Genomic DNA, 72,089 nt, shown 5'->3' with positions numbered 1-72,089 from the left:
TGCTTATTGTAATTCCTAACACTTTAGGTGTTTCACGAGGGCAACTAAGAGTAGGTTTCTACTCAAAAACATGCCCAAATGCTGAGTCTATCATCCACAAAGTTGTTCAGAAAGCGGTGTCTAACAATCCTAGGAATGCTGCAATACTGCTAAGGCTTCACTTTCATGACTGCTTTGTTGAAGTCTCTAATTTTCCCTTCTCTCTCTGTTCCTCTTCCTGAAACCACTCAAATCAAACAATCTTAATGATTTTTTTTTGTTTGATATACCATTTAATTTCAGGGTTGTGATGGGTCAATACTGATAAGAAATGATGTGGATGGTGAATTGAAAGCAAAAGGAAACTTGGGAGTTCTTGGTTTTAACATCATTGAGAGTGCCAAAGCACAGTTGGAAAATATTTGCCCTGGAATTGTTTCTTGCGCTGACATAGTGGCTTTAGCTGCACGAGATGCTGTATCCTTGGTACATTCATTTGGAAATTTTTATGTTCTTTTGCCTTCTGCAAAGCAAAATAAAGGTAGTTTTTTTTTCTTGGTTTGTGCAGGTTAAGGGGCCATTTTATGATATTCCAACTGGCCGCAAAGATGGACGGCTCTCAAAGATGTCTCTGGCTGGCCGCTTGCCAGATGTTGACGATTCAATCAGTGTTCTCAAATCCAAGTTTAGGGAAAAGGGTCTTTCTGATAAGGACCTTGTTCTTCTTAGTGGTGGTATGTCCCTAATGGCCTGATCCATAAATTCAAAACTATTATTCTTTCGATTTCAATGTTTTTTGAGGACCTGAAATTCATATATACTTAGAGATAAGTTGTATTTCAGGTGCACATACAATTGGAGTGACAGCCTGTTTTTTCATGAGAAACAGACTCTACAACTTCACCACAGGGGGAGGCTCTGATCCAGCAATCAACCGTCGCATCCTACCACGACTCAAAGCTAAGTGCCCCATAAATGGAGATGTCAATGTCCGAATCCCTCTTGATTGGTCGACTCAGAATGTATTTGATGTTCAAATCTTGCGTAACATTAGAGATGGAAACGCGGTGATAGCATCCGACGCTAGGCTCTACGATGACAAAAACACCAAGCAAATACTTGACTCTTATATCAGCTCTGATGGTTCTGGAACAAGACCATCTTTTAATGCTGATTTCGCTAAAGCAATGGTGAACATGGGAAACATTGGGGTGAAAACAGGTTCAAAAGGAGAGATTCGGCGAGTTTGCAATGCAGTTAATTGATCAGTTTCACTGGAAATTATGAAGCTTAGCAGTATAAATGCTACTAGGTAATAGGTATGTATGTCATTTTCAGATAAACAAATTAAGGCAGATTCCAGATTGTGTACTTTGTATGTGGAGAGGCCTGGTTCAAGGAATTTATACATGAGGGGCCTGATAAAGTATAGCAACAAGGGGAAGTTAATTACTTAGAAACGAACTTCAATGTTTGATATTGGTGGAAGTTTCTTGAGTGATCATGAAGAATTCAAAAGAGCAATTTCATTTCTTAATTCATATGTGTTAATATCAGCAAAAACAGTTGAGTTGTTCCTGTTTAAATCAATAATTTTGTACACCTAATACAAGCATAACTAGAAACTAGACTTGACAATTCCTATATCTTAGTAACGTTTATTTCCTGTCAAACATATACAAATTAATGTAAAAATTATAATGTCATAATTCATGTTAATACGCTAAACACAAAACACATTTTTTTATCAAACGTATATATAATTTTTGTTAAAATTTTAAAATACTTTAGTATTTTTTTTATATCATTTTATTATGTTATATTAAAATTATCAGATCTACTAGAAACGGTGATATAATTACAGGGGAAATAACCATATGAAAAGAGAGCTTTTTGTGTCTGTAATTAACAAAGTTAATTACTTGGAAACGAACTTCAATGCTTGATATTGGTGGAAGTTTCTTGAGTGATCATGAAGAATTCAAAAGAGCAATTTCATTTCTTAATTCATATGTGTTAATATCAGCAAAAACAGTTGAGTTGTTCCTGTTTAAATCAATAATTTTGTACACCTAATACAAGTATAACTAAAAACTAAACTTGACAATTTGTATATCTTAATTGTGTTAATTTCCTATCAAACATATATAAATTAACGCAAAATTTGCTATGTCACAATTTATTTTAATATGTTAAACACAAAACATGTTTTTTTATCGAACCTATTTATAATTTTTGTTAAAAATTAAAAATGCTTTGATGTTTTTTTTAATCAATTTCTATCATACTATCATGTTATATTAAAATTGTCAGATTTACTAGAAATTGTGATATAATTGCAGGGGAAATAACCATATGAAAAGAGAGCTTTATGTGTCGTAATTAACAAAGTTATCAAGCTTATTTATGAAATAATTCACAGTTTATCATTGAATTTATGTCAACCAAAAAATTATAAAAAGAAAAAGGAAAGAAAGTAGTTATAGAACAAAACCATTGGAAGCCACATTAAGTTCTGTAACATTTAATTAAATCATTGAATCAACTTCCGGCAAATTGAAGTTTTCAGACTATTAAGTTCAATACAGCAGAGAAATTTGCTTTCTGACTTATCAGATCAATTAAAATGGTCTTTGCATCTCGATGCTGTCCTTGCTACTATTATTATTTCTTTTTTTGTGGTGAAGTCCATTGAAGTATTAAAGATTTGTCCAACTTGTATGAGCTTACTAGCTGGCCAACGACGAAAACGAGGGAAATGGAGGAATCAGCTAGTGAAAGTTGTGTTCTCAATTTCTAAAATTGGAGGTTCTAGCCAAGTTGCAAGGTAGTAAGTTGTAAGCTTTAACGTTTATAAATTAGATAACTTTGATTCTTTCTTTCTATAATTAATTGTCTTGTAAGCTTGGGTTTGTTTGGGGTTGTTTTTGTTTTATGATTTATGATTTATGTTTTTGTTTTCATTTTTGTCTAAAAATTAGAGTAAAATATTTTTTTATTAGAGTGCTTTTATTTCCAAAAAAAAAAATTGAAAATAAAAGAAAAAAAAAACCTACTTTTCCAAAATTTTGGAAAGTTTTCAACATTGTTACCAACTGGTACTGTTCGTCCGCTCTGCCACAGTGCCAATTTTATTAAATGAAAATCAAAGATTCATCAAAACTTGATTGGGAAAGGATTCAAACCCCTGCAATTTTTAAAATTTAAAGCTTTAACCATCCTTGAAAATCTCCGTTGAAAATTTTTTGCAATAAATATTTTACTTAAATATATTTTCAAATTCAATAAATTAAAAAATAAAATAAAATAAAAAATTTCAAAACACAAATTTGACAACAATGTCAAACAATCCCATAAAGTTTATAGACAACTTAAGATTGCTCTTTCAATTTTCTAATTCCTTGTGAAAAGAATTGTAAAATATGTTTTATTTTTCCTACCCGAGAATTTTAAATTACATAATCTCTTTCATTTCATAAATTTCGTCCTCAACAATTCTATCAAGCTTATAGTAGAAGTTTAATCTAAGATGTAGTAGGGGTCTCTGGGGAACATAGATAACATAGGCTATTCCAATTTTAAGTATATATGATTGCACATTGGCTTGTAGCTATGGACCAAATAAATGGACCATTAGCAAAGGTAATCAAGGTCGTTTGCCAAGAGAATGTTGTTTCAGAAACAGGCTGAGAAGGAGAGTTTCACATGAATTGTTTGTGGATAAGGAAGGGCAGGGCACTTTCTGAGCATAATATGAAAGCCAAGCTACAGCCCTTTTTCATACATGTGTGAGAGGCTCGGCAAGTACAACATTTAATGAGTTTAAATGTGAAATGTATAAATCTTTTCACAAGTTATTTAGGACATGAAGTCATGAATTTAGCTCCTTGTCGATGCTGAGCATATGAAGAATGCAGCAGCATAATATAGATAGCATTGTGACGAGCATAATTGATAATTGAAAAATGCATGTCACCCATGAATTCAGTCACATATGGACTCGTATTTCATACCCCTATCACGTATTTTAGCTATCGCTTCCAAGGAATTAATACAGCAATTAAAACCTTTAAATTCACAACTCTTCAAGTATTAAATAATGATGGAATCACAAGCCATTGATATATTGATGTTGTTCTAATTCCTTCCCTAACATTGGATTTTCATGCTTTGGTTCTCTAATGAGAACCTTAAACTCCTATCATAGAACAAAGACAATATGGCACCATGGGACGCCATGCACCAACACCCATCCGATAAGCGCCCTGTTCCTCATTGTTGCCACCCTTTTCATCACCAGGCTCTTCGACCATCTTCCATCGGCACTACACAACAGTAGTCAGTGCTCAATATTCAATCAGGACCTCTCATCACGAAAGCTGATCATCTCGCGGTTCAATGCTGGGTACATTTCGTGGCCAGAGAGAGGATTTGGGTCTCACCTCTCTCTGAAGATTTACGTTTATGATGAGAATGAGATTGAAGGATTGAAGCCATTGATGTATGGGAAAGAAGGTAATATTGACGTTGATATTTGCTATCAAGGCCAATGGGGCACTCAGGTAATAAGGCACCCAAAGTTACATGCCAATTGCTAACTGCTAAAAGTAAGATCTTAATCAGTAGTGATAAAGTAGATAGCTTAAATAATTTGTAGGTTAAAATACACAGATTGCTGTTGAGCTCAAGATTTCGGGCGAGAAAGAAAGAGGAAGCAGATTTCTTCTTTGTGCCAGCATATGTTAAATGTGTTCATATGCTGGAAGGACTTACAGAAGAAGAGATAAACCAAACCTACGTTGAGGTATGATCAATCATTTCAAGGCTAAAACTTTTTATTAATGTTTGTTTTCAGAATTATTGTTAAGCATGTAGAAGAGGTCCAATTTAAATATAAAATTACAAAAATTTAATATTTAACAAATGTAAAATATTACCATTTTAATAGACTCCATTACATGTAAACGAGATAAAAGCTTATCATGAGACAAAAAATTGAAAAGGGTAATAGACAGAATTAATAAGTAAAAACAATAAAATGGAACTTACGCTCTATATCATATCAAGTATTTAATCTAAAATCAAGTAAAAATAAGTGGAAAGGCATGGCCAAAATCCTTATTTTAGAATGACTATTATCAAATGATGTTTTTCAGGTCTTGAGTCAAATGCCATATTTCAGGCGATCTGGGGGTCGTGACCACATATTTGTCTTCCCAAGGTATGCATATGATTCTTTGGTTCTTAGTCGAACACATTCTTGTTTTCGTACGAAAGTCGTATGAAATGTCAAATTGATATTTTCATCTTAATCTATATTGTGGCCTTTTTACTTGATACAGTGGAAATGGAGCTCACTTTTTCACATCTTGGAAAACATTCTTAAACCGTTCCATATTTCTTACTCCCGAGGTACAATGCTTGCTTGGTTCGGCGTATATATGCATTTATGATTACTGATTGAAGTTCCTAAATTCTGACTAAATAGTATTAGAACTCACAAAAATTGCTGCCAAATTGGTAAAAATTTTATAGTGAATGTGCATTTTGTTTGACTGATTTTAAGAATGTTGAGTATATGTAGGGGGATCGAACTGATAATAAAAACTCAAGTTCCTTCAATACATGGAAAGATATCATCATTCCCGGTAATGTTGATGATGAGATCACTAAAAATGGGGCTGTCCTGGTTGAGCCGTTACCTTTATCAAACCGAAAATACTTGGCAAATTATTTAGGTCGTGCACAAGGATTGAAGGGTCGTCTTCAATTAATAGAGCTAGCAAAACAATATCCAGATAAGGTATTGTCTTCTGTGACTCTTTTATATATATATATAAAATACAATTCATAACAATAATGGTTTGCCAAACAGTTGGAGGCTCCAGATTTGAAGCATGATCCTCCTGACAAATTGTTCAAGATGGAGTATTTTGAACACCTACGAAACGCCAAGTTCTGCCTAATTCCCCGTGGATTATCATCATGGACGCTACGCTTCTATGAGTCTTTCTTTGTGGTCTCTCCCCATCTCTATCTGTTTTTCTGCAATTTTAAACATGTTACTGTCCCAACTGAGATACATTCTTCTGGTGATTTTTCGTTGCACAGGAATGTGTTCCAGTTATCATATCAGATCAAATAGAATTACCTTTTCAGAATGTAATTGACTACACTCGGATAACAATAAAATGGCCAGCTACTCGGATAGGTCCCCAACTTCTGGAGTACCTTGAATCTATACCAGGTTGGTTGGAATCACCATTTTGCATGTTTGCCTGATATCTACAATTCAACGTTTCATTTTTTTTTTCTTTCTGTTTCCTTTCAGATGAAGTTATAGAGGTTATGATTGCCCGTGGTAGACAAGTGAAGTGCTTATGGACTTATGCTCCAGAATCAGAACCATGTTCAGCAATGCATGGAATCCTATGGGAACTCCAGAGAAAAGTCAGGCTGTTCCACCAATCGGCTGAGACATTCTGGCTTCATAATGGGACTATTGTGAATAGAAATTTAGTGGAATTTCATAATTGGAAACCACCCATGCCTTTGCCTTGATAAATATGTATCTTTCTTGTGCAAATTGCTCTAGGGTCAAGAACCTTTACTGTACTAGTAAATAGTAGTCATATCTGTGTTGCCACTGAATTTCTGATTTGCTCTTTTATTTTAAGTGAAAAATTGTTGGAGAATTATCTGCAATTCTCTGTCATCCATGCTAGTGCTTTTCTCTTGGAAGAGGAACATCTTTGATTGGATTGTCTGAAAGAATATATGAAACATATATAGATCTATTATTAATTTTGAAAAAGAAAAGAAAATGAGTATTGCTATAGTAAATGCAAATGGAAATTGAGAGCAACGTATTTTGAAGCAAAGAAAACTTCATTTTCTTAACATCAGAAACATTACAATTTAAAGCTTAATTACTAACAACTCACTAAAATCATGGTTCTAAGATTACGCCATGACCACAAACATGAATAACAAAAAATAACTAACACCAAAAAATAGAAACAATTTGAAACATTCAACTAAACAATGTTTATGAATCCACATCAACAGTCTTAAACATGTCTTCTAACACTCCTCCTTGCTTTAGGAGCTGCAAACACCAAATTTTGTCTTCAAAAATTCAAACTTGCTAACAGGCAGTGGCTTGGTGAAAACATCTGCAACCTGATCTTCTATTTTGCAATAGACAAGAACAACAACTCCATCTTTCTGTACTTCCTTTAAGAAGAATAACTTAATATTAAAATGCTTAGTTTTCCCGTAAAATACAAGATTTTGAGAGATAGCAATAGCAGCTTGGCTATCAACAAGAATTTTTATGCTTTCCTTCTGCTCCAAGTTAAGATCGATTAAAATCTTCCTTAGCCACAAAAGCTTGATTAACAGTAGTTGTTGTAGCAAGAAACTCTGCTTCAATTGTGGATTGAGCTACAGTTTCTTATTTTTTTGAGCTCCATGAGAAGACACTAGAACCAAGTGTGAAACAGTAGCCTGAAGTGCTCTTCATATCATCAATTGAACATCCCCAATCACTACCTGACAAACCAATCGACTTGAATTCTTTGTTCCTTGTGTATTTAATGCCAAAATCACATGTACTTTTCACATATCTAAGCACCCTCTTTGCAGCCTTATGATGCCATTTGCTTGTATAGTGCATAAACTGAGATAAAATGCTTACAACATTCAAAATGTCAAGGTGAGTTGTTGTGAGATACATCAAGCAACCAATCAGGCTTCTGAAATATACCTGATCAATCTTCTCTATTCCATATTCTTTTCAGAGCTTTTCCTTTAAGTTCATCGATGTGCTCATTTCTTTACATTCTTCAAGTTTAAACTTTTTCAGAATCTTCTTGACATATTTCTTCTAACAGATGAAGACTTCATGTTCATTCTATTTGATTTCCATTCCAAGAAAGAAAGTCATCAATTCAAGATTTGTCATCCAAAAAAACTCCATCATCTTTTGCTTAAACTTCTTCATAATACTTGTGTTGTTTTCTATCACAAGGAGGTCATCCACATATAGTGAGATGATAAGCATGTTAGCTCTATTATGCTTAACATATAATGTTGATTCAGATAAGCTTTTAGCAAATCCCAAGTTTTATAAATGTTCATCAATCCTGTTGTACCAAGCTCTTAGAGCTTGCTTCAATCTGTAAAGTGCCTTTTTAAAAAGATAGACCATGTCTTTTTCTCTTTCCTTTACATAGCCTTTCGATTGCTTTACATAAATCTCCTACTGTAGAAAACCATTCAAGAATGCTGACTTGACATCTAACTGGTACACCTTCCAATTTTTTTATGCTGTAACGATAAGTAAGAGCCTGATAGTATTGAGTCTAGCGACTGGTGTAAAGGTATTTGAATAGTCCACATTAAGTATTTAAGCATATCCTTTGACCACGAGTCTAGCTTTATACTTGTTGATTGAGCCATCAACATTAAGCTTGGTTCTGCACACCCACTTGACTTCAATTACCTTTCTGTTTTGGGGTCAATCAATCAACTCTCATGTTTTATTCCTTTTAATCATGAATAGCTCCTCTTTCATTGTAGAAATCCAATTTTGATCTGTCTTGGCTTTTTCATAATCTGTAGGTTCACACACAGTAATATTGCATCTTTGATAAACATCATAAAATAGTCTTGTGCCTCTAATAGGACTATCATCCACCATTTCATTTTTTTCAGTCTCAATGCTTTGTTCTGTTATGTCCAAAATAAGAAACTTGAGCTTGGGCTCTTTTGAGGTTGGATCCATCTTCTTTACATCATCCCAGTTCCACTCTTTCTTTTCCATAAAGTGCACATCCCTGCTTATCATAATTTTTCTAATTTGTGGCTGGAAAACTTTATAAGCTTTTACAACTGAGCTATAGCCAATAAAGATGCTTGCAAGTGCTCTTTTATCTAATTTATCTCTCTTGATCTGTGGAACATGAGTGAAGTACAAACATCCAAATATTTTAAGAAAATTCAAAGATGGTTTATAACCATATCATGCCTCAAAGGGTGTTTATTGTGGGAAGTCTATTTTACAAAAAAAAATAACAGTGTTTGCTATTTCAACCTAGAATTGCTTTAGCAAGTTCTTTTTATGTAGCATACATCGTGTCATCTCCAATATGAATTTATTCTGTCTCTTACTTACTTTATTTTGTTGTGGAGTGTATGGAACAGTTAATTGATGTTGGATGCATATCTCCTCACAAAAATGATTGAATGTTTCAGCGATGTACTCCTTACTATTGTCTAATCTGAGAGTTTGAATTTTATAGCCACTTTCATTCTCAACCTGGCTTTAAAATTCCAGAAGACTTGAGCCACCTCTACTTGTGCTTCAAAAAGAAAATCTAACACATATGGGTGAAATCATCAATGAAAGCAACATAATAAAGACTATTTTTCAGAGAATGCGTTCTTTATAGGCCTGCATTGTCAGTATGAATTAATTGTAGCTTTTTTGATGATCTCTATGTTACCTTGGAAAATAGTTTCCTACTTTGCATTCCAAACTGACATGCTTTACAGTTTGAAATATGATTATCAAGTTTTGAAAGATCATTTACCATTTTTTTGAATTTCATCTATAGTAGCCCCTGATGATGATAGTGCCTAAGCCTCTTGTACCATACTTCAGTGATATTTTCTTTGATTAGAAAAGTAGTTTGCTCATCCTTTTATGGATTCAGAGCAAAGTATTTTCCTTTTCATTTTTACTTTGAAAATATCTTGGCCAACTGCATCTTTAATCAAGTAACTTTTGTTTTCGAACACAACTTTATAACCTTTTTTAATTAGTTGTCCAACACTTAATAAGTTTTGATCAATTTTAAAAACATACAACACATCAAAAATGAATTTTGTATCTAAACAGGTTGAAATTGCAACTGTTTTTTTTCCTTTCATAGTTATGTACTTGCCATTACCAACTCGAACCTTTGATAAGTTTGCATTGCTTAGTTCCCTGAATAAATCCTTGTCATGTGTTATGTGGTTAGTACAACCACTGTTTATAAGCCAACTTTCACTTGATTTGATGCCAAAGAAACATGTAGCGACGAATAGGTGATCCTCCTTCTCTTGATCAGTAATCTTTGTCTTTTCACCATGTTGTTGATTTTTATTTTTGCAAATAATAGCTTCATGCCCTATCTGATTGCATTTAGTACACTTAGCATCAGGTTTTCTCTAGCTCTAAATGGAGGATGACTTTTCTTTTCGCAATGTTGGCAAGGTGGATAAGATTTCTTCTGATTTTCATTCTTTTCTTTTGCATTGCTTGATGCTGTACTTACCGTATTTCATTCAAAATTCTTTTTTTCTTTTTATTTTTGGCACGTTTCGATGCTTGGCTACTAAAGCTCATTTGGTTGTTGTATCCTCCCTCATCAGTCTTTTTTGTTCTTATGCTTGCAATACATTAAGCAATTTTACTAAGGAAATTTTTGATAGATCATTGGTATTCTTTAAGGTAGTGATGGTTGCATCATATCTTTTAGGTACTGAAACAAGAATTTTTTCTACAATTCTTAAGTTAGTAAATTTAGATCCAAAAGCCTCACTTTGTTTATGATACTAAAAAGCCTGTCGGAGTAATCTTTAATTGTCTAAGATTCTTTCATTCTTTGAAGTTTAAATTTCTTGATCAAGTTCAGGACTTGCATTCTTTTAATTCTTTCATCTCTTTCATACTCGTTCTTGAGATAATCCCATATCTCTTTTGCTGACTTCAGAGACATGATACGAGTAAAGATGGTGGATGAGACTATGACAAACAAACAGGCCTTTACCTTTGATTTTTTTTATCTTCTTTTTTTTTACGCTTTCATCTGTGCCATGGTGGGATTGTTCAGAAGTGCAAAAATTTGATAGTCTTCTTCCATTGTTTCCCAAAGATCTAAAGCTTTCAAGTATGTCTCTATACTTACTGCTTAAATCTGGTAGTTGTCTCCATCGAACACCGTCAGAGCAATTACGAAAAAACTGGCTTCGGCTTTCATGACCCATCAAATTCACACACAAATTCCTTAAGAAGAAAGCTTTGATACCAATGTTATTAATTTTGAATAAGAAAAGAAAAACAGAGTATTGCTATAGTAAAGGCAAATGGAAATTGAGAGCAACATATTTTGGAACAAAAAAAACTTCAATTTCTTAACATCAGAAACATTACAATTTAAAGCTTAATTAATAATGACCCACTAAAATCATGGTCCTAAGTTTACGCCATGACCATAAACATGAATAACAAAAAATAACCAACACAAAAAAATAGGAACAATTTGAAACATTCAACTAAGCAACGTTTATGAATCCACATCAGCAGTCCTAAATACATCTTTTAACAAGATTTCACAGCAATTTGTATAAAATACTTTTTCTTTTGCAATCTACTAGATGTTCCAATATTATACTTTTTTTCTTAACATTTTTGATTGAATACTTGGATCTTTCCTTGTTTTCTGTTAACTATAATTTACTATTACTGTTAACTTTTGATTCTTATGAGTGCCCTTTAGCAGAAAAAATGCTGCTGTCAAATATTTTTGTAGCTTCAGACAAATGGGAAAATGTTGAAAAAATGAAGATGGCGATGATGAATAATGGGTTTCAAAAGACTCAAAGCCTTAGTTCAATTATAAACTCTGTCATATAGAGCCGTAAAGTAGTTCACCTAACTTTGATCTAATAAGCCACCATCGCTCTTGAACAATGCCAATTTCAAAGTGGTAAAAGGCAGTAGAGTTGGTTTAGTCAGTTAGTTCATTCACCTCAATAGAAAAAAAGGTATTGGTATTGAGTATAGGTTACTTGCCTTTGCCATTATCCAAAATGTATGTTTTGAAAGGTGAATGGAAAAACTACACATCTACATCTTAACTTGAGTAGCAAGTAGAGTCACTTATCTTCTCTAACATGAAATCATTTCTTACTTCATATACTGTAAATATATATATATATATTTGTTTCTACTCAAAACATCTGTTAATGGTTTTTTGGTAATTTCTAAATGTTGACATGTAAAGATTGTTCAGTTGGAAAATAGGACCTATCAAAGAATAAAAGATAATCAAAGGGTGATTTTGACGCTTGATTTTGAAAGGACAAACTAATATTATATTATATTATATTTTTAATAAATTTTACTATATTATTCATATACGCACATAGATGGTATACTAATGATAAAAAATAATAAGCTTATAAAATCATAAAATAAAATTATTATTATGATAACATTAAATTTTTAAAAGAGTATTATTACTTTCAAATTAATGATAAAATTACTAATTATATAATCTTTATAAGAAATTTTTATTTTTTAATAATTTAAAATTAAAAATATAAACAAATCAATAGTTAAATAATATATTTTTATTGAAACAAAAAAATTAGGTTGAAAATTTAAGATTCAAAGTTATGATCAAATCTTTTATAAAATTATTTTAAATTTTTTTAAAAAAATTATAAGACAACATGAGATAAAGATTTTATGTGTCATTTGCTTAGAGAGAATTAAGAGAATCCACAAATTTTCTCCCGGATGATAAATATTTGATTCCTACGTTTGGCTTAGGATAATTTGATTACCAGGGAAAGTGATAGTTTTTCAGTACCCAAAATTTCAGAATAAGAAACCTACATCTCTTTATGTTATTCTAAGATTTTAGGGAAAAAGTTGTTTTATTTTCAAATTTGACCTAAATAAAAAATTATAAAATAATCGTTACCTTTTTTAAAAGCATGTCTGGAAGTGATTGAAACTCAATTGTAGATTTTTGTATAAAATTTTTTTTTATATTGCAATTATGGCGTTTGACATGAAGAAATGCCTTGAAAAATCTTTTTCTGTATTTGTAAATAGATTATTTAAGGTATTTTTATATAAAAAATGTCTTAAATAATCTTTTTATTTTAGAGTTTATGGTGAATATTTTTATAAAAGGGTTATTTAAGACGTTTTTGTATAGAAAACGCCTTAAATAATCCTTTTATATTTTTATAAATAGATTATTTAAGGTGTTTCTATACAAAAAAAACACCTTAAATAATTGTTTTATATTTTTATAAATAGATTATTTAAGGTGCTTTTGTATAGAAAATGTCTTAAATAATCCTTTTATATTTTAACGTTTAGGGTTTAATGTTTAGGATTAATATTTTTATAAAGGCATTTTTGTATAAAAAATGCCTTAAATAATCCTTTTATATTTTTACATAGATTATTTAAAGCATTTTTATATAAAAAAATACCTTAAATAATTCTTTTATATTTTTATAAATAGATTATTTAAGGCATTTCTATACAGAAAATGCCTTAAATAATCTTTTTATATTTTAAGATTTAGAATTTAAGGTTTAAGGTTAATATTTTTATAAAAGGCATTTTCTTTTTATATTTTTGCAAATAGAATAGTTAAAGCATTTCTGTAAAAAAAAACGCATTAAATAATCCCTTTCATTTTTTAAAAAACAAAATTATTTAAGACATTTTTATCCAAAAACGCCTTAAATAATACCCTTTTAACAAATATATCAATATTATTTAAGGTATTTTTGGACAAAAAATACTTTATATAATACCACAAAATTTTTTAAAAAGCATTATTTAAAAAATACCTTAAATAATCCTCTTATTTTTTTAAAGGAGACTATTTAAGATGTTTTCTAGATAAAAAATGCCTTAAAAAATTTCATTCAATTTTTTAAAGGGCATTATTTAAGACACTTCTTATCCAAAAATACCTTAAATAATGCCTTTTAAAAAATATGAGAACATTGTTTAAGGCATTTTTGAACTAAAAATGCTTTAAATAATACCACAATTTTTTTAAAAGGCATTATTTAAGATATTTTTATCTGAAAATACCTTAAATAATGCCATTTAAAATAAATAAAGAAACTATTTAAGGTATTTTTAGATAAAAAATGTCTTAAATAATCTCTTTTATTTTTTGAAAAGGCATTACTAATGTGATTTTTGGTCTAGAGTTGCTTGAAATAATGCCCTTTAAGAAATAAAAAGGATTATTTAAGGTATTTTTGGTTAAAAAATACCTTTAATAATTTCTTTCATTTTTTAAAAAATATTGGAGATTATTTAAAGTATTTTTGGTTAAAAATACCTTAAATAATTCTCTTTAAAATAATAAAAGGGATTATTTAAAGTATTTCATAACCAGAAATATCTTAAATAATTCTCAATATTTTTTTATTCATGATATTTTATAAATAAAAATAGCAATCATAAAAATATTTATTTTCTTTTATTGCTAAAAGCATTATTTGTAGTTTGAGTATTTATTATTAATAAAAACTAATAAAAAGTTGTCATTATATATGTTAAGGAAATTATCGTCATTATTCAAGAATTAATATATATGGATTTCCCTCAATCAAACGAGTGACGGGATATCCTAAAAATGAAAAAAAATATTGGGTTTCACACTTTTTCGAAAATCATACTTTCCTTCGGAATCTATGATTCCACAAATTTATAATTCTACGAACTAAACTTAATTGCATTTATACTTGATTGAAAATTTGAAATTTTACTTGAATTGAAAATTAAAAGTAAAATATTATATGAAAAGGATGAATTGTAGGAAGTTACAAAGAAAAGGAAAAAAATTGCATTTATACTTGATTGAAAATTTGAAGTATTGTTAAGAAAGCTAAAAAATTAATTGTACTTTTTATTAAGTTCACATTATTGTGATTTTAAAGATTTGTTACAATTTTTTTATTTTAAAGATTTGTTACAAATTTTTTGATTTTAAAGATTTATAAATAGTGATTGGTGGGTATAATAAATATAAAAATAGCAATATAATTTTCATCTTTCTTAAATTATAATACATAAAGTTAAATTATAAAATAAAAAAATTAATAATTTTAATTTAGAAAGGGTCAATTTAAATATACACTAGTTTTCAAGCCGGTGTTTTGCCGCGAGAGTAAACTAAAGTTATATATTTGTAATTTAGTTGTAAAAGTAAAATAAAATTATGTATTAATAATTTAAAACTTGAACAATGTATAAGAGAAAAAGAGTTGTGTAGTCAAATTTTTTTGTGATTACCTGGCTATTTATTGTAGTATAAGTTTTCTCCTCAAATCAAATAGCAATTTTTCTAATTTCATTTAATCCTTCTTCCCCATGACATGGAATGTGCCACTTCAATGTATCCATTATACAATATGCAAAGGAATTGCATTAGTAAACTTTAGTGAACATGTTAAAATCTTGACAACAAAAGTAATAAAAGTAGACTTTATAGCTTAATTTCACAATGGATGAATTAGCCATAAAAATAGCCTTTGCCACTAGTTTATCATTTGCCTTCTCAACTTTTGCAAGTAGTAATTTCTCTTATGTTCATTCTTCCAAAGTTAAGCTGGGCGCCTTACGATCCTTGGCCACTTTTTCATTTATTACTTGTGGAATTATAGGTGGCTTTTCATCAGAACAAAGTACACGGCCATCTTATGTCTTTAGTCTCTTTAGTATGCTCCTAATATTTCATGTCATATATTATTTACGGAATCCATTGTTGTTGTTCCATAAGTCCATCAGTTTTTCCACCTAAATCATTAACTGTTTATATAAAATATTATACAAAATTTTAATATGGAAGAAATAAAATGAATACATGGGCTCACCTGGGTAACACAGAAATTTTAGAATGCCTTTTTGTCCCTTTCAAGGCGAAATCATTTGTTGTCTTTGCATCATCCCTATATCGCCAAAAATATTTGTTTTGCAAAGTTCCAGCAAGAGTAGCATCAGCATCTTTTTATGAATAATTTTACTTTAATTGTGAAAAAAAAAAAAAAGCTTGTTAGTTCCATCGGGAATGCTTTCTAAAATCACCAGATATAGTAGGAAAAAAATGAAAAATAGCATTAAAGTAATCTTAGCATACAAAATACAATTAAAAAGAAGAAACACTAATAATGCATGATGCAATAAAATAAGTCTAAAATAACTTCCACATCTCATTACATTAACAATGTGCTTCTACTATTTGAATAAATTTCAATACACAAGTGCAAGATTAATCAATTTATTCATATAAATGACACAATAGATCTTGTCAACTAGCAGAATTTCATAATAAATTGTATACTTGCAACATCTATAATAAATTTTTCTAAAATTTGATATTCTTTATGCCTAGTCATATGTTCACATTACATTACCCTAGACTTATAAAGTCAATGCATGATTCAAAAATGATAAGTTTTGTTAGGGGAGGACTTTTCTGAAGGATTGAAGAGCTCCCTAGTAAGAGGCGACAAACTTGTGGAAAAAAACTCAAAACTACAAAGACATATACTGGCCAAAACTACAAGTTATAAACACCATAATTATAGTATTAACAAAACCATATGACTACACTGCATTGCATGATACAACAAAAGATAATTGCTTTTCCCATACCTTTGATGTTGTCAATTGAACATTAAGATAATCTTTCCTAACTTTACTTCTCACTAAGCCTTATGGTCTTTTTGCAAATAACATAATAGAGCATTAATTTAAAAACAAAAATGGTTGATAACAAACAAAGTAAAATATTTTTACAAAAATGAGAGACATCACTTCAGTTTGGGTTCCTATGATAGAGACCTAGACTGAATTAGAAAAAAATTAGAGAGGCATTTTATTACTTTTAGAACTGTTTAAAGTTTTGAAAATTGGATCCAAGTATTTTGCCAAAACCTTATCAACAACACAACATTACCAACAACTATCTAGATTGTTGCCTGAATTTCATAATCAATCTCTACTTTTAAGGAGGTGGACTTGAGTGGCTCAGAAAACTGCTTATCTCCACTTTTAAGGAAAATGTCTAAATTCTTGTTATATTTATTACCTCTTGTGTAGGTTGCTTGGTCCCCATAAAATGTCACTACCTTATCATCAAGTTTTTTTCATTATCTAACCAGTAGCCATTTTTTTGCACATCTTGTATTGCCAAATCATCATATTCTTCATTTGACTTTGTTGAGCCTTCATCAACAGAGTCTACTTGTAAAATAAAAAAGAAAAATTAGATTAAAATTCACATAGAATCCAAAAACAGAAAATAAGACCTTTTTTAATCTAAAATTCTAAGATGAATGAATAAGCCTATGTCAAAAAAAAATAAAATGAATGAATGACAACCATACGAATTAGAAAGTAAAACCTAATGCCATTTCAATCATCCAACATCCATAAAAGGTATCACTGACTCAAGATTAAAATATGGATAAATGAATAAGCCCATATCATTAAGATCATCCGTATAACAAAGATAATGAAGATCCAATGCAAACTCCTTTTGCAAATTAATCTTTAAAGTCACTTATAATCAATTTTACTTTTAGGTAATATGTTTCAGAGGCTTTTTTTAGTTTGAAATTAGAATTAAGAATCTTTTAAACCTAGCAGTAAATAAGGAAAAACAAAAGTAATTTTTCACCTTGCATGGAGCCTTCAAGGCATTGTTTTCCTCCTTCCATTGTTTTATTGTCTCTACAAACACTTTCTGCTTTAAGTTACCTCGTTTACTATTAAGAACATAACAAAGGTGATAAGAGAATTACTTGCAAATATTTTTAATTTGTTTACCCTTACAAATATTGGTTAACATGCAAATATAAATGTATTTTTTATGAAATTTTGATTTAATGCAGGAATTCGTTGGGTAAGACATGCAAGTAAATAAAAAAAAAATTTCTTTAAGCATATAATCGAGCATCTTCCTTACTATGCATATTTACCTTTGTATAAAAGTTAAACTTGAAGTAAAATTTCATTTTCAAAACAAAAAAAATCATTAATTTTTCTATATAAATACTTTTAATATATATATATATTTATCTAAATAAGATAATTACATCTACAAATTAATATGAAAATTTTACCTATAAATAATAACAAAAAAAAAAAAAAAAACTTACTTGGGCTGGGTTTTTGTGCTGGTTTATTTGTCACCTCTATGGTATTATTTATTTAGTTTTCATTATCCATTAAACGCACTGTTTAGACTTGACCGAACTCCTCAAAAGCACACGATAAAAATCAATCTCTTTGTTTCGATAGCTTTCCTTTTACCTTTACTATTTAAACTTATCTTTTTGAATTCCTCCTTTAATAGCTATGAAGATCGAAGATATGTGCTTTGCTGTTTCTCTATTTCCTTGTGGAATAGATCCTATGTCTTGCTCTTTTCACTTTGTTTGCATGTCTTATCTTAGTGCTTAATTTAATTCATGTCATATGTTAAACATTTAACTTAAAACTAATTGACAACAAGTGAAAGGTCACATTCTGAATATAAGACTACAAGATATCAAAATTTTATTAGATGTGAAATAATTCACTTTAACAGGCCCCTATCACGTATAGGTGAAGATTAAATAAGCTTTTCACGTTATAAATTAAGAAAGGATAACGAAAAAAAATCATGATTTTGATACTATGTTAAGCATTTAACTTAAAATCAATTGATAATAAGTAAATGAACTTAACTTGAATATAAGATTACAAAAAATATTAAAAATTTATTAAATATGAGATAAACTATTTAACATCTTACATGATAAATGCCTTAACAAAATCACAGTCGTACCTATTTCCTACCATCAAGATGCAAACTTGAAATAGAAATTTCAAATAAATGGCCAATAAAATAAATACCCAATTCATATAATCTGATAATAATTATTAATCCATGACAATACAGTTAAATTTTAAACTTTGAATAAAATGAAATAACTAAATGAAAACAAAAAAAAAATTAAAACCTTGGTTCTAAGCTCAAAGTCAAAGTCATATTTTTCAAGAGCAGTTTGAAAATCCTCAAGAGTAAATAAAATGCCTTCCATGGAAGCAGTATCATAGTCTTCATAAGCTTCTTCGAACATTTCTTAAGTTCAAGCCTGTCCTTAGTTTATGCATTTGAGATAGCAACAACTGAAACTATCGGAGAAGCAAAAGCACCCACTTTTCTAGGTTTGCTTTGGTTTCACTTTTCTTCTTCCCATTCTATCTCTCTTTCTTCTTCTTCCCATTCTGTCACTTTTCTTCTCTTTCAATAGTCTAGAGCCTTCTCGAAGTTTCATCAATTTTTTAATTTCAAAATTACCCCTAAAATTAACTTTTTAAAAATAAATATGAGCTGGCTCTTCATTAAGAGAAAGGGACAGCTTTTATATAATGTATAGATATTTAAAGGGTGGTTAAACCCCCCGTTCATGCATAAGGGATGGTCTACCCCTTGCAAAGGGCAATGAACTTCGAGTAATGTTTAAAAAAGTAATAATTTATAAAAAAAAAAATTTAAGTTAAGAGAGAGATATTCAATATCTGAATATTTAATTTAAGATTTTGTATTTTTGTTTCATATCTTTTATATCTTGTATCATTTAATGACGATGTAAATGTTACTATTAGATTTCACGACTCATGAATTTTGTCTTATTCTAAGCCTCACTCAAGCCTTTGACTAATAGAATAATAATTGTGAGTTTTAAGCCTTGATTATTATGCGGCCTTTGTGGAAAAAAGCGCAGTTTTTGTTCCTCCTCCTTTTATTTTCTTGGGCTAGTCTTGATTCTTGAATCTTGGTCAGACCCAAATACTTAGGTCCAAAATTTCATTTGGGCCAGTTTTAGCAGTCCATTACTCTCATTTTTTTTATTTTATTAAAATTAATTTCTTTTTCCAAAATGAAAGTCGAATTTTTTTTAATAATTTTAACGAGGCATGAGAGAAACGCCGTCGTTTAACCTATCATCGTCCACTCCTGAAGCTTTAGCTCAGCAACGCTGAGTCTGGTGTTCGTACTTCATAGTTTCTGAAAACAGGAAAAAATAAAAATCCAGAGTAGATTGCCAGAAGCAAAGGAATGAGCAACAAGCCTCGGATTTTCTCAACGCATCCCCAAAATACTGCCTGCCCTCGCACTTACCAGATTGGTGCCCTCATCCTCATAACCGCCTCCTTTCTTTTTTCACTCGATTTTTCAACCAATCCTTTCCTCCGTCTTCCTGCAACCTCAACCATGACCTTTCATCGCAAAATGTCAACATCCACGTCACCCAAACCAACGGCGGAGGACAGCTATTGTGGCCCAAGCCACGCCACGGGTCCCACCTCTCTCTCCAGATCTGCGTCTACGACGAGAACGAAATAGACGGCTTAATTTGTACGAAAGAGACAGCACCGTTTCCACCAATGCTCGTCTCAAAGGCCGGTTCTCAGGTAATTTTTTATTTTAAATTTAATTTAATGATCTTTTATTTTTTTGGGAATAATTTCGTTAAAATTAAAAGTTAACTGTTATTAAAAAAAATTGTAGGTTAAAATCCACGGGTTGTGGTTGAAATCTCGATATCGGACAAGAAAAAAGGAGGAGGTTGATTTATTCTTTGTTCCAGCTTTTGTTAAATGTGTTTGGATGTTGGATGGTCTTAATGACAAAGAAATTAATCAGACTTATGTCAAGGTAAAAACTTCCTTTTAATTGTTGAAAAAAAAAATATATATATATATATATATATAAATTTTATTTGTTTTTAGTTTATCACTACTAAAAAATTGTTGCTTGGTTTTAGGTTTTGACCCAAATGCCGTATTTTAGGATGTCCAGGGGTCGTGACCACATATTTGTTTTCAAGGTATAACTGTTAGCCTATTAGGAAAGAAAAAAAAGTTTGCTTTGCTTTCTAAAGTTTCCATTGATTAACTTTGATGTAAGGGTTGTTTGCTTTTGCTGGAACTCACATGTTTAGATCTTGGCCGACCTATATAAATCGTTCTATAATTCTTTCTCCTGAGTTACTGGTCTTTACAATCAATTCAATCTTATGATCTTTGTTTAGTTTATACACTTAATTTTGCTGCGGAGTGATGGGTATATATTGGGTAATGGTTCACTTCGGCTCCTATTAATATGCCTCCAATTGCTTTTAATTCCCCTTGCGGCTGAGTTCCTTAATATTGGTTGAGTCTATGGCCATCTTACATTCATAGGCGTACAGTGTAATGTTCATTAGAATCGTTCCAATTAAAGAAGCTGAGCAAATGCAAAGAATATGACTGATTCTAGTTTTGGATAACCAGCACACCAAAAACTATCGAAATTTGTTTCCATTGTGTTTGAGTTCCCTTGATGGATTAACCTAGTAGATTTTTTTCTAAAGCAACTATTAATTGTCTGCTTCTATCTCTAGGTTTTATACACCTCACACTTCAGGTAATATAAAGGTATAGTGCACCTTGTAACTTTGACTTTATTGAATCTAACCATGGTTAACCGGCTATATGATTATCATTTGAGCTCTTTACCAGAAGGGGAAGGCAGAGAGAGACTAAATTCCTGTATTCTTTGAGTTACTATCAGTGGAAAATCATAAATTCTAGAACTCAAAACTCTTTTCTTTTTTTTTTTTTTTTTTTTTTTGAAAATTGCTATTAAATTACATGCTTGGGAGAAAACATTCACTTTTCTTGGGGACTAGAATTCTTTTTTGTCCAGTCTTAACTGCCTATATCCATCATGTTTATGTCTAAATTGCCACTGGAGTTCAACACGGTGACCAGAAAATTGCAAAGATTACTTCTTACTATTTGATCTAAGTGGAGAAAGAAAGAACTACTACTAGTTTAATCGTTTCTAAATGTTGTAGGAAATGTGGAATTGATAAGTGTTGTAGAGCAATTACTTAGGTATGCTTTATAAGAGAGAAAGGTGGAAAGATGGAAAGCAGTTGTCGGAAAGGCAAAAGAAAATAATATTTACTCATTTTAGGCCAAAAAAAAAAATGAGAGGAAAGATTATGGTAGACATGGATATATTTCTTTAGGCCCACAGATGTCAATCTTTTTCTTTTTTTTCAAAGTTGGAATGACTAGAGAAGGTATAAGAAAAGAAAACATTGTAAATCTTACAAATTGCCTGTAAAATTTCCTTTACTATAATGTTAAAGTCACTTTTTCTCCATTTTAAATTCTTCCTAAATTTCATTCTTTCACATTTCAATTTTTCTTTCCAAGCAAAGCTTTGGAAATTGAAGTTCTTGTATGTATGTTGGCTTTCTTAACAAACAAACATTGATTTGTGTATTCTACAGGGAGACCGTACTGGTAAGAAAGACAGAAGTGCCTTTAATGCATGGAAAGTTATCATTATTCCTGGAATGTTGACGATGGGATGACGAAAACTGGGGCCACTATTTTCAGGCCTTCGCCCCTATCAAAGAGAAATTATTGGGCTAACTATTTAGACCGGGTGCAAAAAAAGGTTGGTCGTCTAAAGTTGATTGAGCTTGCAAGGCAATATGGGGATAAGGTTTGTTTTCATTCTATGACATTTTAAATTTTATCATCCTTTGAGCTATCTATTGATGATTTACTTTTGCTTTCATGTAGAACCTCAAAATAAAATGTGGAACCATGGCATTGCTTTTTAGTCCTAAGTATTCTCACTTTTTAATAGATTGACCAATTCTTTTTCCAAATTTCAACCTTAGCCCGATTAGTCAAGATTTATTTGTGTCAATGCAACTAGAGGATGCAATCTTTAACTACTATCATTCTTGATATTATGTAACTAGTAGCTATGTTTGTTAGTTGGTTACATTTTACTCTTCAGATGGATTAGTCTGGATACTTCATAATAATGCTATTAGGTCTCATGTACTTTACCAATCTAAGAAGCATCCTTTTGAATCAAGAGATTGTAAGATTTTAATATTCCCTACGGCTACACTGTTATTATTGCCTCTATCTACTATCTAGGTAGAGTATTGATACTCATTCTTACTGAGGGTTCCGTGTGTTTTGTGAGGCTAAGATCGCGAAGAAGCTTCTTAACACTTGTCTACATCTGGTTTCATATATGTTTGACTGATGTGAACCTTGAAATCTCTGAACTTTGTTAGCATTCTTTTTTTACATACTGAATTAAGACTATTTTTAATAGAATTTGCTAATATATTTTACTAAAAAATATGCATATTGGCACTATAATTTGCTAATATATCTTGTTGTAAAAAATATGCATATTGATACTATAAACATTTGGAATGTCCAGAGTTACAGTTCAGTGGTCCTAACAAATTGGGAAGAGTAGAATATTTTCCGCACCTGGGCAATGCTAAATTCTGCTCGTACCATGATGAGAGTCATCTTGGACCCTTCGCTTTTATGAGTCATTTTTTGTGGTCTCTCTCTCTCCACATTCACACTTGCATTTTGAGGCCAGTTGAAATACATTTTTTTTTTCATGTACAGGAATGTGTTCGGGTTATTTTATCAGATAAAGTGGAATTACCTTTTCAGAATGTAATTGACTACACACAGGTATCAATCAAATGGCCATCCTCTCTAATAGGACCTGAACTTCTGGAATACCTAGTGTCAATACCGGTTCAGATATGGTATTCTTTGCTTCTTGGTAGCAGCATTACATGTCTGAACTTTGGTGTTTGCTTTTCAGATGAGGTGATAGAGCAGATGATAGCCTGTAGTACCCAAGTAAGGTGCTTGTGGGTTTATGCTCCAGACTCAGAGCCATGTTCTGCAATGCAAGCAGTAATGTGGGAGCTTCAGAGGAGGTAATTCGACCAGTCAGCTGAGACATTTTGGCTGCATAATGGAACCATTGTGAATAGAAATCTTGTTGAATTTACAAACTGGAAACCTCCTATGCCTCTGCTGTAAACTGTTGTGGGAACCGTAAAAAAAGTCTGCCTCCATTTCCTTTGCACAGTGCACTATTTCTCCAATTTTTACACTGGCTGTGAAATTTCTGAATCACTGTTAGTATACACTAATTCTTTCAGGTTGTGGAGCATTTGTTTATTTATTTTTTGTTTTCAACATATTGTTGGTTCCTTTAAATGTACCATCCATGCTATAAATTTTGCTACTTTTGACTCTATGTGGACCTGCTACGTGGCACTTTTTTGGTGTGGGAAAACGCTTAGTTATAACTAGTTATAATATTATAATCTGTATATTTATATTTGTATCTCTAGAATTAAGAATAGAAATTAAGATAGACAATTCCTCAATTATAAGTTCAGTTTTAAAAAATTTAGTTTTCTAGTTTATTTTTTAATTAGTTGTATATAAATCTAAGATACTCGTATAATTTTTAACTTAACGGTTTTTCAATATATATTCAGTTTTACTTTTAGCTTTCTACACAGTTTTATTTTTTAGTTTTTCACATGGTATTAAAGCGTTAAGCTTTTTTTGGGAAGCAAAATTTTTAGTCTTCATTGTTGATTTCTATTTTAAGCCTTAATTACCAAAGTTTGTTAAGGCTTTCATAGCCATCTTATTTTTCCCTTTGTAGCCTTTATTGCTAAGAGTCAATTTTAGTTATATTTTAATTATTAAGATTTGTTTCAGTTAAAAAAAAAAAAAAGATAACAATGTCAAAGATAACAAAATTTGCTATCGCTATCATTCGATTTGAGGAAATGTCAACATTCGATTTGAAGAAATGTCAACTGGTAAAATCATCGAAGTGTTGCAAAAGTATTGGGAACAAGATGAGTTGGACTAGAAAAAAAGATTGACAAATTGAGAAGTCAATCGAAAACTTTTGAAAAGCTTATTGGGGTGTGTTCTTTGGGTAAGATATTTAGTTTAAGTAAAATTTTTAATTCTCATAGATTAAATGTTTCAATTAAGCATATTATGAATTCTTGAGTCATTGACTCAATAGTCACAGATCACGACACATTCCTCATAATAGTTTAGTGCATATATTTTGTGTCCTAGTCATACAAAAATTGTTGTTATAGTGGTTCATTTACTATAGTGGCATGATTATGAGATATTTAAAATAATTTTTCGTTTGTTCTTAAAAATATTTTTCATGTCCCTCGATTGTTTACTAATTTGATATTTATACAAAAACTTACTATAGACATAAATTGCAAAGTAACTTTTTATCTCTTTTATTGTGAATTTCAAGATCAAAGTTCAGAGAAGAGAATTGAACTTGCTAAGAAAAAGGATGTGCTATACTATTTTAAGACATCAAATAATATAAATAATATAAAGAATAATTTACCTTCGTCATTTTTTTTTTGAAAAATCTTTCAATAAAGATAAAATCTAGTGTTATCATTTTTTTTGTACATCTATCTTTTGGAACTTTGAAAAACATGTTTCTTTCTTTGTTCAAAGGATTAAATGTTAAAAATTTTCGTTGTGATGTTTGTGAACTTGTAAAGCATAAATATGTGTTGTTTACAATTAGTAACCAAAAAAGTTTTATTCTTTTTTATTTGATTCATAGTGATATATGGGGTCACTTTATAATTCCTAATATTTTTGGTACAAGATGATCTGTTTCTTTCATAGATGATTGTGTTAGAGTCTCTTGGATATTTTTACTTGAATCTAAATAAGATGTGAATAGTATGTTTTTAAGCTTCCAAAAAATTATTCAAAATCAATTTAGAGTGAAAATCAAAAGATTTAGGTATGATAATGCAAGAAACTATTTCAATCAGAGCCTATTTATTTCAAAAAAGAGAGGATTATTCATGAGTCATCTTGTATTAGTATTCTACAATAGAATAGAGTGATAGAGAGAAAAAACAACAATTTATTAGTCATAACTTGTGCTTTATTTTTTTCAAGCAAACATACCCAAATCTTATCGAGAGAAGTTGTTCTTACTGTCACATACATAATAAATATGTTATCTTTAAGGGTATTAGGATTTAAAACTCTTATAGAACTACTTTCACAATTTTATCATAACTTTAGTATCACAAACTTCACACCTAGGATATTTGGTTCTATATCATTTGTTCATGTTCACTGTCATAATAGGAGGAAGTTGGATCTTAGAGCAGTTAAGTGTATTTTTGTGGGGTATTCATAAACTTAGAAAGGATATAAGTGCTATTATCTTGCTACCAAAAAGTTCTGTGTCTGTAGATGTTACTTTTGAAAAAAGTAAACTATTTTTTACTTAACCTTATTTTTAGGAAAAACTTCATTCATCGTGGAAGATAAAGACAAAGACTTTTTTTATGCTTGATTTGTCATTCTTTTTAATATTTTCACCCATTAATTATTTTGAGTGTAAACATGTTTTTTCTAAGTTTAAGTCAAATATTGAATTTGAATTTGAATCCATTCCTAACATAGAAGCTATGACAAAGGATAATATTATTTTTGATTCTATAAAGGAATTACAGATATACTTAAGAAGGAAAGTTTCAACTCTTAAACTAGTATAAGTCTAAGAACCTAATCTTAACTCTGGAAATAAGGTAATTACAGTTTTGACTCTATTTCTCAAAATAAGCATGAATCTCTTAAAACTAAAACCAATGATTATGATATGCTTAATGCCATTAGAAAACGAACCATAAAATGTACTAAGTATCCACTATACCCAATTTATAATTTTGTATCATTTGAAAAAATTTCACCATCCCACAAAATTTTTTTTGTAAGCCTAAATACTATTTTCTATTCCAACTACATTATCTAAAGCATTATTCAGTGGGAAATGGAGCCAAGCCATGAAAATAGAAATGGAGGCCTTAAAGAAAAATAAGACATGGGAATAAGTAAAGTTGCCTAAAGGAAAAAATTTAGTTTGGTGTAAATGGGTTTTGACTGTAAAATACAAGATGGATGGTACTATTGAAAGGTATAATACTAGGTTGGTAGCTAAAGGCTACATTCAAACTTACAGAGTGGATTATCATGAAACTTTTTCTCTAATTGTCAAGATGAATACGGTTAAGATTTTGTTATCTTTGGCTGCAAATTATAGTAGGCAACTTTAACAATTTGATGTAAAGAATACTTTTTTACATTGTGATTTGGAAGAAGAAATATTTCACCGAGATTTGGAGGTAATTTAGAAGCAAACAAAGTATATAAGCTGGAAAAGGCTTTATATGGCATTAAACAGTCTTCTAGGGTTTAGTTTGGGAGATTTGTCAAAGTGATGCTAGCAATGAGATATAAGTAGAGTCAAGAAGATTACACATTATTTATTAAGAACTTAGATTCAGAGAGAGTTACAATTTTATTAGTGTATGTTGATGATATAATTGTAATCGGTGATGATAGAAAAAGAAAATCTCTAAAACAATTTTTGGGTAGAGAATTTGAGAGAAAAAAGTTAAAGAGATTAAAGTACTTCCTAAGAATTAAAGTAACTCGCTCACGGCATGATATTTTCATCTCACAATAGAAATATGTGATGGATCTTTTGAAAAAAAAAAAAAAAAGGCAGCTTGTATGTAAGCTTGCAAATATCATTATAGATCCTAATCATAAACTTGAAGAAGTTAATGAGAATGTTGCTCTAGATAGAGAGATGTACTAGAGATTAGTTGAAAGATTCATTTATCTCTTACATACTAGGCCTATACAAGGCCTGATATAAGATATGTTAGGAGTATGATAAGTCAATTTATGTATAGTCCTAAAGAAGTGCTCCTACAAGTTGTCTATCATGTATTACATTTTTTAAAGGCCAATCCTAGGAGAGGTATCTTATTCAAAAGAAAATTGGGGCTGATTTTAGAGGCATATACAGATGTGGATTATGTAAGTTCAATAACTGATAGAAGATCCACCTTAAGCTACTGCATTTTTTTAGATGGTAATCTTATGACTTAGAGGAGTAAAAAACATAATGTGGTGGCAAGAACAAGTGTTGAAGTAGAGTTTAGAGCAATGGCTCAACGAATTTGTGAACTATTATGGTTAAAAATTATCGTAGAAAACTTAAAAATCAAGTAGGATGGTCCAGTGAGACTCTATTGTGATAACAAGTCTTCAATAAGCATTGCACATAGTCGTGTACAACATAATAGAATAAAACACATTGAAATAGATCGACACTTCATAAAGGAAAAAATAGTTCATTTGTTAGCCTTTATACATACTGTGTACATAAATGTTGTAAGACATGACTAGTTCATCTATCTTTTTATCCTATATTTTCTTCTTATTCGTTTTAGAATCCTTAAGAACAAGTGATTTCAAAATATATGTAAGATGATAAGTTGGAATAGGTTGTTTAACCCAGTGATAGTAATAAAGGAATATGGATAATTGAGATATTTTTGGTAGCTCTTGATTTTCTTGAAAATCTTTATATTCAAGAATGAGAAAAATGTTCAAGATTGGCTTTATGGAGTCTAATGAAGATGAAAAGATAAATCTTGAAGAAAAAAGATGAAAATTCATGCAAGAACTCAAGTTGAAATTTTGACAAAGAATAAGGGTAAAATTGTACTTTTATATGACTGCTAGTCTATGGCAGTTTGTGTACGTGCACTTGCTTGGTATTACTATAGGATGACATGGTATTTAAAGTGTTTTCTTATTGGTTAAGAAAAATGATGTGGCAATTCTATTTCTTTTCCTATTTGGAGTTGGTTTTTTTTTTTTTTTTAGTGGTAAAGTATTCCTAATTCTACTTGGGCTAGGATTTTGTATGGGTTATAAATACAACTTGTATGGACATTAAGGAAGTTTTTTGGGTAAAGTTAATTTTTTATTTTTCTTCAAGAATGCAAGCTAAAGCATGAAGGAGAAGATTAAGATCAAGATGGAAGGAATTGAAGCAACTTTGTAGAAGTTAAATTTAGTAAGGCTGAAAATATACTTTCTTAATTTAGCAAGGTTTTATTTTTGGTAAGTTGATATGTGGCATGGAAAAGTTGCTACATAATAAGTATGGTATAATAAATCTCTAAAAGCTTTCTTTTTAAGAGTCATTGTTGAAGTTTAATTGAAGAAGCATTATGGATTAAAGATACCAAGTCCAACTAAAATTATGAAATCTTTTTAAAGTGCCACTTCAACCAAACCTACTTAGGGATCTTTAAGGTTTCTCTTAGCTATAAACACATCATATTTTTATTAGAAAAAGGGTGTAAAAGGTTAGGGTGACAAACCAACGTTAGCAACTTAAGTTTTTCTTTTTTAAGCTTTCTTTAGTTTTCAAGATTCTATTTTAAAGATTTAGTGTTCTTTTAATTCTCTAGTTTTCAAGATTGGTTCTAATACATTATTTTTAAGTTTTTAAGCAATCAATTTTTGGTTTAAGGTTCTTTTTCAATTCAATTTATGCATTTTAGTTTAAAGATTTCATCTTTATATTCGGTTTGTTTTCTTGCTTACATAAATTGTGTTTTTGCTTAATTTTTGGGTAGATCTATTTGATTGAGGTTTTATTTTCATTTAATTTATTTAATTGCATGTTTAATCTTGATTTAAAGATTTTGTTATATAGTTAAAGATTGGATTTAATATAGGTTTATGTTTAATTTGTTTAGTTTGCATGTTTAGGTTTAATTCTTGATTTATATGTTTAAGTTCTTGCATGTTTCTTTTGGTTAAAGTAGTTATTGATTTAAAAAGTTTCTATTACTATGTTTTCGCTTGATTTTTAGGATTCCTTAATTTGTTGTAAGGTTTTGTGTATTTAGGGTTTTATTTAATTGACAGCTAAGGTTTAATAAAAATTGGTTTAGGGTTTAAAAAATTACAAGAAATCAGGGTTTTAATTTTTAGGGTTTTATATATTGGTTTAGTTTAATTTTGTTTTGGTTTATTTTGGTTCCATTGCCTATTTAAAAGTTAATTTAATTTTTTGCAAAGTTATAAAAAGTATTAGGGTTTCGGTTTTGCTATATATTGCATATTTTAGTTTTTGCTTTACTTAAGTTGATTTATTTGAAGTTTGCTTAGTTTATTTAGGATAGTTTGCATGTTTTAGGTTTTATTTGATTGGTTCTGTTATCATTTAATTGATTTCTCCAAGAATAAGATAGGATGAAACAATTTTGGTACTTGATTCTCTCGTATTTACAATTTTCTTGGGAATGATACTTTACGTATTATTATATTACTTGTACGATTCTGTGCGCTTGCAAATCATCTATCAAGTTTTTAGCACTTTTACTGGGGATTGTTAGAGTAGTTTCAATATTGATACCAATCACTCTTCTTGTAGCTTGGATTTTTTTTTGTATTAATTTATTTTATTTTCTTTTATGGTAGGTTTCTTTTCATATGAGGCTAGGAGCCCTGTGAATTATGTGACACCTTTTTTAGAGAATTCCCAAGTTCAATGGTCATCTAATTGCTTTTGTTTTGATTCCCTTAATGCTTTAGCTTCACAAAATCAATATGATGTTTATTGTGGAGATTACAATAATGATAGGTGTTTTTATAGTCAACAACCACATTTTTTTTTTCAAACACCTAAAATCAAAATTGGAAGGGTTATCCAAATTATTTGTGGGATAATAGTCCAGGGCAATCTTTTAATTCAACACTTATTTATAACCCAATCTATCTTACTGAGCCTTTATACTTTCTACTACCATAATATTCTTATCCTACACAATATCGCCCACCAACATCTCAATATTCTTTCCTATTTTAAGAAAAGAAACCTTCTTTTAAGGAGGCATTAAACCAAATCTTTCAAAATTAGGTCGCTTCCATTTTTCAAAACCAAGCCTCCTTTAAGAATCTTGAGGTGTAGGTCTAACAGATATGAAATGTCTTTAACACAAACCTTCAAGAAACCTTACTTAAAGATACCAAATCTAATACTTTATGGGAAGATGAAAAGTACTATATGGAGCAATCATTAGAGGAAGATGAAGAAGAGAATAGCGATCTTAGTGGGGAAGATGTTGATCTTAGGTGTAATTTGGAGCTATATAGTGATTTTGGATAGTTTGGGTTTGTAAAAATTTTAAAAGATGATGGAGCAATTAAGGGACTTGAATTAAAAAAAAAAAACAGTTAGTATTAGTCCAATTGAAGGAGTGATTTTATAAAATATTATATTAAGTTGTCATTGATTTCATGAATAAAAACAATTGAAAGAAAAAACATGATAAAAAAATTGGGGCGAAAATGAATTTGGGGCACAATTGCTTCGTGCACCTTCCTAGCTTTTCCACAGCTTTCACGTAATAATTTACTAGAAGCTTTGTTACTTTTTTATTTATCTTTTGATTATTCTTGGTTAAGAATAAGAAGTTAACTAACAATCAAAAAGGAAGGAAAGGAAAGATGAATTTCATGTTTGAGTATTTGACCCTTTAAATAATTTCGTTTTGATAAGGAAAATTGTTGTTTTGGAGGGTTTTGTTATTAGAAATTAGACACTTTGAATGTGAATTATTGTAATTTAATAAAAATGTTTAAATTAAATATATGAAAAATTGAAAATGACAATATTGTGATAATTGATAAAAGTAGTGTCATTCAGAGGACTACATAAAAAAAATACACTTTATATTTTAATCAAAGTTTTAACCCCATTTGGAGAAAAAAAATAGCATTTTAAAACTTTCTTCAATCACGTAGTACAAATTTCATGTGCTAAAATCGACAAACGTTATATATTTATATATATATATATACATATTTACACATACACACATATATATATTTATATAAACCTAAGAATATAGCAAAAGAGGAAAAACCTTCAAAAACTTCTACTACTGATACATGTTCCAACAAGAACAATGGCAGCAGCCATAACCAGAGATGAATCTGACTATGACAGCAACTCCTCATCGATAACCATACCTGACTTTAGTCGAAGTTGGATAAGCAACCTAAGCCTCGGTAGTCGTCAGAGCTCGATTTCTCTTTGTTCTGTTGAAACTTCTACCTACAACTCTCATAAGCCAGATAAGGCTAACCATGCCACATAAGAAGTCGTGAAGTGACTCAAGAGAGCCAAAGGTTAAGTTGGGCTTGACTATTTTCTGCATCTACGTAGGTTAGGAAGTGGTGACATAGGGAATGTTTATCTTTGCTGGATAAGATTAGCATAAATTTAAAGTATAGTTATATGTTTCTATATTAAATACAATAATATAATGCACATTCATTGATATTCATTCAATTTTTTTTTCAGTAGGTTGGAAAGGAAGTATTCACAAAAAAAGAAATGATAAAGCAAGTAATGAATGATGTGACTATATATCTAGATTTATACAGTGAGGACATGAGAATAAATCCACTTTTCCCTTTATTGGTTTATATAAATTGATGTAAATTCAATGCAAATAATTTATATAGAAATCCAAAATTTTTCATTTTGTGATATATGTTCAAATGTAACTCATGTCCAAATTCATATGTGGCTCATGTCCAAATTCAACATATGTTTGTTTTATGTAAATCTTGAATTGATGATTATTTTGAAATCACAAAACAATATTGCTAAAACTTGGAATAAACTGCTTTAAACTCAAAAAAGAAAATTTTGCCATCATTTTTTTAATAAAAAATGATTTGAGATAAAAAAAAATCATTTTTTGTCATTTAACACATGTTTTTTTTACAAATTTGAGGGATTGATCCTCTTGTGGATAAGATCAATCCTCCTATACAAAAATAAAATGGATCAATCTATTCTATATATGAATGGATCAATTGATTTTTTATACAGAAAGGTCATAAACTTCAAATTTCTTTTATTATGATTGATCCCTTTTGATAATTGGTTGATCAATTTTATGATTACAAAAATGGGTTATATCGTATTTAATATTAGTTTATTTTTTTATTCTTTATCAACCATGTTTTGAAAGTAGAAAACATGGTTTTTAAATGAATTTTAGAAAATATGGTGTTTATAATATGTTCAAAGACTACGTTTTGAAAGAAAAAAGGTGGACTTTCTTATGTTTTCAATCATGTTTTTTGTGTTAAAATGTTTTCTTTGTTCGTAAACGTGGTCTTTATGTTTCATAGACTATATTTCTAACATAAAAAATATAGTCTTTGTATATATATATTTTAATTAAAGACTACAATTTTACTTACAAAAACGTAATATTTATTTATTTTTGATAAAAGATCACATTTTTACTTTTAAAAATGCAATATTTATAATTTTTAAATAAAAATTACGTTTCTACGTACACAAACGTAGTCTTTGTAATTTTTTTTCAAAGACTATATATAAACTTTCATAAACGTAGTCTTTGTAAAATTAATTTTTTCAATCAAATATTATGTTTCTACTTTCAAAAAAGTAATCTTTGTAATTTTTGTCAATAAAAAAAATATCTTTACTTTAAAAAATATAATATTTATAATTTTTTTTTCAATTAAAGAGAACATTTCTATTTCTACTTTAAAAAAGTGTACTCTTTTTCAAATAGCTTGATGTCATAACTATAGATCATTGATCTACCGCTAGACATGAATTAGAGGAGTTATCACTAATCTTTTTTGTTTAGGTGTGATTAGCCACCTGATTAAATATGATCCATGAAATCATATTTAGGTTTAAGAGTACGATTATGCATGAGGAAAGTTATAGCATCCCCACAATGTCTATCCAAAGATGGTATCAGTTTGATTTTAAATTATCCAAGCGTTAAAAGTTGTTTATGCCTTTACCGAAATATTAAATATTGAAAATTAATCTTATAATTATTTAAATAGTTTGGTAGTAATTTAAGATGATTCTCTTACCTCAGGAGTATTCATGAAAACTAGTGTCTCACCCTGAAGACGTTCCGTCATCATATTTGTTAATTCTTTTTATTTAGGAAAAAATAGTAAAGTCTCCCAATAGTTTGGTAGGACTTACTTTGAAGTAGATCTCCTAATAGTTTGGTGAGATTTTATTGCAAAAAAAAGTTTTACAAATTTTTTTTAAAATTTTATTAAGTCTCCTAATAGTTCGGTAAGACTTAATAAAAACTCAATCATCCAATCATTTAGAGAATAAGAATGATCTTTATTTTTGTTTTTACTTTTATTTTTATTTTTTTGAAAAAAATGATTTATGGAATTTTTCAATAGTTTGGTGGATTCCATTTTAAAAAAGCAAACCATGAAACTTTCCAATAGTTTGGTAGAATTCATGAATTTGTTTTAAAATGATTTATTTATTTGTTTATTTTTTTTGGGTCTTCTGGAAATAAGTGAGAAATTTTACAAAATAAATAAGTTACTCAGTAAAATAAATGAATAATAAAGATAAATAAAATAATAAAAATCAAAACTGGAAATAAAATAAAAATAAAAACTTAAAATAATAAAATCAAATCAAATCAAATAAAAAAATAAAAATAAAATGAAAAAAGAAAAGCCTGCGATCGGGTCGGGTCAGCAAGTGGATTCGCATACGGGTCGTCTGGTAGATGCGCAGGTTAGGGCTTTCCAGAATGACATCATTTTGGCCCAATATAAAATCCAATCTTTAACGTTTTTGCCTTAGAAGCCTTGGTACTCTCTCTCTACCCCTCGATTCTCTCTCCCTCATCTTTAAACTCAACTCAGCACCTCATCGAAAACTAGAAATTCTAGTCAATTTTTTAAAAAGTTGTCAAAAGTTGGTCGAAAAATTCAAACTCCCAATTAAAAATTGATCAAAAAATTCATAAGTTCTTAAAAAAACCCAGATTTCCTAAAAATTCCTAGAAAATTCCAATTTTTTTCAGAAGGTTCCAAAAATCTTCTAGATTTTCACCCTAAACTCCAGAAACCTAAATATCAACCCAAAATTCTAAAACCTTTCCAAAATCGAAATCCATAACCTTACTGCCAGAAATTTTGAAAAATCGCTATCACCAGCAATTTGCTATCATTCAACCATGTCCTGAACCTTTGATTCTTAGTTCAATTTATAGGTGGCCTTTAGAAGAATCTTTAGGAAATGGATAGAACCATCCCAAGCTTAAATCCTGGATTGGGTTCTGTTCAAGTGTAATCTTAGGTTCCAATTGATTTCAATAGTTACGTTGATTTGATTTTGCATTAAAAGCTTTGACTATATGGATGAGATTCTGATTTGAAATTCTGATTTACTTATTCATGTGCAGATTAGAACAAAAAAGAAAAAAAACAAAAAAAAATAATAATGATAGTAATAGTAATATAATATATAGTATAATAATAATGATAAATATAATAATAAAAAATATAATAATAATACTAGTAGGCTACAATAATAATAATATACAATATAATATATTATACTATATAATATAATAATACTACTAGTAATAATAATACCATACTAACATAATATTATACTATACCACTATAATAATAATATATAATATAATATAATAACAAAGAAAATTGATCTCGATTGGCTCTGGACACAGATGAGTATCTACAGCTATTCATTTTTGCATATCACTGTTAGACAGGGATGATATACAAAGACCTAGACATCCGCTTTGTTCCAGTCCTCCAACAGTCAAATTAGTGAAAACGACCAGGATTGAGCCACGGGTCTAGGAGAAAATGATTTGGATGGAGCCAAAATTGAGCGACCGGGATTGAACCGTAAGTTTGAAAAACTAACCTAGACCGAGTTGTTGTCAAAAGATTGAGATTGAATCGCGGGTTTAAAAAATAATTTGGACAACCTAAATCCAGTGACTGGGATTTAACCATAGGTATGAGAACTGACCTAGATCGAGATAAGGTTAAATGATTAGGATTGAACCATAAGTCTAGAAAACAATCTGGACAGAGCCAAAATCACACAACCGGCATTGAAACAGCGAGTCTAAAAGATAAAGTGACTAGGATCGAGTTGAGGTCGAAAATGATGATGTAATGATGCAAGTGTATGCTCTATTTAGGATGCAAATGAAACATTAATTGTGGTACTAAAGCTTCAACAACTTTTTATATCCAGGGTATTTCTTGTAAGGAAAATACTGACCATTCTTCATTGTTCATGATGAACATTTATCTTTATACCCATGAAAGTTTTCAAAATCACTTGCCTTATCTTATTTTGAGGACTTCATCATCGACCCTTGTTCCTTTCAATTTTCTCATAGGAATACTCAATCTTTTATGACATTACTCAATTATTAATCATTGTTTCAATTTCAAAATAAGATATGCAAGTCATGCATTTTTTCTATTCGAGGCAAGGCCTAGGAAGAAAGGGCTGATATTGAAAGAAGAAAAATAGGATGAATATTATTTATCTAGAGAAAAAGTAATTTACAAGTTAAGGTACGTAGGAATGGTTATATGGGATAGCATTGGCCTAAAACAAATAATGAGATAAACATGACAATAAAACTTGGATTTTTATAAAAACTCAACCGTATGATGTTCAAACACCTTAGAGTTCCTCAAAATTCATTAATTCTGATGTGCTTATCAGGTGATGCCATATCTTACTTATCCAAGTCGCCTTTGCAAGTTTTCAACTCAGATAACCCCATTTAGTTCAAGTCGTCCTTTTGAGTTTTCAACTTGAACTTTTTTTTTGCCCAAGCTGCCCTTTTGGGTTTTTAAATTAAATCTTTTTTCATTTTTTTAGGCAAAATATTTCTTCACAGCATAAGAATTAATAGGATTAGGAAGCTCATCTCTATCCATTTCTGACAAATTAGGGCTCATCTTGAAAAAACTCTTTTTACAACATATAGTCTTTTCTAATTTGGAGTCTATTTTTTCCTATCATCATATTGACTTGGAAGAATTCTTTTCAATACCAACTTTCCTTTTTAAAATTGATGAGGTGGAATCTTTTTGTCGTGAGCCCTCATCATTCTTTTTTGGTACAATTGGTTGTGATAAAGCACTGCTAGTTTTTTTTCTTTAATAAAATTTAATTGTTTATAATGCTTTTGGCCCCATTCAGCCTTTTCTAATCCCACTTCCCTTAAAACTCTTAGAAATAGGATTTTTACTTTTATTGGCATCATAGCTTCTATTCCACAAACCAAGAAAAAAGGAATTGCCCCGATAGAGGTGTGCACAGAGGTTTGGTAAGCATGCAGAGCAAAAAATAGTTTTTTGTGCCAATTTTTATATGTCTTAGTCATCTTTTTCAGTAACCTTTGATGTTCTTATTTGTAGCTTTGACTGCTCTATTCATTTTTAAGTGGTAGGGAGCTAAATTATGGTGCTTAATCTTGAATTGAGCACATCCTTCTTGCATAATCTTACTGTTTAAGTATTTCACATTATTTGAGATGATCTTCTTTGAGAGTCTATATCTACATATTATGGCTAAGGTGGTGCCACAATATGTAAGGCATTAGGCAAATCATGAATTTTATTGGCATAAATCTAGTGTTTGTGACATTTTTGAGCATAATCAATGTAGTCTTTTTTCATTGTTAACCAATAATATCTGTCTCACATAATCTATCTTGCCATCATATGTCCATTAGTATGTGCTCCATATACATCATCATGCACCTCACTAATGATCTTAATGGCCTCAAAAACACCTACACAATGCAATAATACTTGGTCTTTGCCTCTCTTGTATAAAATTTCCCCATCCAAAAAGAATCCCATAGCCAAACTCCTCAAGACCCTTTTATTATTTTTTGTTGCTTGATCCGAGTACTGTTGATCCTTTAGATATCGCATAATGTCATGATACTAGGGATTGCCATTTTTTTCCTTCTCCAGGTTGGCACAATGTATTGATGTGTTCTTGACATCTATTTTGATGGGCTAGATTTTAGTAGTGTTATCGATCTGTACCATTGTAGCCAAGGTGGTTAAGATATCTGTGATATGATTTTCTTCATGAGGCAAGTGTTCAAACTGGATTACCTTAAATTATTTGAACAACTCTAAGATGTATTTGTGATAAGGGATGAGTTTTAAATCCTTTGTCTCCTATTCACCTTTTAGTTGATAAATGACTAAGGTTGAATCCTCAAACACCTTTAATGTTTCAATTTTTCTATCCAAAGTAGCATGTAATCCCATGACACAAGCCTCATATTCAGCCATATTGTTAGTGCAATTGAAGTTTAATCGCACTGTCATTGGGTAGTAATATTTTGTTGGAGATATTAAAATCGCTCTAATCCTATACCCTATAACATTAGTAGCCTCATCGAAATACATTCTCCATATATTTTTTTCATCATTATTTTCTTCTAACCCTAAGATAGCTATTAATTCTTCATTTGAAAAATCAAGTTTCATAGGCTCATAATCGTCAACGACCCTATCTGTAAGAAATTTAGCAATGACATTTCCTTTGATTGCCTTATGACTCACATAAACTATGTCATATTCCCAAAGTATCACTTGTCATCTTGCAATTCTTCCTGACAATGATGGTTTCTCAAAAATGTATTTGATTGGGTCTAGTTTAGCTATAAGCCAAGTCATGTGATAAAGCATATATTGCTTGAGCTTCTTAGCTGCCCAAGCCAAATCATAACACATATTCTCTAGTGATGAGTGCTTGGACTTATACTCTATGAACTTCTTGCTTAAGTAGTAAATAACTCTCTTTTTTTTGCCAGATTCATCTTGTTGACCCAGTTCACATCTCGTAGACTTCTTATGCACCACTATGTACAGAATTAATGGTATTTTTGAAATAGGTGGTGCTAATATTGGAGGATTTTATAGGTATTGCTGAACATTATCAAAAGCTTCTTGACATTCCTTATTCCAATTGCCGAGATTATTTTCCAGAGGAGTTTAAAGATGGGATTACATTTAAAGGTGAGTTAAGAAATGAATCGAGAGATATAGTTTAATCTACCTAAGAAACCTCAAACTTCTTTTTATGTGCTTGGAAGGGATAAGTTTTGGATGGCTTAAATTTTATCTGGGTCAACTTCTATCCCTCTTTCACTAACTATAAATCCCAATAATTTTCCTGATCTAGCTCTGAATGTACATTTGGATGAATTCAGCTTAAGCTGAAACTTTTTTAACCTCTTAAATAATTTTCTAAGCTTGGCTACATGATCCTCTCCTTTTCGAGATTTTGTAATCATGTCATCCACATTACCTCAATCTCCTTGTGCATCATATCATGAAAGAGTGTTATTATAGCCTTTTGATAGGTTGCTCCGACATTTTTCAATCTAAAAGGCATGACCTTGTAATAGAAAGTTTCTTACATAGTGATGAATGTAGTTTTTGCCATATCATCTTGGGTTATTTTTATCTAATTATAACCAAAGAATCCATCCATAAAAGAGAACACTGAATGTCAGGCTGTATTATCCACTAATGTATCTATGTGAGGTAAAAAAAATTTATCTTTTAGACTAGCTCTATTCAGATCTTGATACTCTACACACATTCATACTTTTCCATCATTCTTAAGGACAGTTACTATATTAGCTACCCATTCAAGATACTTGGCCATTTGTAAAAAGTTAGTATCAAATTGTTTTTTTACCTCATCTTTAATTTTCAACAATATCTCTAGTTTCATTCTCCTTAATTTTTGTTGCACCGACTTACATTCTGGCTTCAGGGGTAACCTATGTTCCACTATTTTAGTGCTACGACCAGACATATCTTGGTAGGACTAGGCAAACACATCTACAAATTCTCGAAGCAAATCCTCTAACCATTGTCGATCGACTGTTGGAAGTGAAGTACCAATCTTGACTTTTTTTTTTTGTTTTTGCATTACCTAGATTAATTATTTCAATAACTTCTTAATGAGACTTGATGGATTTATTTTTTTGCTCAATTAATCTCATTAAATTTTGAGGCAAAGTGTATTTTTCAGAGTTCTCTTCAATGTCAAGTTCATCATTATTAATTGAATTTTTGAAGTTAAATCCCTGATTATTATCATGATCACTTTCATGTTCATTTGGAGAATTAAAAATTAATGAAAGAGGAACTATTGACGAAATGCTTTGATGGGAGAATGGATGGAATTGAAGAAATGGATAAATGCATGTTCTTATCTTTTATTGAAATAACAAAAAATAAAGGGATCAAACATAAGAGATTATCCTATTGCTTTTGGGCATAAGCAATTAGGATTTGTAATTACATTGAGAAAATATTAAAAATAGTAGGCATCTAGATGACCTTTCAATTTTTTAATTCATAGTTGGGTGGGCATGGGTAAACCAAAGTTTCATCATTTTGGCTTTTGTTGCCCATCATATGAATGGATAACTTGGCAAAAGTTTCTTTCCATTTTAATTCTTCTCTTATATCCTTTTCAGTTCCTAGGTGCATGTATCTTCTAGGAGTAAAAGTTTCATTTAATTGGGGAACAACCATCAGCCCATTCTTTATCTTTTTACTATTATTTCATACTTTTTCTGTCTCATAACCCAATCTTAAACTACCACTATTGTTTTCGATTTTTGGTGGCCCTCTTATCCCTTGTAGACTTTTGCCCAAACCAAGCCCGATACTCCAACCCTTATTGATCCATCTAATTGATCATAACTCTACTAAACTTAAGCTATTCACCTGTTGCATTGATGGTTCAGGAGACTGATAAAAGCATTCTAATGATTCTTCTGTAGCCTTTACATATAGGGCGTTTATAGGTTGAGTCACCAATGAGTCTTCTTCTCCCGCTATAATCACCAATTAGCCCTCTACATTAAATTTGATTTTTTGGTGCAGTGAGGAAGGGATCGCACCTACCATGTGAATCCATGGCCTTTCTAACAAGTAACTATAGGATGAAAAGATATCCATGACTTGAAATTTTATATTAAAAATGCATGGCCCAATTTGTATGGGTAACTCAATATCTTTCAAGACTTCACGTCTGGTTTCATCAAATGCTCAAACCACCATATGACTACTTTAGATGTGGGACATATCAAAGGGTAGCTTGATCAAAGTAGACATGGGCATGACATTAATAGTCGATCTATTATCAATAAAAAATTTAGCTATTATATGATTTTTACATTTAATGGTGATGTGCAAAGCTTTGGTGCTACCTCTACCCTCAGGCAGAATCTTATCATCACTAAAAGAGATATGATGCGGCACCACTAGGTTCCCTACCAAGTGATTAACATATTTTACAAACACATTGTGAACTACATAAGCCTAATTCAATACCTTTAGTAAGGCATTACGATGTGGTTCTAAGTTCAGAAGAAGTGATAGCAAAGATATTCTAACTGGCATCTTATTCAATTGCTCCACCATAGAGTAGTCACTATGTTTTACCAATTTTAAAAACTCATAAACCTTTTTTTTTAAACAGACTTTGGGGTATTTTTCTCTAAAATCTCTTTTGGTTCAGTCTGCTTTTCAATCCCCCTTCTTACTTTGTCTAAGGTTCTAGAGTATAACATCTTCCATTTTTAGTTATACCTCTTACACTTACTATGTTGGCAGTTTCAGATTTTGACATCACATTTTCTTGCCCTTGGATCATCACCTTATAATCATATCTCTATGGTATCATTTTTTCATCCTTGTAAGAGAATGAGTGTGAGATTTTAAAAGCTACTGGTTTGGGAACAAACTTATTTCCAACTGATTTTGACCTCTCATTGTAACAGATGGTAATAGGCTTTGGCACCCATCTATCTATCATGGCCACTTTAATATTTTTTAGGCCTTTTGACTCTTTATATAACTTTATTTGGTAGGAATCCATTAACTTCTGTACTTCTTGTTAAAACTACTGATATTTCTTAATAGAATGCCTTAGGGTTTTACTATGATATTTGCACCTTTGGTTTAGGATATATCTCTTATGATAGGTGTATGGGGTTATTGGTTATATCAATCTGACCTCATATAGAGTGTCATATAGTTGTCCAAATGGTATGCTGATCTCTATCACTCTTTTTTTTAAATGTTTTTATTATCTTCATTCAAGGCATTGACTATATGATTAAGTAGTGGATTTCCATTGACGTTAGGTGTTGAATTCTCACTAATGTCAAACTTATCAGCCCTTTCTTAATTAGACTTTGCACCCTATGCTTCAAGAAATTACATATTTCAGTAGAGTGTCCCACTATTCCATAATGGTAATTACAGTGAGCAGTGGAATCATATCATTTGGGATAAAAATGTTCAAGCTATTTAGTAGAGATGAAAGTAATTAGGTGGTTTTGTAGAGCTCTTAGTATAGTTCAGTGTAGCTTATGAGGATGGGATCAAATGTAGGTCTTTCTCGGGTTTGTGATTCTCAAACACTAGTTGTGTTAGCTGAGAGAATAGAAGACCTTGGTGAAGATGGATAAGAAGGTTGTGTAGTCGATTGGTAAGTAGAAGTGTGACTTTCAGTATGGCGATATGTGAGATAAGTTGGTCAAGAGTAATTTTTGAATTGCTACCCTTCAAGACTCACAGCTTTAGCCTCAATTTCTTTCTTTTTAGGTGCTATTTTGGAAGACTTTTTTTCTTCAAGTTTACCATTTTTTATGGTATTTTTGATGATCTCTATTGAAATCATCATGTCAGCAAAATTTTTAGTTGCATTCTCTATTATCCTTTCGTAGTATAATGACTTTAGAGTGCTTCCAAATAGCACTATGATTTCTTTTTTCGTTAGGGGAGGTTATACCTAAGCAACAACATCTTGTCATCTTGAGGCATACTACTTGAAGGATTTAAATGCTTTTTTTTTCTATTTCTTGCAAAAAAAGACGATCAGAGGCTATGTCAATGATGTGGTGATACTATTTGATGAAAGACTGTGTCAAATCTTTTCATGATTTTATTCAGGTCCTGTTCAACTGAACACACCACCTTAAAATGGACCTGGTTAAACTATCTTGAAAAATGTGTATGAGTAACTTCTCATTGCTAGCATGTGTCATCAGTTTACGATAGTACATCATGATATATGTAATAAAGCACCTCGTACCATTGTATTTCTTAAATTTTGGCACTTTGAACTTAGGTGGGATTACTATATCTGGTACTAAACATAGCCCTATGACATCTATGGATCTATAGAAATCAATGCCTTCCATAGCTCGCAGTCTTTCTTCAATCATACCCATAGCTTAGTTAGTCTTAGGATCTTTTGAGGGTGTAATTGTCTGTAATTTCTCCTTTATATCTAAATTAGATATCCTTGAGTGGTTTTCTTAGTAAAGGACCCAAGGCTCACTCTCTTAGGTTTTTTCCAAGCCTTGGTTATGCTATCTATCTTTTGAAAAATTTTAGGCTCCCTATATGAATAGTCAAACTAGCTAAGCTTGTGCATCATGGGAATAAACTATTAAAGCCCATGCTGTCTATTGATCATCAATGGTGCATAACCTGATGACCCTTATAAACCTAAGAGTGAAACCCCTATCTCATTTCTACACTAATACAACATAAGTTCTTGGTTCATCTATGGAGCTAACCATTTAATTTGACTAGCTTGAGCTTTTGCTTCTGGCCAAATTCTCTAATAGAACTCCTTAATTAGGATTTGACTGTATAAATTAAGCTTGAAAAATGTGCTCTTCTTGCATTCAAAATGGCCCTTCATCCATAGATACAATAGTGGTGTGCAACCTATGAAGCATTCTTTATCATTCCGTCTACAAAAATTTAAAGATCTGATAGTTTTTGCCAAAATAGCCAGTCAAGGATTACATCTCTTTTTAATTTATTCAAATAAATCAATCACTTCTATCTCAATATGGCCTAAGACCTTGGGGAAAATGACTAACCTATATATAGCTAAAGCCAATGGATTCATTCCCTGATCATCATTTAGATGTTTGACAATGAAATCTTAAAGAACCTTTCATGGAATACCCTTATATCTATTTTCTCTCAGATATACGAATCTACAAGCTCTTTTCCCACCTCTAAAATATAAACTAACTTCTTGTGATTTCTTGATTTATGCTTTTTTACATACACTATATTTGGAGACTAGAGATGCATGCCTATTAAAGTCAAATACTCCTCTATTGTTGGCACTAGATCAACCTCATTGAAGATCAAACAATGATAAAAAGGATCCCAAAATTGTATCATTGCCTTAATGAGTGAATTATCAGCCTTTACTGATAGGGGATATGCAATATGCCCAAACTTCTGACAAAAGGCCAACTACCTTGAAGGAGCCATGCTATTTCATATATCTGATAGGTTTTTCAAATCATTCTTTTGAGGAGCAAGTGAACTTCCCTTGGTAATGTAGAGATATAATTAGGTAGTAAGCAATCTCCTTCTTCTTGTTGCCTCTTTTCTAACTCTAGCTTCACATCTGTAGGCGAGTTACATTTGAAAAGTACAAATGAGGTGCAAACCTGACATTCTATGAGGTCTATAAGAGCTTTTGTTGAAAAGACTTTTAGAGTAATAAAACTATGCAATATGTATATATGTTTATGAATATGCACAAAAGGAAAAGAAATAAAAGAAGACAAGAAAACTGGTTAGTCATTTTAGTAGAAATATGAAATAAACACTATAAAGTGAGTAAAGTAACAACATGATCCTAATTTTTGGGTTAACTATAAAAGTTGGAAGTATATGGCCTACCTATAGTTAGGCTTTTAAGGTTAACTATATGTGGTTTGGATCATTTCTAAAAGGTTTTCAAATTGGTCCTTACATCATTGTCCATTACAGACTAGTAAGGCACCCCAATTTTCATCCATCATAGGTTACAAGCAAAAATGGTTCAGTTTGAATGGGAGTGTTTTGCAAGCCCATGCGGAGACATGAAATCTCACAAAAGCATAGGTACTTCACTCCCTCCTAAAAGTAGAGCTCGGGTGGAGAGTTTTATGTTATGTACATGCAAATGAGTGACATATATATATAATAAATTAATGACTAAGCAAATATAAGAAGGAAGTAAATAAGAAGGAAAAAAAATATAATCCCAAATTTATTAAGCAAGGCTTGGATAATAAAGAATCATTTACTGGTTTGACTTTTAATGTCTCCAGTGGAGCTATCAAATTGTCATAACGTATAGATTTGTAAACCTACCACTAGATATAGATTAGAGGAGTCACCATCAATATTTTTTGATTGGTCACTTGATTAAATATGATCCATGAAATCAAATTTAGGTTTGAGAGTATGATTACGTGTGAGGATGGTTATAGCACCCCCACAGCACCCATCCAAAGATGATGCTAGTTTGATTCCAAATTATCCCAACTTTAAAAGTTGTTTATGTTTTTACTGAAATATTAAATATTGAAAATTAATCTTAAAATTATCCCAATAGTTTGGTAGCAATTTAAGATAATTCTTTCACCTTCGGAGTATTCATGAAAACTAGTGTCCTACCCTGAAAATGTTTCGTTGTCAGATTTATTAATTTTTTTTTTAGAAAAAAATAGTAAAGTCTTCCAATAGTTTGGTTGGAATTATTTTGAAGCAAATCTCTCAATAGTTTGGTGAGATTTAAAAAAAAAAGTTTTACAAAACTTTTTAGAATTTTATTAAGTCTCCCAATAGTTTAATAAGGCTTAATAAAAAATCAATCATCCAATCATTTAGAGAATAAATATGATCTTTATTTTTGTTTTTAATTTTATTTTTATTTTTTTGAAAAAAATGATTTATGAAATTTCGTAATAGTTTGGTGGATTCCATTGTAAAAAATCAAATCATTAAACTCTCCAATAGTTTGGTAAAATCTATGAATTTGTTTTGAAAGGATATTTGTTATTTGTTATTTTTTTTTTCTTCTGGAAATAAGTGAGAAATTTTACAAAACAAATAAGTCACTCAGTAAATAAATGAAAAATAAAGATCAATAAAATAATAAAAAACGAAATTGGAAATAAAATAAAAATAAAAACTTAAAATAAAATAAAATAAAATAAAAAATAAAAAACCTACGATTGGATTGGGTCAATACACAAATCATTACACGAGTCACCGAGTAGACGTGCGGGTTGGGGCTTTCCAAAATGACATTGTTCTGGCATGGTATAACCCTAATCTTTAACATTTTTGCCTAAAAAGCCTTGGTTATCTCTCTCTACTTCTCGATTCTCGCTTCTTTCACTCTAAACTCAACCCAACACCCCACTGAAAACTAAAAATTCTTGTCGGTTTCTGGAAAAATTATCAGATGTTGGTTGAAAAATTCAAACTCCTGCCAGAAAATTCATTGAAAAATTCATATGTTTTTCAAAAAACCCAAATTTCCTAGAAAATTCTAGATTTTTTTTTTCAGAAAGTTCCAAAAATCTCCCAGAACTTCACCTTAAACTCCAAAAACCTAAATATCAACCCAAAATTCCAAAAACTTTCCAAAATCGAAATCCCGAACCCTACTTCTAGAAATTTTCTAAAACTGCTATCACCGATAGTTTGCTGCCATTCAATGGTGTCTTGAACCTCTGATTCTTAGTTCAATTTATAGGTAGCCTTTAGGAGAATTTTTAGGAAATGGATAGAACCATCTTAGGCTTCCAGGGATTGGGTTTTGTTCGAGCATAATCTTAGGTTCCAATTGATTTTAGTAGTTACACTTATTCGATTTTGCATTAAAAGCTTTGACTATGTTGATGAGATTTTGATTTACTTATTCATGTGGAAATTAGAACGAAAAAGAAAGAAGAACAAAAAACAAAAAAAAAAAAAATAATAATAATAATAGTTGTAATAGTAATATAATATATAGTATAATAATAATGATAAATATAATAATAAAAAATATAATAACAATACTAGTAGGCTACAATAATAATAATATACAATATAATATATTATACTATATAATATAATAATACTATTAGTAATAATAATAACAATACCATACTAACATAATATTATACTATACTACTATAATAATAATAATATATAATAACAAAGAAAATTGACCTCGATTGGCCTCAGACATAAATGAGCGTCTACACTTGAGGAGGAGTGTTGGAAAATACTTAGTTACAACTGATTGTAATCGTATAATTTGTATTGTAATTTTGTAATCTGTAATTTATATTGTATCCTTATAATTAAGGATAGAAAATTAATATAGACAATTCCTCAATTATAGGATTAATTTTAGGAAGATTTAGTTTCCTAGTTTAACTTCTAATTAATTGTATATAAACTTAAGATATTTATATAATTCGTAAGAGAATAATTTTTTAATATACATTTAGTTTTACTCTTAGTTTTCTACATAGTTTTTATTTTTTAGTTTTTCTACACTTGGCTTTTAAAATTTTTTGCCATTGTCATCCAAAAATGTCGATATATATATAATTCATCTTCTTTCTCTTTCTCTCTTTATTTCTTCCATTATCACATCAATATAAACAAAAAAAATCATTTGCATTCCACTGTGTGTTACCTTCATTCCATTCTTCCCTTTTTTTTTTTTTCATTTTACTTTTTTAATATGGTGTTAGAGCTTGGTTTGTACTTTGGCTTTCTTCAATGTTTGATTTTTGGATTTTTTTACTAAAAAATGTAAGAGTTGGTGATTGTTAGGAAGATTGTGACAGGAGTGGGTGATAAAAAATTGAAAGATTTGATATGGTGTTAGAGGCTAAAGAAAAGGAAGGAAAAAAAATTGAGATAAAGATGGATTTGTTTGAGCGAGTGAATAGGAGAGAGTGAGAAAGAAATGGAGAAACAAGGGAGAATGTCTTGATTAGTTCGGCCATACCAATGTCGACCTCTACTCGAATTTTTTTGAATAAATTTTAAAAAGTTTGCTTTTAAAAAACTTTATATATAACATTCTTGATGCCATTTTCGGTTATTCTTGAAAAATAAAGAAATTGAGAGAAAAGAAAAAGGGAATGAAGAAATTTCTGGTGGCTTAGTATTCTTTTGAATTTTTTTTTTCCTTATTATGTTAAAGAGAGAAATAAATAGAAACAGAGTTAGGTAGATATGAAGAGAAAAAGGGAAAGATGATTCACGAACACTGTTTTCAATCGACCTTGTCTTTCCAAGTCTGAGTTATTTTCAGAGATAATTTTTATTTTTGATTTTCTCTATTCTTTTATCATTTGATTTTTTTAATGATTTTATTATCATCAAACTGGAGAGAGCTAATTTGAAAAGAAAAAAAAAAAGATAAATGATAATTTTGTTGGCAATATAGTTGCATTAGCTATAGAAAGATAGATGATAGTTATGTGATAAATGAAGTATTCGAATCTATAAGCAAATCTAATGTCAATTTTTTTTTTTATTTTAATTGATATTTTTTGGTTGAGTGTGATACTTATTATCTTCCATTTTAAATGATTTAAAATTTTTACAAGTACCAAGATGGGTTTTACATTTAATTTTCAGGTATATATTTCTTTTCTTTATTTTCTTATTTTTTGAATTTATTTGATATTTAATTGTTTGGATTTTAATCTTATTTTTATGTACAGCTAATACTTAATAATCTTACAAAATTTCAAATATGTTATAAATGCATTGTAGTTAGAAGAAAGATCAATAACTTGACAAATGTAGAAAGAAAAAAGAGTTGTTACCATTTAAAAAAAAAAAGATTTGAGCAAAAAGAAGGCTTTGAAGCTTGGTGTTGGTATAAAAACATTGGTCAATTGAAAAAAATGGACCTTCTACCTACTTTATTGGATCTTAAGGGTTTTGGTATTAATTTGACAGACACAAATAATGTCACAATATTAGTAGAATATTAAAAAATAATCAATTCATTATTTGAGTTTAATGGTCAGAGTCCTTTTAGCATGTTTGCTATATAGGTATTTTATCAATGCTTGGCTGCCAATTGTTGTACAACAAGTAATTACATTGTGTTATTTGAGTTTTGAGTTATATGAGTTTTTTGTACTTAAAATTATTTTGAATTTCATTTTTATTATCCACATTTTCTAACAAATTTTTTATATTCCATGACTTTTTTTTGTCTAGATCTAACCTTTAACAGGTGCATAATTCTTTTTTTTTGTATTTTATTAGTTGTATATATATTTTTATAGTTGCAATCATACACATGCTTTTTGAAGTGATGATGCTTGAATGAAATATAAGTTTTGAACTTTTTTAGCATATCATAACTAGACACCCCATTTTATTTGAAATTTTTTTTTTTCGGAATTGAAAAAAGGTTTCAACTGTAAATTGGGCTCAATTGAAAAAAAATCTATTTTTAACTTAATTATTAGTTTAATTTTACTTTTGTCTTATGAAAAGAAGGTAAAAAAAAAGTTTTAGTGAAATCTGGTGAAAATGATGTTAAAAAATTTTTGGGATTTAATTTCAAAATCAATTTACATTAAAATAATGTTAAGAAAATTTTGAGATTTAATTTCAAAATCAATTCATATTAAAATTAAATCAAATAAAATCATAGATTTAAGAAAAATTGATTTAGCATGAATTTTTATATAAATCTTGATTAAAGTCAGGCAAAAAGAGGAGACATACTTGTAACTCCATTAAAGGAGGCGGATTTCTCTACGTTTTTGGTGGTTATGGCAAAGATAACTGCCAAACCAATCAAGTTCGTGTCTTTGACACTACTAAGCAGACATGGAGCCAACCGGTAATGAAAGGCACACCACTAACTCCAAGAGACAACCATAGTTGTACTACTGTTGGTGATAATCTATTTCTTTTTGGTGGTACTGATAGGATGAACCCTCTCAAGGATCTACATATATTAGACACTGCCACACATACATGGATTTGTCCAAGTGTAAGAGGTGAAGGGCCAGAGGCACGTGACAGTCATAGTGCAACTCTTGTTGAGACCTTTGTCTGGAAACATACAGCAACATCAGGAAACCCACCATCTGCCCATAACAGCCATACTAGTTCATCTTGGAAGAATAAAGTTATTGTGATTGGTGGCGAAGCTGGGTATGATTACTATTTGTTTGATGTCCATATCCTTGATGCAGATACTCTTGCATGGAAAGAGTTGAATACCTCGGGCCAGATGTTGCCACATCGTGCTGGCCACTCCACTATTGCTTTTGGCAAGAACTTATTTGTTTTTGGGGGATTTACAGACGCTCAAAATCTTTATGACGATCTCTACATGCTTGACTAGGGTGATAACTATAGGTGATGGCCCATCAGCTAAATTTTCTGTTGCTGGGAATTGTTTAGATCCCCTGAAGAGTCGTGTTCTTGTGTTCATTGGTGGCTGCAATAAGACTCTTGAAGTACTGGGTGACATGTATTACTTATGCACAAGACTTAAAGGAAGCTAAAGAAATTATCCCTGAGAAAGCAGTTGAAGCTAAAGTGTCAGGAGCAAAACCTTAGTAATCTTTTACATGATAAAGCTCTTGTTGGAATTGAAATCAACAATGATATGCAGCAACCCGTTCCTTTATCTAGCTATGGCCAATCAAAATCTGAAAATTTTTTTGGGTTTAGGATGAATTTTTTGATTGAAGTGTAAAGTTTTCGTGTGAACCTGGTGACCCACGTGAAGATTTGTATTTCAAGCCTGACCCTATCTCAAGTTTTTTATTTTTCATTTTATTTTTTGTTTTCATTCTTATTTATTATATTTTTAGATTTTCTTTTATTTTACTTACTATTATTATTACTATTACTATTATTATTATTATTATTATTATTATTATTATTATTATTATTATTATATCTTTAATTATTATTTTACTTATTTTAATTTTAATTAATTATTTATTTAATGCCTTTATACATTTCATTTTATTTATTTTTTATTTTATTAAAAAATAATCAAAAAATGTTTCTAAAATAAATTCATGAATCTTACTGAACTATTGAAAGATTTTTCATGAATTTAAATTTTTTATGAATTCTACAAAACTATTAAAGAATCTCATAAATCAATCTTATAAAACATATTACTAATAAAATATTTTATTTAGATCCTACCAAATTATTGGAGGATTGTATCTCAAGTTAAATCTTATCAAACTATTGGAGGATTTAATGAATTTTCTCAAAAATACGTTTTATAAATATTTTGCAATGAAATCTTACAAAACTATTGGGAGATTTATATCAGAGTAAATCTTACCAAACTATTAGAGGATTTTACTAATTATTTTTTTGAGTAAAATACATTAATAAATCCGACAACAGAGCCCCTTTAGGGTGGGACACCAGTCTCCATGCATACTCCTAAGGGGAGAGAATTATCTTAAATTGTTACCAAACTATTGGAGTAATTTTAGTATTAATTTTCAACATTAAATATTTTGATAAATTATAAACATATTTAAGGCTTGGATAATTTGGAATCAAACTAGTATCGTTCTTTGGATGGGCACTGTGGGGGGTGCTATAACCTTTTTTATATGTAACCGTACTCTCGAACCTAAAATTTATTTCATGGATCAGAATATACTATTTAAAGATACCTAAGTCAATCTTAGGACTCCTCTTTAAATGGGACAAATTCAATCAGGTGGCCAATCACACCTAAACAAAAAAGATTGGTGGCGACTCCTAAAAACCATATCTAGCGGTAAGTTTACAGATTTATATGTTATGATAGTTTGGCGACTCTATTGAAGACAATAAGAGTAGGGCCAGTAAATGATTTCTTATTATCGTGGATCAGAATATACTATTTAAAGATACCTAAGTCAATCTTAGGACTCCTCTTTAAATGGAACAAATTCAATCAGGTGGCCAATCACACCTAAATAAAAAAGATTGGTGGCGACTGCTAAAAACTATATCTAGCGGTAGGTTTACAGATTTATATGTTATGATAGTTTGGCGACTCTATTGAAGACAATAAGAGTAGGGCCAGTAAATGATTTCTTATTATCCAAGTCTTGCCTAATAAACTTGGGATATATCTTTTTCTTTTTCTTTCTTCTTCCTTTCTTTTCTTTACTTATATTTTGTGTAGCAATTCATTTATTTATTTCATATATCTATCATTCATTTGCATGTGCATAACATATGCTCTCCACCCAAGCTCTGTCCCTTAGAAGGGAATGAAGTACCTATGCCTTTGTGAGTCCAAACTACTTATAGTTAACTTTAAAAGCCTAACCATAGGTAGAGCCATGTCTTTCCACCCTTTATAGTTAATCCAAAATTTTAGGTCATGTTGTTATTTTACTTATTCTATAGTGTTAATTTTTTATTAAGATGACTAATCGATTTTCCTGTCTTGTTTATTTTTTTTCTTTTTGTGCATATTCATAAACATATATGCATTGCATTACAGTCATTCATGACCATTTATTCATTATGTCAAATCATGTCAAGATCATTTATTATAAATTGTGATACTAAGGTGTAATAATAGCTCAACATCTGTTTAACACCCAAGCTAGAGCTAGGAAGATAAAGCAAGATAATGCAAGCCATTTTGAAAGGTTGACAAAGGCTCAAGAGGTAATTAAGGGGAAATTAAGCAAGATTTTTAAAACTCTGAATAAGATAAACAAAGGAAAAATGATGAAAGAAGATATCTTGCATGAAGTCACTGAGTTAGTATATCTTTTAGGTTTTTCACATCAGACCCAAGCCACTCTAAGCTTTCAGCCATAACAAACCACCTTCCCAAGTTACAGCTACCTGGGAATGCCTAATGCACCTAGTCAAGTAAATGTTCAAAGTTACACTAATCCTGTCTTCGCTAAAAAAGCAGTCGAACCAATCCAAATCCCCAATCTAGATGAGATGAAAGAGAAAGTGAAGTTACAGACGACTGCATTCTTAGAAGACTCTAAGAATGATCAAATAATGAGCATAATTGAGGAAAGATTACGAGCTATAGAAGGCATTGACTTTTATGGATCCATGGATGCTATGGGGCTTTGTTTGGTGTCAGATGCGACGATACCACTAAAGTTCAAAGTACCAAAATTTGAGAAGTACAATGGTACAAGTGTCGTATTACACATGTCACAATGTATTATCATAAAATGGCAACGCACGCTAGCAATGAGAAATTATACATGCATGTATTCCAGGACAACTTAATTGGGTTTGTTGTAAGGTGGTACATTTAGTTGGACAAGATTCACATTCGATCGTAAAAAGATTTGACCTGTTCCTTTATCAATTAATACCGTTATATTATAGATATGGCTCCTAATCATCTTTTTTTTATAGAATATGAAAAAAAAAGTGACAAAATCATTCAAAGAATATATTTAAAGGTTATGGGATATAGCTATTCAGGTACAGTCACCTTTAACTAAAAATAAATGATGGTTTTTTTTGTGAACATTTTGAAGTCACCCAATTATGAGAAGATGATAGGGAATGCAATAAAAAATTTTACTAATATAGTGATCTCAAGGGGGATTATTAAAAATGCCATCAAGAGTGGCAAGCTTGAGGAAAGAGAGGCCAATAATGCCAAGAAAGGTGGGATGCCCAAAAAGAGAAAAGCTAAAGCCCAAGCGATGAGTTTTGAGGGGCAACAATTTGAAAGTTATGCTATATACCCACCATATGCTCATCTTGCTTACTACTCGATAGTCAATAATGTTGTACAAGTTCCTTACTAGCCTTATTTCCCAACCATGAACAACATCATTCCAGGTCCTTATCAACCAACTTTTCAAGCACTGCCATATGGACCTAATCCTGTTATTACACCAGTTCCAAGGCCAAACAATCAAGCAACTGGTTTGGAAAAATCCAAGAGCAATCAAGAGAGAGCTCGCATTGATCTTATCCCCATAACTTATACTGAGATATTTTCAAAATTGGTCAAGAATGACTTAGTATCCCCAATCTTTTTGAAACCATTGAAGCCATCCTATCCCAAATGGTACAATGTTAATATCACATGTGACTACCATAATGGGAATGCAGGTCACTCCATAGATACTTGCCCTACTTTCAAGAATAAGTTACAAAGTTTGATTCGAGCAGGCTTGATGAGCTTTAATAAATTTGAAGAGTTGAATATCCATAAAGGCCTTTTATGCAATCACTTAGAGGAATGATTTTGGGAAGGTTGATTAAAATTGATTATCATTTTAAGATTTTTTGAGAATATAGATCTCTTTTATGTACTTAGATTTCATCTTGTATTTCATCATTTTAATAAAAGTGACAGATTTGATGCATTTTCATGACATTCTTCTTTTGTATGAATCACCATTATTTACTTTTACCTTTTCATACCTTTTTCCCATATCCATTCCTTGATTCCAAATAATGAATGTTTAGACAATCACGACGATAATTTAGGATTCGATTTTGAAAACATTGTTCACGATGATTTGATTGATAGATAGAGATTGTTGATTCATTAAGACTGCTGAATAAAAAGAAAAAAAATATGGTAAAAAGCTTTAAAAGTGATGCAACATATGATTTTTGTAATTATTCATTTACAAGTCTGCTCTTGATTAAAAAATATTTTACATTAAGAGTATTCATGTTCGAGATGAGAAATGATCGTCTTTCTTTATATCCTTAAAAAAAAGAGTAAAATTATCCTTTGTTACCCCATTTGAGCCTGTTAAAAATTTTTTTAAGGAACCCTAACCAAGGATCACTCTCATATTGAGGGCAAAGTTTGATAAGCTTATTTATTATTAGTGATTTAAGAGGTAAAACCCTGTGGTGCTTAAAGTTTTCTTGAAAATAATAAAAAAAAGAAAAAAAAAGGAAAAAAAAGAAAAAAAAAAAAGAAAGGAAGCAAAGAAAGGAAAAAAAAATTGATGGGATAACATGTCAATGTGCTCTACATGGAAAAAAGATCCTTAGTTTGATAACCATTCAAATACAATTTGAGCCCATTTTATCCATTTCTTTCATAACCCCTTATCCTGACCTACGTTACGTCCCTTGAATGTTTATTTTGATTGAATGTGAGTACTCGAATTAAATAATCATGAATTGAATTAAGGCACATTTGCCATTAGATTGTTTGAAATTTTAACAAAATGTTACTGATGGATAAAGGGGAAAGAAAAATGAAAAGAAAATATGAGAAAGAGGTGTACAAAGAAAAAAAATGAAAAAGAAAAAAAAGTTAAAAGCAAAAAAAAAAGAAAAAGAAAAAAGGGAGACTTAAATTGAAAACCCGAAATGGTGGTTTAAGTAAAGATGAAAACATAGAAAAACAACTTTATGTGAGGGTCCTAGGAATGAGGATGATTGGCTCAAAGATTGAGGATATTGATGGAATGTGTTTTTGAAAAAGAATTCTGAGTTGGAGATAGAAATTATCTGAACAATTATTATTTTGGATGTTGATATCCCATTTGAACAATCATAGTATTTTGCCTTTGTTTACCTTTGATTTGTTATTGACCATATTTCTTTTCGATAATAAAGACTCTTTACCAAATGTACATCCCTTGAATGAATCAATGAAATGTATCATATTTGTCATAAATTAGAATGATGATAAATAAATGAATGACATTGTTCATAAAATAATTTTCTATTCATTTGAAAGAAATCTAAGATGAAAAAAGTGAAAAAAGCCCAAGAAAATGATTTAAAAAAGGTAAACAAGGTGATTTAGTGACGAATTTAGTGATAGATTGGTTGACATTACCTGTGAGTCATGACCAGATGAAGAGAATGACATGGATCAGTTTATAGAATTTATTCTGAGATTGTTAGTACTTAGAAGCTAAGAAGGAATGGTAAAGTCTTAAGAACCTTGTTACAACGATTAAAATTTCATGACATTGATTTAGTAACATTTGCATTACATACATTATGTTTAAATCCTTGATAATTGCATTTGCATCCTAGATAGGACATGCATTTATATCATTGCATTATCACTTATTACTCATTTTCAATCTCAACTCGATTTAGATCATCTTTTTGATTGCAGTATGATCCTAGTCATTCATCTTCAACCTTGACTTGATCCTGGTTATTTTATCTTTCTAAATCATAGTTCGACCCTAGTCATCATCTTCGACCTCAACTCGATCATAGTCGTTTTATCTTTCTGACTCATGGTTCGATCTCAGTCATTCATCTTTGACCAGGAAATGTAACTTGTAGTTTCATCTTTTCGACTCGGGTTTGACCCCGATCATTCATTTTCAACCTCGACTTGATCTTGGTCACTTTATCTTTTTGACTCGTGGTTCAATTATAGTCATTCATCTTCGACCTTAACTCGATCCTGTTGCTTTGTCTTTTTGATTCATAGTTCGATCCCGGTTACTCATTTTTTATCTTGGCTTAGTCTAGATCATATTTCTAACTAGTAGTTCGATCTCGGTCACTCATTTTTTATCTCAGCTTGATCTAGATCATCTTTTTTAATCACGATTTGATCTTGGTCACTCATTTTCGACCTTGACTCAGTCCTGGTCACTTCATCTTTCTAACTCGTAGTTTGATCCCGATCATTCATCTTCGACCTTGACTCAGTCCTAGTCATTTCATCTTTCTGACTCATCATTCGACCCCGGTCATTCATCTTTGACCTTAACTCAATCTTGGTGACTTTATCTTTCTGACTTTTTAAATTTTATTATGAAACCTTTACAAATCTAGAACCTCTGTGAAACTTGAGATTTTATGAAATATTTCATTCTTGCGAATTTGAAAGTCCTTGTGAACTTGAAACTTATACGAAACTTGAGATTTTGTGAATATTTCATTCTTGTGAATCTTTCATTGTTGCAAATTTGGAAGTCTTTACGAACTTGAAACCTTTGTGAAAATAAAACCTCTATGAAACTTGGAATCTAAAAACTTTTGCAAATCTTGAATTTTTTCGATTTTGTTATGAAAGTTAGAATATTGAGATCTTTCAACTTCTGTTATAGAACCTCAAACCATTGAATTTCCAAATTGTGAATCTTTGGATTTCAAGTTGAAATTTTGAACTTTATTTTTCTGACCTACGGTTCAATCTTGGTCACTCATCTTCGATCTTGGTTAAGCCCATATTATTTTTTTGACTCGTGGTTCGATCTCGGTCTCTTTTTTTTTTATCTCGGCTCGACCTAGATCTTGTTATTATTCTAACTCGTGATTCAATCTTGATCACTTATTTTTGATCTCAGCTAAGTCTAGATTATTTTAATTCTCTGACTCATGGCTCAGTTTGGTCATATTCATTTTGGCATACCTTATTCACTTTCAACTTTGATTCAGTTTTAGTCATTTTCACATTCTAATTTGACTTTTTTCAAATAATTTTAACTTTGAATTTTGACTTGATTTCTTAAACCTGAACAAAATAGATATCTCTTGTCTTTGCACAATTCCAATTTTATAGAAATTGTGCAAAGAAGGGCAATTGTAGACACTCCATTTTATCCAAGAATTTTTTTTTCAAAATTGAAAAAAGGCTTCAACTGTAAATTGGGCCTAATTGAAAAAAAATCTATTTTTAACTTAATTTTTGGTTTAATTTTACTTTTGTCTAAAAAAAAAAAGGAAAAGTTTTAATGAAATTTGGTGAAAATGATGTTGAAAGATTTTTGGGATTTAATTTCAGAATCAATTCATATTAAAATTAAATCAAATAAAATCATAGATTTAAGAACAATTAATTTAGCATGAATTTTTATATAAATCTATGATCAAAGTCGAGCAAAATGGGGAAGATATACATGTAACTCCATTAAAAAAAGTGATTTTCTTTATGTTTTTTGGTGGTTATGTTAAAGATAACAGCCAAACAAATCAAGTTCATGTTTTTGACACTACTAAGCAGACATGGAGCCAACCAATAATGAAAGGCACACCGCCAACTCTAAGAGACAACCATAGTTGTACTACTGTTGGTGACAATCTATTTGTTTTTTATGGTATTGATGGGATGAACCCTCTTAAGGATCTACGTATATTAGACACTGCCACACATACATGGATTTGTCCAAATGTAAGAGGTGAAGCACCAAAGGCACATGACAATCACAATACAGCTCTTATTGAGACATTTGTCTAGAAACATGCAGCAACATTAGGAAACCCACCATTTGCCCACGACAGCCATATTTGCTCATCTTGGAGTAATAAAGTTATTGTGATTGGTGGTGAAGATGGGCATGATTACTATTTTTTTAATGTCCATATCCTTGATGCAGATACTCTTGCATGGAATGAGTTTAATTCCTCGGGCTAGATGTTGCCATCTCATGTTGGCCACTCCATTGTTGCTTTCGACAAGAACTTATTTGTTTTTAGGGGATTTATAGATGCTTAAAATCTTTATGATAATCTCTATGTCTTTGACTAGGGTGATAACTATAGGTGATAACTAGAGTTTTTATAGCTAGGGATTGTTTGGATCCCCTGAATAGTGGTGTTCTTGTGTTCATTAGTGGTTGCAATAAGACTTTTGAAGCACTGGGTGACATCTATTACTTATACATAGGATTTGTATGAGATGAAAGGAAGCTAGAGAAATTATCCCTGAGAAAGCAATTGAAGCTAAAGTGTCAAGTGCAAAATCTTAATAATCTTTTACATGATAAAGCTCTTGTTGAAATTAAAGTCAGCAATGATATGCAGCAACCTGTTCCTTCATCTAGCTATGGCCAACCAAAATTTGGAAACTTTTTTGGGTTTAGATGAATTTTTTTATTGAAGTTTAAAGTTTTAATGTGAAGCCGATAACCCATGTGAAAATTCACGCTTCAAGCTTGACCTTATTGTAGGTTTTTCATTTTTTCATTTTATTTTTATTTTCATTCTTATTTATTTTATTTTTAGATTTTCTTTTATTTTACATACTATTACTACTACTACTACTACTATTACTATTATTATTATATCTTTAATTATTATTTTCCTTATTTTGATTTGAATAATTTATTTATTTATTTTTTTTAATGCTGTTATGAGTTTTATTTTATTTATTTTATTAAAAAATAATCAAAAAATATTTCTAAAATAAATTCATGAATCTTATCGGACTATTGAAAAATTTTTCATGAATTTAAATTTTTTATAAATTCTACCAAACTATTGGAAATCTCATAAATCAATCTTATAAAAAATATTACTAATAAAATATTTTGTTTTGATTTTACCAAACTATTGGAGGATTGCATCTCAAGTTAAATCTTTTCAAACTATTTGAGGATTTAATGAATTTCCTCAAAAATAAATTTTGTAAATATTTTGTAGTAAAATCTCACCAAACTATTGGAAGATCTACATCAAAGTAAATCCTTGCAAACTATTAAAAGATTTTATTAATTTTTTGGGTAAAATACATTAATAAATTCGACGACGAAGCCCCTTCAGGGTAGGGCATTAGCTTTATGAATACTCTTGAGGTGAGAGAATTATCTTAAATTACTACCAAACTATTGGAGTAATGTTAGTATTAATTTTCAACATTAAATATTTTGGTAAATTATAAACATATTTAAGGCTTGGATAATTTGGAATCAAATTGGTACCATCTTTTGGATTGGTGTTGTAGGTGTGGTATAACCTTTCTCACACGTAACCATACTCCCAAACTTAAAATCTAGTTTCATGGATTAGAATGTACTATTTAAATATACCTAAGTCAATCTTGAAACTTCTTTTTAAATGAGACAGATTCGATCAGGTGACCAATCATACATAAACAACAAATATTAGTGGCGACTCCTAAAAACCATATCGAATGGTAAGTCTACGGATTTGTGTTATGACAATAACAATGATTGAATCATTTAAGAATAATTCAATCTTTTTATTTTTTTAATATATAATTCTAATGGTGGGATGAGGTTCTCAAATGCACCAAAAAAGGTTGCAACTGCTACTATTATTGCTAATGGCAAGGAATTTACTCTTTTACTTGTCTATGACGTGCTTAACATTATACATAATAGGTCCAAATTAAATGAGCTTATTCAATATTATGTGAACCATCTTGAAAATAGATTAGCAACTTGCCAAAGTGAAGGGTTAAGTTTATAAAATTCAATTATGTTATGCTAAAAAATATCTAAAAGGTATTAGCTCTTTCTTAGATTTTTACTTTTCCTCCTATTGTTGTTTATTGCTTAAAGTTTCTTATTCTCACATGTTATTACTGCACATATAAGGTTTAAATCATCAAAGTTGCCAAGTGAAGTGTGTAATAATGGTAAGCATCAAGAAGGTAATAGCTTCTTTTGGAATTTTGTTTTCGTCATGTAATTTGTTTTTAATGGTTAAATTTTGCTAATTGTTACATTACCTATCTTGCATACGAATACTACATTTACACGGCTTAAATAGCATTTTTATTGTTTCATTACACTATCCCTAAATATATAACCTTACTAAAAATTCCTAAAGTTAGATTTTTTTAGTTGTTTTTTGTTAACTTTTTCTTTAAATTTTATATACTTTTTTGGGTTTTTTGTTAATTTTTTTATTAATTTTGTAAAAAGATTCATGCATCCACTTAATGCTTCACATTGTCTCCACATGCTTTACCAATCCATTGAATTATTCACCTTCGACTATTTGCTCTCTTGATAATCATATTTGAACAAATCAATCCTTCATGTGAAAAATGTGGAAAGGGAAAAGGTTGAAAAAAAAAGGAGAAGAAGAAAAAGAAAAAGAAAAGACTACGCTTGATGATGGCTTTTTGAGTTTGAGCTATTTGAAGGGTTAGATTTTTATATATTTTTTTGGGATTTTTATTAATGTTTTTCTTCAATTAAACAAACGGTAAAAAGGGATGTTTGTTTCCATCACAAACAATTTAAAGCTATGATAGCCATTATGGAAAGTTTCATGAGAATATTGGTGATATTTCAAATTAGTTTTCTTTTTCTTTTTGATTTTTTTGTTCGGAGTTGATATAGTAATAAGGATGGAAGTTAAATGCAATAGATTGACATCATTAAGTTTTTCCTTTATGAACTAATTTTTATAATATTTACCCTTTAAAAAAGGATTATGAATCTTTTTACATTTTTGTTTGGTGAAAATTTTCTATTTCTAAAATGATATTCACCTTTTGACTTAGCATGCCCTCATTAATCTAGATTTAATAATTGGTTATCTTAACAAGAGTTGGAAGAAGTGAAAGGATTTCAAACCTTTTGACATTTTCTTTGAATGATTGAACAAGAAACATGTATACCAATCTTTCTTCATCTGAGATGAGAGATAGAGGAAAATGGGTTCTTTTGTATCCAAAGTTACCTATTTTAATTACTATATAAAGATTTACTATATTTATAAGATGTGCATAAATTATGATGTAGGAACTACGAACAAAGAATAGATTTATAATCTAAGTTTTGATTGCTTTGTTATATTTCATGAATACAAGACCAAGTGAAATCTAATTATGGATATGGATTGTGTTTGATTATAAAAGTTATTGGTTATGAATGTGGGTATATACATATGTATAATGGGCGGATTATTTAATGAGATAAAATTTTGCTTGGTTATTGAGAAAATAGAGAAAACTGAGAGAGAAATGGATTAATTTTTTAGTTTAATATTTTAATTTCTTTGCTTTTGGTATTATTCATTTTATTGATATTTTTAAAGGAATTAGATTTAGGTTAAGATGCAATAGTTGCTTGCTAAGTTCATGAAAATGTAGTTTGGTTTCAACAAGATTTTAGAACAATTTGAGTGAAGTACATAAAATGTGTTGATGAAATTGATAGGATTTGAGCTTCATATGGTTTTGGAAGTAATGGATATAAGTTGTTATTAACTTTTTGTTTTATGCAACTACATCAAAAACTTCACAAAACATAACCAATGTAACAAATAACTATTTGAATTCATAACCTTATGCAAGACATGCTGTTTGAAACGATGCATAAACAATTCCATCAATAGTTCTCAAATCTTAAAAACTTCTTACACTTTTGACAATGTTGAGAAACATTTTCAGGAAATAGAGTTCACCAACTATTGGATGAATAAAATTAATTCAACCTATAACTCATATTCACTCCATATGTTTCCAAACTTTCTTCTTTTGTAACCAAACCCATTTTGTTGGAAAACATGTACATAAGTTCTCAAACTTTAAGATACCTTTTGCTTGCCTCCATTTTTTTAGAAAACATCATTTTATCCACTAAAGGTTGCTGAATAACATTAGCCAAAGTCGCATTTTCAGCAAAAGTGATCTAATGCTACTGTGGTAGATGAATTGACAATATGATCATAATTGGTCCCCGATAGTGTGCATCAAATCCAAATAGCCACCAACATGCTTTATGGCTTGAAATGTACCTACAATCCAAAAATAGTTTTATTTCATCAACTTGTAACAAATTCTGTTATGCATCAACACCGTGAGTAACAAGTTTTTATTTTATGATAATATTTGCTTAATCTAATCCTTTGTTGATATACTTAAATACTTAATGGATTCTTTTGTTGTAGATTTCAATGTTGATGTGAGCTTTGTATATAACAATCAAATCAACATTATGAGGGATAACAAATCTCGAATCTATATTGACTCCATATTTTTAAACATCTATACTATCATTTAATACGGTTTTCATATGTAAAAAATCAAACCTCCTTCCTGGATAACAACCTTCTCTTGATACACCTTTAGATCAAACTTTGAACACTTTTTATCCTTCATGCATGAAGCTTTAGGATCAATAATACCATAAGACCCATGAATCATGAAATTGATAACAGAATCATATGCCAATTGATTTAAATGTTTATTAGGAATTTCATTTGAGATTATTCTATCAACATCAACAGGAGTTGAACATTTGTCCTTTAGATGCAATCATGATAGAATATAAGAGTAGGGCAATCCTCTTTTCTAGAATTCAATGGTATCAACAACTACATGACAAAAAAAATTGATATTTAATTCCTTTAGTTAAAAAACATAAAAAAATTAATAGAAAACAATAACTTACAATGCTGACATGCGATAATTTCACCAAAATGTTTGTTTTTTTTATCAAGTCATTAGTCAAGTATTTCAATCTTAGCTTAAATAACCTAGTAAGAATATTAGACCTTTCCTTAATTCATTGTCCAGAGGTCATAAATAGAGCTTCATTGACTTTGAGCCATCTTGGACTGCATGTAAAAGTGATAAACAAATCAAGATGACCATAATATCTACATATAACCATTACATCTTGATAATTTTGAAAAATGAATTGCGGACTAAGGACAAAAGTTGATGGAAGAATAATTTTTTTACCAATGGCTTGACCATTAACATCATCTCTTGTAATAGCATTTTTTACCTCTTGATAAACCTCTGATTTCAATTGTGTTTGATTATCTCATATCCATTAGAGTCGTATTTTTTCGACACATAAGTAAGCATCAATAATAAATTGTTGAAATAATTTTTGATCTCTTAAAAGGGTACTCTCAGTTTTCATACGTTGTTGAATCAAGTAGGCATAATATTTTATCATTGTAATATTTTTTCTTTCCTTATCATTAGCTTAAGAAAATCTTGACAATCATTTTGATATGTAAGACCCAATAAGAAACCATATTTGCCAAAAGGGAATAAAGGTGAATATTACTTTGTCATACATAAAGGATGCAGCTCGTTAATATGCTTTAAAACATCAGTAAAATGATCAATAATGATATCATGCTTATTAATGGTAGCTTCATCATCACCCAACAATTTTAAAACTTGATGGCTCATCATATCGTCTATCATAATTATTTTTTCTTCCAATCAATTGCAATCTAATAGGTAAAAAATCCAATTCAAGAAATTTATTACACGTCATCCTAAAAGCTTTGACAACTTTATTACAAGCATTCAATATATTCATTAATCATTCAACAATGGTAACATCAATTGAGTTTGAAGTTGAAACAGGATCTAAAATGGAGATCCTGTTTGAAACCTTATTACCCATATCACAAATATACAATTGCACAATTTTTGGAGTCAAACCAACTTGAGGCACAAGAAAACTAATTGATGATGCATTTCTTCACCAATTTTAAACATATATGGATACGATTTTCTATTGATGGATGCTTTATTTGTTTTATTTATTAGTTTCCTTACTATATTTGGTATTTAGGAAAATATTTTAAGCTAATGAATTTTAGTGGTTTAACTCAAATTTGTAATCAATGTGGTGTACAGATGTGGCTTGAAGAAAGTTTTTACACAATTTGTAGAAAAAATGCTCTTGGGTTTAACCTTTGCGATAAAGAAGGTAGTGTTAAATTGCCACTTTTTAATCGCACTCCTCCTTTTTTGAATTCACTATTGGATTATACTTAAAATTGAGAAGTTGCTAGATTTAGAGAGAATATTAGGAGGTACAATTTGATGTTCCAATATACATCGATTGGTGGTAAGATTGATGTAGATATCAATAGAAAACCTAGTTTGTATTTGTTTAAAATTGATGGATAAATGTATCATCTGATTGGTTTTGCTACCTTTAGTTGGTTCGACTCTAAAATTTACATAATTGTATATTTATGACACAGCCAATAAGGTTTCAAACAGGATCTCCATTTTAGATCTTATTTTGACTTTGAATTTGGTTAATGTTACCATTTATGAAGGGCTGATAATATGTTGAATGTTTGCAATAAAGTTATCAAACTTTTCAAGATGATGCATGATAGATTTATTGAATATGATTTTTTGCTTATTAGATTTTGATTGATTGGAACAAGAAATAATTAAGATAGATAGTATGATGAGCCATTATGTTTTGATATTGTTGGGTTGTTGGTGGGTGATGATAAAGCTATCATTGATAAGTATGATATCATTGTTGATTATTTTACTAATGGTTTAAAGCATATTAATGAGCTACATCTTTTGTTTATGACAATGTAGTGTTTGCTTTTATTCTTTTTGGTAAAGATGATTTCTCATTGGGTCTTACATATAAAAAATGATTGTCAATGTTTTCTTGAGTTAATAATAAGGAAAAAAAATCACAATGATGGAATATTATGCCCACTTGATTCAACAGGACATGGAAACTGAGAGTTCTTTTTTACGAGGTGAGAGATTATTACAATAGTTTATTGTTGATGCTTATTTATATGTTAAACGAATGCGTTTCCAATGGATATGAGATAATCAAACAAAATTGAGTTTAGTGGTTTATCAAAGGGTTAGATATGTTATAAAAAGTGATGTTGAAAGTTAAGCCACTAGTACAAGAATTATTCTTCCGTCAACTTTTGTCTCTGGTCTGCATTCATTTTAAAAATTATCAAGATGTAATGGCTATATGTAGATATTATGGTGATCCTGATTTGTTTATCACTTTTACATCTAAGATGGCCTAAAGTCAATAAGGCTTTATCGATGATCCTTGGATAGCAGATTGAGGATAAACCTGATATTCTTGCTAGGTTATTTAAGCTAAGATTGAAATGTTTGATGGATGATTTGATAAAAAAATCTTTTTTAGTAAAGTTATGGTTGATTAGTATTTTAAGTTATTGTTTTTTTATTCTTTTTTTATGTTTTTCTAACTAATGGAATTGAATTTAAATCAAATTTTTTTTATTATGTAGTTGTTTATACCATTGAATTCCAAAAAAAAAAAAAAATTGCCTCATACTTATATTTTATTATGGTTGCAGCCAAAGGATAGTTGTTTGACTCTTGCTGATGTTGATAGACTAATTTTTGCTGAAATTCTTAATAAACATTTAGATAAATTGGCATATGATTCTCTTACCAATTTCATAATTTATAGACCTATGGTGTTATTGAAGTGCTATGCAAAAAAGATAATAAGTATTCAAAGTTTTATCCAAAGGTGTATCAAAAGGAGACTATTATCCAAGAGGAGGTTTAGTTTCTTTCAGAGAAAAACTACTTGAAATGATGGTATGATTAAAAAATGTGAAGTTAATTTAGATTCAAGATTTGTTATGCCTCACAATGTTGATTTAATTGTTCGATACCAAGCTCACGTCAACATTGAAATTTGCAGCAAAACAAAATCCTTTAAGTATCTATTTAGGTATATCAACAAAAGACAAGATTGAGTAAAGTCTGTTATAGAATAAATACCTGCTATTTATGGTGTTAATGCATAGTATAATTTGATACAAATTAATGAAATAAAACTATTTTTGGATTGTAGGTACATTTTAAGCCATGAATCATATTGGAGGCTATTTGCATTTTATGTGCACCATAGAGAACCAGTTGTGATCAGATTAACAATCCATCTATCATGACAACATTATATCACTTTTGTTGAAAATGTGAATTTGGCTAATGTTATTTAATAGCCTTTAATGGATAAAATGATGTTTACTGAATAGATGGAGGCAAACAAAAGATATCTAAAACCTTGAGAACTTTGTACATTGATTTTCCAATAAAATAGGTTCTGTTATAAAAGAAGGTTTGGAAACATAGTGAGCGAAAGTGAGCTATAGGTTGAATTAATTTTATTCATCTAGTAGCTGGTGAACTCTATTTTTTGAAAATGCTTTTCCACATTATCAAAAGTGCGAGAAGATTTAAAGATTTAAGAACCATTGATGGAGTTGTATATACATCATTTTAGACAGCATGTCTTGTGTATGGTTTATTGAAAGATGATAAAGAATAACATGATACTTTATAGCAAGCATCAATTTGGGCTACACATTATTAACTCAAATAGTTATTTGTTACATTGGTAATGTTTTGTGGAGTTTTTGATGTAGTTGCACTAAGAAAAAATTTAGAGATTCCTTAAGGATGATATTGAATATAGATTGAATCTTTTAATGGGTTCAAATAGATTTTATATTCTTAATCAACATTTAAAGAATTATGTGTTTGTTTCTTTAGAAGAATTGTTCAAAAAAAAAAGATTTTTCATTGGTTTAGTATAATTGCCTTTGCCTGCAACTTCTACAAATTCATTGATGAATGATAGATTGTTAAAGGTAGAGCTGAATTATGATTTAATTGAATTGCAAATTAACATGTAGATGTTGACTACATAAGATTGTCCCACAATAATAGTTGAATAAAGGTGTGTCGAGGTGATAAAGTGTGCATATTTACTCAATCTGTCGACTACAACCATAATGACATCTTTGCCAAAAACTTTTGGTAGACCTTGAATGAAGTCCATTGATATGTTTATCCATACCTTGTCTGGCATAGGTAAGGGTTATAACAATCTAGTTGTTGCTACTATATTTGTTTTGTACTATTGGCAAGTGGTACATTACCTCACAAACTACCTGATTTCCTTCTTCATTCCTTTCCAATACACCACACTAGTCACCTCTTTATAGTGACTTCTATCCCATAATGGCCTATTGATGCAGAACTATGGAAGTATTTTAGTAAATGTTGCCTAAGTTCTAAATTGGCACCAACCACTAATTTGCCTTTCTTTCTCAATTGGCCATTTTGCTAGGTGTACTTAGAAGTTAAAGATTGATCCTTTTGTAACTTGCAGAGTAGCTTGACGATGTAATGGTTAGTGACCTAAGATTGTTTAATTCTAGTTGCTAGCTTCTGTCTATTACTGAGATAGTACATAACTTAAGTGTTGGCTTTTTGGACAATGCATCAAACATTTTGTTACTTGCACTTTTTCTGAAAACTACTTCAAAATCATATCCCATCATTTTTGTAACCATAGCTATTGAGTTGGGGTATGAGTAACCTGATCAACTAAAAATCTGAGACTCTGGTGATCAGTTTTTATTTGGAAGTGTCTGCCTAATGAGTAAAAACTCTACTTTTTAACAGCCTTCAATATAACTAGCATTTATTTTTCATAAATCGATAGAGACTGATGTTTTAAAGATAATGCCTTATTAATGTAAGCCACAGGCCTCCCACTTTGGTTGAGGATAACTCTAATATTTATGTTAAAAGCATCTGATTCCACCATAAATGTAAAGTTAAAGCTTGGTAAGGCTAACATTGGAGCATTCATCATAGCATGCTTAAGTTGCTCAAAAGCCGTCGATAACATGCTTTAATTTTTGAAGTATCCATGGTATGCCATGTGTTAAGTCCTTTGTTTTTCTTTTCCTCTTTTCTTCTTTTTTCCTATTAATATTTTTTAAGATTTTCATTTTTGTTTTTCATAATATTTAAGTCCGAGAACCTTTTTTATTAAACACAAAAACTATGAAGTCACCACCAATTCTTTTTAGCTAAATGTGATTAGCCACCTCTGTGAATTTATCCTTTTTAAGGTTATCTTGGTTGTAAACTAAAGGACTCTAAAAAGAATAAATTTTGGCCTATATCAATAGAATTAAATTCGAGAGTCAATTTCATATAGGAAAGGTTTTAGCATCCCATTATGCTAAAAATTGGTACCACATTAATTATACGTTATCTTACTTAGGCCTTAATTAAAAATGTTTTATCAAGCAAGTCATGTAAATATCAAACAAATTTAATTATGCTAGGATATCATGCAATAAATATGAAATCATGTACAAATCATACTAAAAAAATCATAATAAATCAAGAAACAAGCACAAATATCATGCAAATACTTAATAAATCATGCAAATAACAAATCAGGCAAATATATTAATAATCATGCAAATATATCAATAATCATGCAAATATATCAATAATCATGCAAATTCATGCAAAATAACAAGCAATTATATATTCATGCAAATAAAATCTTACCAAAATTTTTTCTTTTCCTTTTCATTTTAATTCAACCGCACAATTGAAATAATAAATAATAAAAAAACAAAAAATAAAACAAAGAAAACAAAAAATAAAATCAAAATCAAAATAAAAAAGAGAAAAAGAAAAACCTATGATTCGGGTCGAGTTGTCATGCGAGTTGGCTGGTTAAAACGCGAATCCACCTTTCTCCAAGTGATGTTGTTTTGATGATATTATAAAAGCCAAAAATCATGTGTTTTTTTTCCTCAAACATCACCTTTTGTCTCTCTTTCTAACTTCAGTTTCTCTTCTTTCTTTGTAGATGCAATTGCCAAAAAATTTAATCATTCTCAGAAATCGACCAACAAACTTAGATTCTGACATTGGAAAATTTAACCGGTCACCATGAACTTCACCAAAAAATTCAAAGAGCCACCAAAAAATTCAAAGCAACCTAGAAAAACCCAAAATTCAAATAGATACTAGGCCAAAAATTCTAGAAATTCAAACAAATTCCCTAAAGCCCATAAATTCCAAAAAAAAAAAAGATCAAATTAAAAAAAAATTCAAGAAAAATCTCAAAATTAGCAATCCAAACCCAAAAAATTTCCAAAAACCAACAAAAGATTAAATTAGAACTTAGAATAAAAAACTCAAAATTTGCTTGAGACTATACTACTTATTGTTTGCTTAAATTTTCTAATTGCTATTGCTTATTATTGATTGCTTGTCTTTGTTGTGGTTACAAACTGGGGTTGTTTATATCAGGATTAAATCCTTTTGAATTTTGAAATATTCAAATCCTTACGAATCTTGGTAAAATTTGCCTAGATTCAATTTTATTATAATTTTCCTTTTTCAATGAATTGTAGTCCAAGAATTTGAATGAACAATTGGTTCTTAGATTCCCAACATTCAATAAGATCCCAAAACTCGTATCTATCAATTTCAATTTTACAAAAATACCATATTTTCTTTTTTTTTTTTCTTTTTGTTTGACTTTGACTAAACTTAAAAATAAAACTAAAAATAAAATCAACATCAAAATTAGAATCAAAATCAAAATTAAAATCAAAATTAAAACTAAAAATCCAAATTAAATTTTTTAGGCTTTTAATACTTGGGCCCAAAATTCACGTTTTGTATTAAGGCCTAATTGCATTCAAATTAAATTTCAAAACCCTATGATTTTCAAAAACATCCTTGGACAAAATTGGTTATCTATATAATGTAATACACTTGATGTTAAAAGTATGTCATGTGTTTACTTAATTCTTTTTCTATTATTTTCCTTTTTATATATTTAACAAATATTTTTTAAGATTTTAAATTCTTTTTTGTTTGATCCATTTGATAACAAGGGTATATTACATGTCAAGTAATTTAATTTTTTTTCTCTTTTTTTCTTTAAAATTTTTCTATTCATTTTTTATTTTTTTAATATTTTAACATTTTTAAAAATGATGGACCCATTATTAGAAAATTATTTTTTTCAATTTTAATTTGATAATTTTTAAAGAAAAAGATATCATGAAAGTGTCGTTATCACATCTGGATTTGATATTTTTTATTTTTCAGTCATTGATTTTTTTTATCTTTTTATTTTTGTTCTGTTTAAATCCATAATATAAATTTTGAAAAAAAAAAGGAATACTCATCATTTAGATATATGTATTATATTAATAAAATTCTTATTTAATATCTTAATTTAATAAAATTTTTTATTTTTCATAAACAAATTTTATTTTTTTTAAAGATGTCGCTCATTTTATAACAAATTTTTTTCTTTTTTTGCTTTTTTTTTTAATATTTTATAAATGTTTTCTTAAAGATTTTAAATTTCATTTTGTATGAGACCAACTTGATACTAAAGGCATGCCATGTGTTCTTTTTTTTTTTTTTGCTTTTTTTTTATAATTTTAATTTTTCTTATATATTTAATAAATATTTTAAATATTTTAAAATTTTTTTGCGTGGTTCACGTGATACCGAAGATATATCGTGTGTCAAATCATTTACTTCCTTTTTTTCATTTTCATTTTTTATCTTTTTATTTTTTTCCTTATTTTAATAATTAATAAACATTTTGTTTATATTTTAAATTTTTTTAAATTGAGGCCAATTTGATATTATTGATTAAATATATATATATATATTTGTTTTCCCCATTTTATTTAATAATTTAAAAAAATGATATTATGAAAGTCTCTTCATTACATTATGATCTTATTTTCGTTTCTTTTTTCAATCATTTTTTTCCTTTTCTGGTTTTTTAAATTTATGATAAAAATATATTTTTTATTAATTTAATTATATATATGTATTATATTAATAAAATTGTCACGTTAAATTAATAAATTCACATGTTAGTCTTATTTGGCTTTTTTTTCATCATTTCTTTATCGATACCTTAAATCTTGCATATGTATGGAGGTTTTATGAGGTGCTATGTGACACTCTAACACATTTTTTTCTTTTTCTCTCTTTTTTATTATTTATTTATTTTTTTAATATTTAATTAATATTTTTTTACATTTTTTTAGATTTTTATATTTATTTGATATTATTGATTAAAAATGTGTTTTTTTTTGTTCCTTATATATATATGGTCTATACATAACAAGTTTCAATTCATTTTAATCTAATATGTGTGTTTTTTAATTTAGGATTGGATCAGATTTTTTTTAAAATCAAGGTCAAATCGAATGCAAGCCTCATTTCGGCATACATAAATTTTATTCTTTATTTTAATTTATATATCATATTAATAAAAATATTATTTAATATTTTAATTTAATAAATCCACATGACATGCTCATTTGATTTGATTTGATTTGATTTTCTTTTTACTTTCTTGCAACTTCCTTTAATTTAATTTTTTTTATTAGATAAATTTTATAAGAAAAAAATGGATATAGGTATGATAAAATAATTCATATCTCATGGATTTCAATTTGTCTAATCCAATATGTGTAAGTTTTTAAAAAATTTGATATAGGATCGATGTGTTTCCTTTTTTAAAATTAGAATTTGGTCGGAAACAAGTTTAGAATGTTTCATTTTCTCCCAAATGTATATAAAAAATTATAGTTTTAAATATTTATTTATATATATTATTTTAATAATATTATTATTTAATATCTTAATTTAATAAAAATACTATACTTATACATAAATAAGATATAATACATTTATCCATTATATAAATTTATTATTTTTGTTTGATCTACATTAAAGGTGTCGATGTGGCACTTTATATCTTTTTTTAGTTATACCTTACTTATATTATATTAATAAAATTATTACTTGATACTTTAATTTATAAAATTTATATTTTAAGCTCAATGAAGGTGTTTATGTGGCTCCCTTTATAAGCTCTTTTTTATTTTTGTTTTTTCTTCTTTTTGTCTTTTTGTTTTTGTTTTATCTTTTTTACTTTTTTTTGTTTTTATTTTTCTAATTTAATAAAATTTGTGAGAGACATGAGGTCAATTGAGATATACACGTGTTATATCATTTGGCTTTTTTGGTCTTTCATCTTTTTTATTTTAATTAGAAGAATTTTGTAATAAAAAATACTAAATAGAGATAACAAAATAAAGAAAAATTGATTCAAGACAACATATGGGTATCATGCTAGTAATTTTCAATGTTGTGAAAATGGCACGAGATTATTTTGTACTTCATAATATTATAACAATTGCTAATGATGATATAGTTGATTGTAAAATTTAATTCAATATCTTCCATATAAGTATTATGCGTTTGTGTCTTAAGATGTTTATAGTTTTATAATATTAATAGTAACTCCATTTCTCATCAATAAACAAAATTCCTAGCCACTTTTTTCCTCATTTTTCTTGCTCAGTAAAAAAGAAAAGAAAAGAAAAGAAAATTTTGTGGACTGGGATAAGTTATAGTTGTGTC

The 72,089-nt window shown here is 29.6% G+C and overlaps 2 protein-coding genes and 3 pseudogenes across 3 annotated transcripts in view; all 5 read left to right on the top strand.

Moving 5' to 3' along the window:
• The window catches only part of LOC111301897 (peroxidase 13), a 1,687-nt gene extending 100 nt beyond the window's left edge, over positions 1-1,587 (top strand). The window contains exons 1-4 of the mRNA XM_022897886.2: positions 1-182; positions 283-465; positions 548-713; positions 823-1,587. The exon at positions 1-182 is cut by the window's left edge and continues 100 nt beyond it. Coding sequence (XP_022753621.2) covers positions 1-182; positions 283-465; positions 548-713; positions 823-1,244 — 953 coding nt within the window. The 3' untranslated portion in view covers positions 1,245-1,587. The remainder of the gene's footprint in view (positions 183-282; positions 466-547; positions 714-822) is intronic.
• A 2,561-nt stretch (positions 1,588-4,148) lies between these two features.
• LOC111298878 (putative glucuronosyltransferase GUT1) lies at positions 4,149-6,696 on the top strand. Its single transcript, XM_022893606.2, has 8 exons — positions 4,149-4,541; positions 4,637-4,783; positions 5,136-5,200; positions 5,322-5,391; positions 5,564-5,782; positions 5,855-5,998; positions 6,091-6,226; positions 6,311-6,696. The coding sequence occupies exons 1-8, from the start codon at positions 4,161-4,163 to the stop codon at positions 6,538-6,540; spliced, it is 1,392 nt and encodes a 463-aa protein (XP_022749341.2). The 5' UTR covers positions 4,149-4,160; the 3' UTR covers positions 6,541-6,696.
• A 13,097-nt stretch (positions 6,697-19,793) lies between these two features.
• LOC111298883 (uncharacterized) lies at positions 19,794-23,948 on the top strand (annotated as a pseudogene). Its single transcript, XR_016340922.1, has 7 exons — positions 19,794-20,266; positions 20,364-20,510; positions 20,620-20,682; positions 22,138-22,150; positions 22,247-22,355; positions 23,100-23,368; positions 23,505-23,948. The product of XR_016340922.1 is annotated as an uncharacterized LOC111298883 (transcript).
• A 6,711-nt stretch (positions 23,949-30,659) lies between these two features.
• On the top strand, positions 30,660-50,093 carry LOC111300034 (protein GLUTELIN PRECURSOR ACCUMULATION 3-like; annotated as a pseudogene).
• A 2,135-nt stretch (positions 50,094-52,228) lies between these two features.
• On the top strand, positions 52,229-58,174 carry LOC111300028 (uncharacterized; annotated as a pseudogene).
• Positions 58,175-72,089: the final 13,915 nt, after the last annotated feature.

Source organism: Durio zibethinus, chromosome 3 (assembly GCF_047325235.1).
Source record: "Durio zibethinus cultivar Kanyao isolate XHJ-2024 chromosome 3, ASM4732523v1, whole genome shotgun sequence".
In the NCBI taxonomy this organism is placed as follows: Eukaryota; Viridiplantae; Streptophyta; class Magnoliopsida; order Malvales; family Malvaceae; genus Durio; species Durio zibethinus.
The sequence above is the reverse complement of the archived record's forward strand: the minus strand, read 5'-3'. Positions and strand labels throughout refer to the sequence as shown.

What these genes read in the sequence shown, in the direction of transcription:
- LOC111298878 (XM_022893606.2), top strand. Translation starts at nt 4,161, where the DNA reads ATGAGAACCTTAAACTCCTATCATAGAACAAAGACAATATGGCACCAT. An exon ending in TAAACCAAACCTACGTTGAG is followed by an intron (nt 4,784 to 5,135) that starts GTATGATCAATC and finishes GATGTTTTTCAG; the next exon opens with GTCTTGAGTCAAATGCCATA. An exon ending in CCATATTTCTTACTCCCGAG is followed by an intron (nt 5,392 to 5,563) that starts GTACAATGCTTG and finishes GAGTATATGTAG; the next exon opens with GGGGATCGAACTGATAATAA.